General features: G+C 36.3%; 4 protein-coding genes and 1 pseudogene across 5 annotated transcripts; 3 read left to right on the top strand and 2 right to left on the bottom strand.

Annotated features, from left to right (window-relative positions):
* Positions 1-8,525: 8,525 nt before the first annotated feature.
* Positions 8,526-11,878, top strand: LOC143615820 (CLP protease regulatory subunit CLPX1, mitochondrial-like; annotated as a pseudogene). Its single transcript, XR_013150545.1, has 14 exons — positions 8,526-9,137; positions 9,223-9,281; positions 9,752-9,852; positions 9,939-10,039; positions 10,104-10,154; positions 10,236-10,310; positions 10,393-10,470; positions 10,542-10,598; positions 10,670-10,740; positions 10,812-10,911; positions 10,984-11,088; positions 11,191-11,253; positions 11,330-11,453; positions 11,538-11,878. The product of XR_013150545.1 is annotated as a CLP protease regulatory subunit CLPX1, mitochondrial-like (transcript).
* A 10,595-nt stretch (positions 11,879-22,473) lies between these two features.
* LOC143615822 (E3 ubiquitin-protein ligase SINAT3-like) lies at positions 22,474-25,183 on the top strand. The gene is made up of 3 exons (XM_077088844.1): positions 22,474-22,667; positions 23,534-23,920; positions 24,610-25,183. Exons 1-3 carry the CDS (start codon positions 22,494-22,496, stop codon positions 24,961-24,963), a joined length of 915 nt encoding a protein of 304 aa, XP_076944959.1. The 5' UTR covers positions 22,474-22,493; the 3' UTR covers positions 24,964-25,183.
* Positions 25,184-30,693: 5,510 nt separating this feature from the next.
* On the bottom strand, positions 30,694-33,750 carry LOC143615816 (putative pectinesterase/pectinesterase inhibitor 61). Its single transcript, XM_077088839.1, has 4 exons — positions 33,027-33,750; positions 32,558-32,901; positions 31,576-31,712; positions 30,694-31,493 (listed from the first exon to the last, which is right to left on the bottom strand). Exons 1-4 carry the CDS (start codon positions 33,639-33,641, stop codon positions 30,796-30,798), a joined length of 1,794 nt encoding a protein of 597 aa, XP_076944954.1. The 5' UTR covers positions 33,642-33,750; the 3' UTR covers positions 30,694-30,795.
* A 17,336-nt stretch (positions 33,751-51,086) lies between these two features.
* On the bottom strand, positions 51,087-56,244 carry LOC143615815 (uncharacterized). Its single transcript, XM_077088838.1, has 16 exons — positions 56,096-56,244; positions 55,816-55,881; positions 55,281-55,399; positions 55,024-55,190; positions 54,778-54,924; positions 54,635-54,686; positions 54,388-54,562; positions 53,662-53,744; positions 53,377-53,589; positions 53,129-53,245; positions 52,513-52,654; positions 52,322-52,429; positions 52,167-52,232; positions 51,478-51,668; positions 51,187-51,374; positions 51,087-51,118 (listed from the first exon to the last, which is right to left on the bottom strand). Exons 2-15 carry the CDS (start codon positions 55,868-55,870, stop codon positions 51,285-51,287), a joined length of 1,725 nt encoding a protein of 574 aa, XP_076944953.1. The 5' UTR covers positions 55,871-55,881; positions 56,096-56,244; the 3' UTR covers positions 51,087-51,118; positions 51,187-51,284.
* A 9,407-nt stretch (positions 56,245-65,651) lies between these two features.
* Positions 65,652-68,951, top strand: LOC143615814 (heparanase-like protein 3; the record flags this gene model as incomplete). Its single annotated transcript, XM_077088837.1, has 8 exons — positions 65,652-66,076; positions 66,497-66,533; positions 66,699-66,882; positions 66,998-67,146; positions 68,033-68,263; positions 68,361-68,550; positions 68,624-68,749; positions 68,852-68,951. Coding segments are annotated over exons 1-8 (1,242 nt in total), but the record flags the coding sequence as incomplete, so codon positions are not given.
* Between the last annotated feature and the right edge of the window lie 3,138 nt (positions 68,952-72,089).

The raw sequence follows: 72,089 nt of genomic DNA on the forward strand, positions 1-72,089 counted from the left end.
AACAGAGATTGGATGCCCATCCTATAGAGTGCTCATGATGAGTAAGACGGATAACGAGCAAGAAAGGAGGTTGGATCTCAATTTACTTGAGGGACGCAGAGAGGCGGCTATCATCAGTGAAGCCAAATACAAGAAAAAGCTAGAAAAATACTACAATCAGCGCGTGAAAGAATGCCACTTCAAGAAGAATGATTTTGTCCTTCGGAACAATGAAGCTAGTCGCGCAATACCCCCGGGAAAGATGTCTCCCAACTGGGAGGGACCTTATCAAGTCTCGGAAGAATTGGGAAAAGGCGCATACGCTTTAAAAGATTTAAATGGAAAGAAGATCCCACGCACATGGAACGCAGCACAACTTAGAAAATGTTTCATGTAAAAGTTGTCAAGTTTGTAATCAAGGCTTTTTAAGCCATTATGAATAATGATACGCTCTATTTTTTCTTAATATGCGTTCTATTACCTTTTGCATACATGTTTCACACTTCCCTTTATTAATTTTGAGCAATATGACAACATTGTATTGACATCAAACTAAAAATAAAACGAAGTAAAACATACATGCGCGAGCTTCAAGCTCAGACGCGTTAACGAGTTTTAACTCTAAAACGTCAGGGCCTTAGCCCAATAATATGAGCCTTAGCTCAAATTACTCATAGCATCCATCCTACGTATTGCGCAGCTGGACCATAAAAATACCTAAGCACAACTAAGGCAAAGCACATGCCAAAGCACAGTTGTTAAGGTCTCAGGTCGGGGCCGCGCATAGGATTATAATGGATATAGGCAGAGTAACACATACTGACACGTAAAGGCTAAAAAACTCATTCATAATTCCCTATAATAAATGCACGATAACGTCGCGCAAAAGAGGAATAATGAAATGCCAAGGCACGTGTCAGCATATTCAGAATATCGCAAAATAACTTGAAATATGACAACTGTTAAGGATTAAGTAAAAATAATTTCCTTACAACGTTGTTCAAGTTTCAATGTGTAAACATACCTTATATTCAACAAGCACACACATGTAATATAAAGAGATGAATTGGGAATACGCAAGATGCGAATAAGGGAAAAACAAAATTTCATTCCGAAACATAGAAGTTTACAAATTTACAAATGATGAGGTAAAAACTACAAACACAAAAAAAAAAAAAACAAAAAAAAACAAGAAGGGCTTTTCAAGTCTCAATGTTAATATCAGCCTCTTCATCTTCCTCATCATTATTTCCTCCCTCAGCATCTGGCGCAACCCGCTCCTCGTCATCTCCAAACTTACCATAATCAAGCTGTTCGTCTTGAATATAGTCGTCTTCTGTCATGATAGCGTCAGGAGTAGGTCCTTTGGCCACGCCAGAGCCGCTGGCAGAGGTAGCGTTGCCCGCGCCATCATCATTGCCACCAGTCCCTTCACATTCATCAAGTAATTTCTTTAAAGCGCCAAGATCGGGCTGGTCAGCAAGCGCGGCTATCTGTAAGTCACAAGGAACAGTATAAGTACAAAAGATTATGAAAATAAGTCAAGTAAACTCATTAAGGTTAAAATACCTGCTCAAGGATGGGAATTGGAGTATTCAAGTACTTCTCCCCCACCTCAGCCATGTCAGCGCTGACAGCGTCGAGCTGATAAGGGTAGTCAGATGGATTCTTCTTTAGCATGCCATATTCATAACCATCCTTAAACCCCTCAGCCCGACCCACCAAGCGCGATGCCGCATTACAGTCCATCACAAGGGTCTGAAACTCGTCTGAGTATTTCATGGCATAAGCGCAACGAGTCATACCCTGTGAAATCAGCCATTGACGGTCCTGCGCGAGGGAAGAAACAGACGTCTCAAGAGCAGAGATTTGAGAGTTTAACAACTTAACAGTTTCCTTGGCTTGTTTTAGCTCTTCTTTGTCAGACGCTGCTGCCGCCAAGGCTTCATTCTTTTCCGCTCGCGCAGCATCGAGCTCTTTCTTCAGGCGCGCAACCTCACTCTCCAATAAAGATTTTTCAGTATTAACCTGCGCAATAGTTTGGTCATGCGCCTCCACTGCCAACTCCAGGTCACGCGCTCGACGCGCGTACTTGGCCGCATCTGCCTCTGCCACTTGCAGTTTCTCCCGCGCAGCTTGCAGCTCAATCCCGCGCTTCACAAAAGCAGCGTTGGAACTTGCCCGGTTCTCGCTAAGTTCTGCTTGGAGTTTCTCAGCTTTCTCTCGAGCATCAGAAAGATTCCAAGCAGAAATCTTAGCCTCTTGCTTGGCCTCCGCAAGGGCATCACGTACCTTTATATAATCATTGCGAAGCTCTTGGGAGGCAGCAAAAAACGCAGACCCAGCAAAAAGGTGGTCATTAAGCAAATCCACGCGAGCGCGGTCCTCTTGAAACCTCCTTTCAGCTGGAGGAACAGAGTGAGCCCAAAAGTCTTCACATACGCCCAAGGATTGGAATGAGCTCTCTTCTGTGATACTCCTGCTCGGGCGGTATATGTGATCGGCTCCCTACAAACACAAAGCAACGCAAAGAAACGTTTTAGTTATCTAAACACTAATTTGGAAGTCTGCACAGCGGAGCAAAATAAACTTATACCTGAGGAGAACCGGCAGAAAGATTAGCGCCAGCTGATGAGCTCCTGCCTGCCCCATGAGAAAAAGGCTGCGCTACGAAATCTCGTGGCGCTATAGGGCTTCGTTCACGTTTTGGCCTAACATATCATTAAGTTTACACGACACAGCGCCCAAATGGTCCACTGTATTGACAAGAGCTTTGATGGCATAATCTTTTATTGTATCAACCACTCTGCAGACAGGGTGGAGTTACTAATTACTTGATTCAGATAAATAGAGATTATTACAACCAAGTATGAGTGCATGACTGACAATCGTTTTTGGTCGTCGTTAGTGTAAGACAACTCAAAATATTCAGCAGCCGCGTACAGTTGTTTTCTCAGATTCTTCAAATCCTGAAACAAAATCAAGCATACAAAAACATGAGGGTTTTGAAACCAAATGAGCCTCAAGAACATGTATGATGATATTTTGAATTGCCTTGAGACTGTCGGAAAACTGCAAGCTTTGTTGCATAGCCATTTCATCATAGTTGGCCAGTTCCGGCAATGTCTCCATTTCCTGAAACAAACAAAAATCTAGATTGTAAGTACTAAGTAAAAAAGAACCTAGGAAAACAAAACATATGATGTCTTGCTTCTGATGTTGTATAGGCTTCAAACATTAAGATTCAACAATATTCTCAAAACAGTTCATATAAGTTACTAAAACATGATCACTATGAACATTGCTACACATTACATTGTGACAACAGAAAAAATTACAATTTTGCAACATAAACCGACACGAGTAAACCCGTCTTACCTTATTAATGGGACTAATGCCAGCAGCAAGAGAATTAGAATTAGAATTAGAAACAGATGTTTGTTTACTTTTGACAATGAAAAATATATATATATAGATTAGTAGATTAAGCAGAGAATAAGTTTGTATATACAAATACAAATTTGACTAAACAAGAAGACTACAATAATTCAGGCGGTGAATATGGAAGTGAAAATTGGAGTGATAAAGAGGGCCGGGCTGGGGTGGCACAAAAAGTCCACGCAATTTATTAATAGCTATAAAACGTTAATGGGATGCCATTATTTAGGCCATAATGTACGATGTAAGGCTGAGGGGTGTGGAGCGCGAGAGGGGGCGCGTGAGCCCATCCGCTCGCGCCCCGGGACGCGAGCACCACACCACCGAGGCGCGAGAGAGGCGCGAGAGGGGCGCGAGCACGCAGACCAAGGCAGGCGCAAGAGGGCTAGCGGGTGAAAATGGGCGTAAAGTTGGCCTGGGAATGCGTGAAGAGCCGTTGGGGCTTAGAAATAGAGCCGTTGGCTCATTATTTTTATTAAAAAAAAAAAAATTTTCTCTATAAAACCAATATCACATACCACCCAAAACCAATATCACATACCAATATCACATACCACACCCAAAACCCAAAATCACCCCATCTTCCAAACCTTTTTTTAAAAACATGGCTGGAAATTGGTACCCAAACCTAGATTCAGATTACAGTTACGACGATTTATGGTCGGCACCGGACCAACCGATGTTTTATTCGGGGTCGCAACAATCATCCGGCTTTCAACCATCCAACATACAACCGTCTCCTAACTTTGTTGTTCCGGAGACACAAGAACCAGAAGGTGAAGCTGCGGGACAAAGAAGACGCGTCCACCGGAAAAAACAAGTTGCAACGGAAGGGTCGGGTTCGGCTTCGACTGGAAGGACGAAACGGAAAACCACTCCGTGGTCATCGGATGAGAAGGAAGCCCTGTGTCCGGCTTGGATAGTCATTTCTGAGGATCGGCGTTGCGGTAATTGTTTTAACGTTTTTAAAAATGATTTTTAATAAAAAAGTTAAATAAAAAAGTTAAATGACTTACAAATTTATTTATGCATTTTGCAGCGGACTACCAAAAGAGCAAGGTCTTTTGGACAAAGGTTAGGGAGACGTTCTATTCGCTCGTTGGGAGTACAGAGCGGAACGCCGATATGATTTCGGGTCGGTGGACCGAAATCAGAAAATTTGTCGGCTTGTTTACTAATCTGTTCAACAGGAACGCCGGTCGTATGAGACCAAGTGGCAGTGACGATTTGGCGGTTTATAATTTCACTGTCGAATAGTGGAAGCAGGAGTGCCTGCGGAGGTATGGGACGGTGAAGACGTGGGACGATGTAAAGGTGTGGGAGAGGTTGAGAAGGTGTTCTAAGTGGGTTGAGCTGGTGGCGCCGGACCTTGATGCGGAAGTAGGGCCGAAACGGACTAAAACTAGTTCGTCTGGAGCGTATAGCACTTCCGCCGGGTCGGATTGCCGGGTTGGATTCGACCTAAACGTTGCGGGGGAGGAAACGTCTTCACCGCCGAGGAGGCGGCCATTGGGAAGGGACGCCAGGGGGAAAAAACCGGCTGAGGGGGAAGCCGTAAACATCACCGATCTTGTTGAATCCCTCAATAAATTCAACAAAACCATGGAGGTGGTCTCTAATGACAAAAAGGAAAAAAAAAAGAATGAGAGATTTGGACTTCCTTACAAGAGACTTCAGTAACCTAAATCCGGTCGACCAAATGCTGATGGAAAAACAAAAGGAACGTATCCGGAAGAGGTTGATCGAAGAAGACCAAGCCGAAGAATAAGAATAATGTTTTTTTTAGTACTTTAATTTTTTTTTTAGATATTAATGTGTTTTTTTAATTAATGTGTGTTTTTTTAAATAATTTATGAGTTTTTTTAATAATACGTTTTTTTAATACATTTATAAAAAAATAAAAAAAAACCGCTCGCGCCCCCTCTCGCGCCCCTCCACACCAGGGCCCGGGGCGCGAGCACCACAAACAACACCCATCTTATCAAGTTTCTCTCTCTGCCACACGTCACAATATTATTGGCTGGAGCCCCCACTCGCGCCCCCTCTCGCGCCCCCCACACCCCTCAGCCTAATTGAGAAGTCGGATTCACGTTGCCATTTTATTATTCTTTTATTTGTGATAAAAATACTAAATATATATAGTGATTTTCATTTTAGTAACTTTTGTATAATACTAGGCTCGTTTAGCCTCACAAGCTATATATATCTGTTCGATGTATGAACCTCGGGTTCATTTTTTAAACAGCCTTCGATTTAAGCTTGAACGTTATTCGATTTTGTTTAAACTTAATTCGAATTAAGCTTTTCAATGAATGCTATTAAAGTCTGTTAGGAAGAGAGCATACATCAATATTTATAAGGGGTAGTTGTTGCAATAAATATAAAGGTAAGGGGGCCTTGCTGAACTATCAAGAAGTATACCCCCACCAAAGTATAAAGCCACAATTCTTGCCTAAATTTGTATTAATTAATTCATATGTTATATTCTATTTATGCTTGTTAAATGATAAAATAAAACTGTTGTCTTATAACTGATTATGGATAATCATATCTTTAACTTGTGGAGATTTCCATTTCAGTGGGGTGGTCATTCTCATCCGGAAAGTGATGGATGACTCAGAGCACTCGAGTTCGAATCCTGATTCCTCCTGGTTTTACCATAGTATTCATATTTCGGTCTGGTTAACTTGACCATCATGCCTTCGGGCGGGTTGAGGCTATCGGATTTTCCCGGGGACCGCACAAGCCAAACTCAGACGTCAGCGTAGATCCGGTTAAAACAACATAGTCTGACCTGAGTAGGGTGGAGAGGCTCCTCTTGGAGGAGATGTGGCATCCCATTATAGAGAAAGTCATCGTTTAAAAAAAATCTTTAACTTGTGAATGACAAAACTCACTCTTTTACATGTTATACGACTATTTAGGTGGATAAGAAGTATCGATTCCAAATTTAAATTTGTAATTTTGGCTCAAGACGGTCTTAGAAGTTGTGAGGTATTACCTTATACAACATGAAGTAATTCAATTAATTGGCAAAACGTCTTCTTACATGAACCTCCCTTAATTCGCTTACCCCATTATCTAGATGTAGTTCGATTTGTGTTATATATAAAAGGATCGATATTTTCTAAAAAAAAAATGGTAGGCTTAGACTTATCTTGAGGGTACGTAACATTTTATGTAATAAATTTTGTGTGCATGAAAATTATTATATGAGTTTGTAAAACCATTTCCATGTTCGTGAGATTATATTTATTTTCCTCTAACGTTTTATATTTATTTCATATAGGTGACGTTGTTTCTATATCATTTCAATATTTTATATTAATGAGAAAACTATAACGTGTTTAATTATTAAATTGAATCGTGTTTGATTTTAATAACCTATATTAAGTTCGTATATATATATATATAATTTTTTTACCAACAAAAACAAAATTTTATAAAACCACACCATATATAAATACAGCTGATTGTAAGAATTTGATTAAATGTATTATTTTAGCCATTAGTTTTGAATTAGGATAAATAATAAAAAGGGCAAATACCATAAAAAACCAACATACTTTCTATTTTTCCTCACAAAAATCCCTCAACAATTTTTTACACGTAAAAGTCCATGCACATATTAAATTTGAATAAAAAAGTTATGTAACTTTTAAAGACAATGAAATTGATTTTTGTTCCTTATGTATTTAATTTTTTCTCAAGTGTGTGTGAATATATAACTTCTTTCAACGCTATAGTTAACGTTATACATGTATATAATTACAACGAATTGAACAACTCCACCTAATTTTCTAATCCATTTAGCACAAATTCCTACATTCAACACTCGAAATCTGTGTGTAGCAAATAATAATAACAATGTAATAAGTTAATAACCATGTCAAAGATGAATATGCGTGATGAATTTAAGCCAACATACTCACTATTAGTTAGCTGAAACAGTGTTAAACAATTAAAACAAATTTGAATGAAAAAACATATAATAAGATTGTTTAACTTGTCTTATACATTTTTAATCATGGTTGATTAAAAAGTATTTGTGAATAGAAAAATGTTTTTTATGCTATATCTTCCCAAGAATCCATTATACAAGGAACACGACACACCCACGTAGTATAAAGCTTAGGAAAAAACATGTAAAGCTTCAAAAAATTCACTTTCATATTGTTTTAAAAGTTACGTCACTTCTTTGTTCAAATTTAACATGTGCAGGGATTTTAACGTGCAAAAAATTGTTGAGGGACTTTTGTGCGAAAAAACAGAAAGTATGTTGGTTTTTATGGTATTTGCCCTAATAAAAATTGCCAAGTCTAGCCATCATTTTACTAGAATCATTATTTTAGTTTCTTTGTAAGTTTAAACTCGTTTAGTATTTTGTGTTGTAAGTATTTAAAATCACCATTTTCACAAAATTAATTTGTTTTTGTTTTTTTTGCAAACATGTTAACAAATAACAACCATACATGTAAAATGAGAATGCAAATGAAAACCAAGTCATAAAACTTAAATGAATGAATTTGTAATTCAACACAAAATATCATCCTGGTATTTATAAGGACTAGATATTCAAATGTAACCGATGTGTGAACCCCGTAACCGACAACATGCACATAACCATTGTAGGCTACTTATTTGGAGTGTTGGTTTAATTCATATGGAGCTGGGTTATACGTGTTGCGTGGCGCTAGACACACGTTTTCTGATCCACACAACTACATTTGCACACGTAACTAACATTTATAAACGTGTAATCTACGTGGCACATGTATCTAACACCTGAATGCGTGTAATTAGTGTCGAAGTCAGAAGCAAAGCTAAAATTCACAACAAATTTTTAAAAAAGAACTATTTTTCACTCAAAACTCGTTCTAACCCAACAACTTTCAACCAAAATCAGTCCTGACCCGAGCCAAAACAACAGTTCTTTTATTCGATTTGCTCCAACCTTGTGACCCGAAACCCCGACCCGACCCGACCCGACCCGACCCGACAAAACATTTGCCCGTCCTAGTTAAAACTTAAAACCGACCCTGAGTCACCTGACAGCCATCTTCCTCATCAACTCATTTATTCGACCCCTAAAACTTACCTAACTCCACACTCAAAATCCTTATATTATTTTTGTTTTCTTCAATCACACAAATTTCTTTCAAAAACTCCATCTTTCCAATCAAACCCATTTCGCCCAGCTTCCAAAACCCAACAATTTCCCGTCAAACACCAATCTTTAACCTTCATCAACCTCCATGGCCGCTGCTGCTGCTCTGAGATCAAAGTCATCCAAAGCCACCGCGTCTTTATCATCATCACTCTCCAAATTCAGATGCTTTCGTAATAATAATTCAACCCACCACCGAATACCCAATTCCCATTTCACTTCTTCAATTCCCAACAAGTTACATCCCCATAATCACCAATCTTTCAAACCCTTTTCACTCTCCGGTGAACTTATTATTATTAACAATAACAGGACTCTTGTTAATCTTGCTGCTGCTGCTGGTGCCGGTGGTGGTGGTGATGAATATGGGGACCCACCTGAGGTTTGGCAGCCTCCCGGTGGCGGGGTTGTTTCTCAGGCGGTTCCGGTATCGGGTTCGGGTTCTGGAGAAGGGAGTTGGGGCGGGGCGGGTATGGGTAATAGTTTCCCGACTCCTAAAGAGATTTGTAAAGGGCTTGATAAGTTTGTCATTGGTCAACAAAGAGCCAAAAAGGTTAATGCTTTAAGAAGTATGTTATTGGTTATTATGTTATGTACTTATGTCATTTGCTGTAATAAGTTTTTATGCAATGATACAGGTGCTTGCAGTGGCAGTTTACAATCACTACAAGAGGATCTCTGGTGACGGTTCAGAGAAGTAAGCGCCGTTTGTCTTGTTTTAGTTGGTGTTTGATTCTTTGAGCTGCATACTTGTGTGATAAGTTTGCGATTACTTGTTGTGTCTTTAAATGTAGAAAATTTTTGTTGGTATTTAGATAGAGTTGTGTGATTAAGAGGTGTTTTTGGTGTGCATTTTGTAAACAGAATCAGATAATCTGTCACGAGAAAACGTGGTGCTTGAAGTTAACTTTTGATTGTTTTCCAAATTCAAATTTGTTAATAGGAAGTAATGGATAGAATAAGTTGATACAAGTTATTTTAGTCCTACCTTTTTATAGGTTTGTATCAAACTGATTTTATTGACCATAAACTGACAGAAATTGCAGTTATCAGATAATCACTTTTAAAGATTAATTTTGATGATCATACATTGTGATGGAATTATTGTATGCAAGTTAAATAGGTACTAAATGCGCCTGATATATGCTATTAAACTTGCAAAGTTAGGCCTTTGAGGAACGACAAGACAAATGCCATGGATGATGATGATGATGATGGCGTAGAACTTGAGAAAAGTAACATTCTTCTAATGGGGCCAACGGGCTCAGGTATTCTTTCATCTTCCAATGTGATTATTCAAGCATTTTTTGGATTTGTATTTTAACCTATGTACTTGTTATTTATTTGAAAACAGGGAAGACATTACTTGCAAAAACACTCGCGCGCTTAGTCAACGTTCCTTTTGTTATTGCAGACGCTACTACACTCACTCAGGCATGCTTTAATTCACATTAAGTTGCTAAATAGTTTCGTGAGTTAACAGTGAATTTCATGCCAATAAACCTCAAGTAATTTGCAGGCGGGATACGTTGGGGAAGACGTGGAGTCCATTCTATACAAGCTTCTTACCGTATGTGTCTTGTATAAATTCTATTACATACAATGCGCAGTTTAGACATTTGATCAGTTGTTATTAAACTACATAATTTAGGTTGCTGACTATAACGCAGCAGCTGCTCAGCAGGGCATTGTGTATATTGATGAAGTTGACAAGATTACAAAGAAGGTATTTTTGTAATTATTTATCATAATATTGAACTTCATTATATGTTACAGCTATTAATTTCTTAATTTCATGATTTTCACAGGCTGAGAGTGTTAACATTAGCAGAGATGTATCCGGTGAGGGTGTGCAGCAGGCATTATTAAAAATGCTAGAAGGCACGGTGCGTCATTATGTTACTTTATTTTTCGTGTATGGAGAATAAATTATTTAAATAATTGACCTCTGTATCAGGTAGTCAATGTCCCTGAGAAAGGTGCACGGAAACATCCTAGAGGAGACAACATTCAGGTAAATTGCACCAAGTTTGTTGTTCAATTCTTGGTTTTTTTCGTATCTAACGGTAACTGTATTTGTTTTAGATTGATACCAAAGAAATCCTGTTTATCTGTGGAGGGGCCTTTATAGATTTGGAAAAAACCATTTCAGAAAGGTATTTGTTAGTTAATAATATTTTTTTTTGTTTTATGAATTAGAAATAAAGGGTAGTTTTGCTTGTTTCAGACGGCAGGATTCTTCTATTGGATTTGGGGCACCTGTTCGTGCAAACATGAGAACCGGAGGTGTTACAACTGCTGCTGTAACTTCGACCTTATTGGAGACTGTAAGTTATCACAAACAAATTTAATTTTAAATTTAGCATTCTATATTAATGGTGTTAATGTTTGTTTTTCAGGTTGAAAGTAGTGATCTTATTGCGTATGGTCTGATACCTGAATTCGTTGGACGGTTTCCAATTCTTGTCAACTTATTAGCTCTTACAGAAAATCAACTTGTCCAAGTATATTTTTATTCCTAAGACTATTTTGTCCACTTTTAATGTTAATAATTATGATTACTCTAACAATAATAGCCTGAGGAGCAATAATGTGTTATGTTGTAGGTATTAACAGAGCCGAAGAACGCGTTAGGCAAACAATACAAGAAGTTATTTAAGATGAATGGCGTAAGTCTTTCTCCTCATCTTCATCTTTCCATTTCAACGTGTTTACTAATGTAATAAATGAAACGTCTTTTTACAGGTTAAGCTACATTATACAGAAAATGCTTTTGAGATTAATTGCAAGAAAAGCAATAACTAAGAACACGGGTGCTCGGGGATTGAGGGCGTTACTAGAGAATATATTGATGGACTCCATGTATGAGGTTTGTAACTTTTGTCTATTTGTTCAATTATATGCGTTTTTTTGTTAATAATAGTGTGGTAAATGATTTATGAATTTGTTGCAGATTCCTGATGTAAGAAGCGGTAAAGATATTATAGAAGCTGTGGTGGTTGACGAGGGGGCTGTCGGTTGTGGGGCTAAAATCCTCCATGGTGAGGGTGCATTTGAGTCTTATCTGTCACGACATCATAATGTAAAAGATGTGGCGGCAGATGGCGGAGCTGAGGCTGAGGAGGCGGAAACAGAGGCGGAGTTGCCGTCTGTCGCTGCTTTGTAAATTACAGGGAGATGGTATTTATTATATGTATGTATAGATAATGTGTACTATTCTATAAGCTCTAATGATGAGGAATAATGATTTAATAAGTTAAAAAGTAATGTGAAAACATAGATTATAATAAGTACATGGAAGCATGGATGGTTATTTTATTAAAAGAAATAATAAATATGAAATTATGGGTGAAAGTAGGATCCTAAATGTTAAGCTGTAAGATAACATTATGTAATAGTTGTAAAGAGTGTACACCAAGGATTGATGTTGCCCACCTACTCCACCCTTTCATCATTCCATTTTTGCTTTCAAACTCAACCAAAGATTACTTTAATGATATGGAACTTTTAATCTTTATGGATGAATCAAGATAATTTAGTAAACACATTGGTGAGGTTCATAGCATATTACAATAACAACAGTGTGTTTTAGTGTTTATTGTTTTTTTTTCTTTTACCGAAAATAGTTATTAAACATATTAGAACTTTCACATTGGAATCTCTATTTACATTCAAATCATTTAATTAAATAACATTTTGATCCATAAAATTTGTTTCTTACAAAAATCTCTTATATTTAATTCCTCATCGTTGTACATATTCGACTAAATAATACTTGTTTATCCTTTCTTTATTATATTTTCCTTTTTCACATTCACAACAAATATATGAAATGAATATTTAAAATGGTTTTTTTCCTACTTAATGTTTTGTTTATCATATCGACTACGAATGATCTTGTTATTGTTGGATGATCATACCCGTTGAAATGAAAAATTTTCCATTTTTCTCTATTCACAATAATCATACTTGGTTAGTTAGTTAGTTAGTTAGACATAGCTTTTAGTTTGTTACACAACATCTATTAACAGCGGTTTTCCTTTTTGTGTTGCTTTTATTGTACTAAGGTGAATACTAGCATTTCTAATTTAACTTGTATAATGTCATGACCCACCAAACTCATCTAGGGTTTTGCGGAAGTCTTCGAGACAACCCGCTCTAAACATAAACGAATTTTAAACACTTAAAAAAATAACCACTCATTAAAGTGACTACCATCATCCAGCCAAAATTAAGAATTGGCGAGGGTTTTAGGCTAAACGAACTTTTTAGTTGAACGTTATTCTATACACCAGACATTAAAAAAAAGGTAAAATCGTGTCAAAAATTGTAGAAAGCCACTATGAGTTGTCGTGTGTTCTATTGGGTGGAGGGTAATTTGGTTAAAGGAAACATGACTCTAACTACACATGAACAAACGTCCCGTTAAAAAAAGAAATCTTGACGACTCGTTAAAAATTCTGAAAGCACCGTTGGAAATCTGGACAACCCGTCACTCATCATATGAACAACCGGTCCAACACGCAAGTTGTAAATAAAAAATAAAAAAAGATAAAAGTTACAAAAATAAAAAAATAGTGAGACGTAGACGGGAGACGTGGTTGACTGAAGGAAACAACTTCTTTCTTTCTGTTTTTTTAGTTTTACAGAGAGGACAGAACAGGACGCTTTTGTTCAATTCAACAATCAGTCGATCCATCAGTTCGTTGATTGAGATTAATAATAATAATAATAATGGATTTGGATAACATCGAGTGTTGAAGAAACACTAACCGGACCCCCGACAGGTTACTGGTAACCTGGGGGTTGGAGAGATGTTTCCCACGAGGGGTTAGACCCTTGGAAGATGGTTCTTCTGATAACCTGCAAAACAGACACCGTGAGCTCGTCACTGAGAAGGGGGGGGTTCCTCCTTGTGACCACCCTCCGGCGTGAGAATCAGACTAGATTGCTCTTTAAATATAAAAGTATATTAAGAGATTGCTAGAGCAGATATCAGGTATATTATGATGATAATGTAATAAGATATGATAAGATGAGATGGTCATACCATTTGTGGTATTTATAGCCGAAGGTAGGTTTCCAAGGGGTTTAGCCGGCCCAACACGCTACCAACTGTAACCTATGCACGTGCCCTGCCTGTGAGTGGTGGATAGGTAGCGGCTGACACAGAGCAGGCGTGTCGTGCACTCTTCCTCTTCTGCCAACTACAGGCTAGGCACGTGGTATGGCAGGAGTTGGTGGGTAGGCGGCGGCTATTGGTCACAGTGCTGTGGCGTGCTGTCTGCCATGCTGCTGTCAGTGAGCTGTCGCATCTCTGATCAGATCTTTTGCCCATACCTCGTCAGGTACAGTAAAAGATCCTTCAGTATACGGACTGGCTTATTTGGGCGGGAGTATTCCCCCTCCCGCCTCTGTGCGGGATTGCTCCCGGCTTGGCTCATTCCTTCAGGTGACACTGAACGATTGAGAGCTAAGTGCCTTGTGCGTGTAGCCATGCTGCGCGGGTGGCCTTCCCTAATGGCTTGTATCCGAGGCTGCGGGGACAGGCGGAGTCCTTCACCATTGGGAGGCATTTCCTGCGGGACCAGCTTGCGTACTGCGCGTAAGGACATCACGTCTCTGAGCATGGTTGGTCCTGCGGATCCAGTTGGTCTCTGCGCAGACGTCCCTGTTTAAGGTGAGTCTTGCGGGTCCAACTGGGCTCTGCTGGGACCTACCTCTTCAAGTCCCCCCAGTCCAATGTTCTTCTCATGAGTGTTTAATGAAGTGAGGTGAACTTTTGGACTTGAGCAAAGGGTTTTGAAAAGGGTTTTGTAAGGTTTTCCATGGGGATTCTTTCCGCGGAAGTCCTTGTCACTTGCAGAAATGCCCGAGTTTCCTGCTTGGTCTTTGGGTATGATGCGGGTAGGTCTGTAACCTCCTCGCAAGTCAGGAGCATTGAGTCCCAGTTGTATGTATTTTCCATGAGGTTTTGGTAGTTCTGAACATAGTGATCAATTATGTTAAGACCACCAATTCCATCCTGGAGCTTCAAACAACGTAGTTCTCGATGTTCCCGCTATGCGGGGATGCTATTTCCGTTTCCGCAAGCATTGCCCAGAAGATCCTTCTTGGTTTCAATTCCCAGCGGAGCGCTAGGTATGTGAAGGGTTTTGCCTTAACACTGTACCTGCGCTCGTCTTACGGTTACTTTACTCTCAAGGTATTCCTGGCGTCAATTCCCTGCGGGTGCTAGGTATGTGAAGGGTTTTGCCTTTACACTGTACCCGCACCTGTCTTATAGTTACTTGGTTGCCGAGGTACTTGGCTTCAATTCCCTGCGGGTGCTAGGTATGTGAAGGGTTTTGCCTTAACACTGTACCCGCATCCGTCTTATGGTTACTTGTTCGCCAAGGTTTTCTTGGCTTCAATTCCCTGCGGGTGCTAGGTATGTGAAGGGTTTTGCCTTTACACTGTACCCGCATCCGTCTTATGGTTACTTGTTCGCCAAGGTTTTCTTGGCTTCAATTCCCTGCGGGTGCTAGGTATGTGAAGGGTTTTGCCTTAACACTGTACCCGCATCCGTCTTATGGTTACTTGTTCGCCAAGGTAAGGGGGTATTTTCCCGCTTCTTTTTAAATTTTGAATTTTGAAATTCGAAAGGTTGGTGAAAAGATAAGTCCAAACCTTTGAAACGTCGTGCGACGGTTTCTTCTGACTGTGTCAGGACGTGCAGGGAGTTATGGTGACGTGACAGAACATGGTCATTCCAGTTGCTTTTTTCAGGCGCGTGGGCAAGGGATTTCGAGCGCGTAGCCGCGAAATCTCTGGCATACGTCCTTGTGACAGATGTTGCCAGTTTGCTTTTGCCACGCGTCATAGTTTCATTGCACCTTTGATTTCTCTCTCTTCCGTATTAAATTCATCGCATTAATTGCGATTGCTATATAAAGGGGGAGAAGGTTATTTGCAATTCACACTTTCTACTTTCATCTCTTCTTCTCAAGTAATTTCCGGCGAATTTTTCTGTTCAGTAAAGCATTACCCTGAAATCTCTTTTCGTCTTTCTTCCACCATGTCTTCTCATGATGCTGATGACCAGAAGACTGCTGGCGAATGCCAGTGCTCTCTTCCTGTCGATCTGTACCAGTATATCATCAGGAAGTTCATGCTCGAGTCTCTCGAGCCTGAGTTTCCTGAACCCCACCATACTGTGTACGATGCCCCTAGTGGCAAGATCGGGGTTTATGCTGCATTCTTTGTCTACGGGAACCTTAGGTTTCCGTTGACAAAGTTTGTGTACCGTGTCCTAGAGAGGCACGGTGTGCACCTGACAGAGGTGCACCCCATGGCCATTGCCAAGGTCCGGCACTTTGAGTGGGTGTGCCGGATACTGGGCCTTGAGCCCCTCGTTGATCGCCTGATGACCTTCTATACATGGAGGTGCATCCAAGGGTGGTACACTCTTACAACCCGTATCAAGGGTTTAAAGATTTGTACCACCGAGCGGAGTCTTCGCTCATGGAGAAGAGAGTTCTTCTTCATATCCGCTCGCGCCATCCCCATCGCCATGAAGTTCAAGAATGGCCAGGCGCTTCCGAACCTTCCCGCCCTCAACTACGAGGAGGCGGAATGGTTCTCGAAGATTTCCCGGGTCCAGTCCCCGGTTTTCCGTTTTCCGGAGTCGGCGATGGTGATGTTGGGGATGAGCCGGGTGTGGAAGGCGGCGAATGCGGATAAGGTTCCGATCGTCCTTGAATATGGTTCGAACTCTGTCCCTTATGGTACGTCTTGTTTCATTTTGCTGACTTCGATTTTTACTAACTTTCTTGTTGATTTCAGAGGGGAACGATCTTCAGTCGCTCCTGAATCCGCGGGAGGAAGATGGTCCCGCGCGGATGGGTACTCGTGCTCTGGATGAGAACGAGTTGCCCATCTTAGAGCAGACCGCGGGTCGGTTCGTGGAGGTTTACCCGCCGGGCCAAGAGATCCTGAGCCACCGACGGCCAGGTAAGCCTATCTTCTACCCTGAACCCCTCAATGCTGTGCCTGCTGCTGGAGTTGTTGACATTTCTTCTTCTGAGGAATCCGCAGAAGGTCCTCCACTGGTGCGGAAGAAAAAGGCTGCCGCCGGGAAGGGTAAGGAAAAGGTGTCTACTGCCGGCCCGGTAGTCCTATCTGACTCCGAGTCAGACAGTGCAGAGGTGGCGGGGAAGCCCGGTGGTGAGGAGACCACCGCTCCGGAGGCTGTAGCTGTTACCTCCGGGGAGGCAGCGACGACGACGGTTACCGGTGTCAAGAGGCTGGCTCCATCGGGTTCGCCCCCGCTCGTCCGTGCGTTCAAGCTCAAGAAACCCCGTAAGTACCCCCACAATTCTTGTCTAGATTTGTTGTTTCAAATAAATTTTTCCAACACTTTTGCTTGTGCAGGTGTGGATGTTGACGCATTCCAGGGTGGAGTTGGAGCAAGTATTCCCCCGCCAATGACGGTAGGCTCGGTCAGCCTTCCCGAGGCGTCGACCCAGGCGCCTGCGTCTGCTTCCGCTGGTTCCAGCCTTCCTGAGGCTGTTCCAGCTGAGGTGTCTCCGCCGGCCGTGAGTGCAATTTTTACAGCATCTTTCACGGAGCCGGCGGTTACTGTTGCTGAGGAGGCGGTGCCAACAACGGCTACCACAGCGGCTGCCACTATACCTGCGCCACCGGCACCGACGGCCGGACCATCAGGTACGCGCCGGGCTTTCCGCCGATCTATGCCACCTTCCCGTCTGCCTGACCTGTTGGATGGATTTCCTTTAGGTTCAGGTGATGGGTTTGGCGGCTATCGGCCTGTTATTGACCCTACAGGTACGTAGGGTTCTTTTTTCCCTTATATATTTTTATCATCTTTTCCTAACTGCCTTTGTTTCTTTTGCAGTGTCGGATTCCAATGAAGTGTATGTTCCAAGATGGAACATACGCCGAGGAACAACCCTTCGCACCCCTGTGGAGTGCGTGGACTGGGCTCGCCACGCTGCTCCTCATGGTGCGTTGGGGGAAGCCATGGCTAGCTACCAAGAGGGTAGGCTAACCAATGAGCTTCGGGTTCTCCAGGCCCGGACGCAGCCCCGCGTCGAGCTGCTTTGTCGTGAAAACGACAAGTTAAAAGCAGCTCGCGCCAAAGATGTATCTGAAGCGCGGGCTCTTCGGGAGGAGAACCGGCAGTTGGCCGCTGCCGCAGCCGAGAAGGAGAAGGCATTCAAGGCCCTCGAGGTTGAAGTCCAAGCGCGACTCGAGGCCCGCTCCAAGGCTGCCCAAGCTGTGAATGAACAGCTTCGGCTGGCCAAGGAGACTGCGCGAAACTCAACTGAGAGGGCTGCCAAGGCTGAAGCTGTTGTTGAGCCGCTTCGCGAAGAGAATGAGCAGCTTAAATGCAAATTAAAGGCTCTTCAGCATGCTCATGACGCCTTGGCAATGGAAGATGCCAAGAAGCTGCAGGAGATCCTTGACCAGAGGGGGGTGCTTGACCGCACTGAAAGGAAACTCAAAAGCGTCGAAGAGGCTGCCGCCAAGGAAGTTCAACTTGCCAACCTTGATAAAAACGGAGCCGAACGTGCTTACAAAGAAAGTCAAGCTTCCCTCCAATGGCTGCTTCGAGAAGCGTTGCCTCAGGTATCTTTATCTTTTTCTTTACGCTTTCCGCTCGTAATTAGAAAATGTTCTAACTTGTATTCTTTTGTAGGTTGCGCGTCGGGTCCTTTCAGAGACCTCTTATGACGATGCGATGAGCGCAGCCCTCAACGCTTCTCATGAGGATGGGGAGAAGACTGGCTTCCTGCTTGGTCTAGGGTTTGCTGAGAGAGGCTTTCCGCCCTCCAACTTCCCTTTATTCAATGTTAATACTGAAGCTGCTTATGACCAAGCTGTGAACCAGTACGCTGCCTTCCCGCATCCAGTGGTGGAGAAGGTGAATGAGGCTGCTGCTGCTGATGATGGGCTAAACATCCTTAAGGCTTTCCTTGGGCAGCCACGCTCAGACGGTGCTGGTCCAAGCGGAGGTGGCCCTGAAGCCTGATCCTGAAGATCTCTTCCCACCGCTAGGATAGACTTAGCTTTGTATAGATTTCTTTTAGGCGGGTAGTTACCCGGCCACTGTTGTAATACATCATTGAAATATTAATCTTTTTGCGTATAAGACTGTTATTTCCTTCTTTGGGTTCCTTGCTTTATAAACTTATGACTTGCATACTTAGTTTAAATTAGCAATTTTCCAAGTGTTCAGAATAAGAACCTTTGAACGTGGTTGATAGTGGGTTAAAGTTTCGCTTCCTCCTTCGTGGTTGTGCGGGTAGAACCGTCACTTGCACTTGGTAGGATGGCTAAACTTTAACTTTTATCTAACCTGCGTGCTGGTTTTTCTTACTTTTTTAGGATAAGTTAACCTTTGAACGTGGTTGATAATAGGTGAAGTTTTGCTTCCTCTTTCGTGATTGTGCGGGTAGAACCGTCACTTGCACTTAGTAGGATGGCAGAACTTTACCCTTATCTGACCTGCGTGTAGGTTTTTCTCATCTTTTGAGGATAAGTTAACCTTTGAACGTGGTTGATAATAGGTGAAGTTTTGCTTCCTCTTTCGTGATTGTGCGGGTAGAACCGTCACTTGCACTTAGTAGGATGGCAGAACTTTACCCTTATCTGACCTGCGTGTAGGTTTTTCTCATCTTTTTAAGAATTTTGTTTTGAACCGTTCGACGCGCGGTTGTCGATAGGTTAGTGTTCATTTTCCTTTCATGATTCATGCGGATGGACCGGCACTTTCATTTAATGGGATGAACTCTTTCAACTGACCTGCGTGAAGGTTTGCCACGTTATTGGGTTCGTGCGGGTAAGACCGCCTTCCCACGCAACGACTTCACGTAATGTGAATGTCGTCACCAGTGTTAACCGTTCGACGCGCGGTTGTTGACAGGTTATTATTCAGTTTCCTTATTGATTCATGCGGATAGACCGGCACTTTCATTTTTGGGTGCTGAACTTTTTCCCCTTCAACTGACCTGCGTGAAGGTTTGTTACGTTATTGGGTTCGTGCGGGTAGGACCGCCTTCCCATGCAATGATTTCACGTAATTATGCGGTGAAAACCGGCATATTAGTGTCCAGAAAAGTATAAATGTAAAATCATCAGCTTCGATGTTCTAGAGAGAATCATTTCCATTAGAAGTGGCTCTTGGCCTTTTCTTTACAAATTGGAATTGATTTACATGCAAACTGTGTAAATGAGCTCCCTTCCATGTTGTTGGGATGGGAGCGCCATCGAGCCGACACGCACCTGTTTCGGGATCTCGTTCTTTACGCAGCATGTAGTCTCTATTGAAGCTGATTTTTTATTCGTGTTTACCCCAGCCGTGGTTCCACACGCACCTGCCTGCTTAGCTTTTATTTCGCCACGAGGTGCGCGAGCGTCCCATCTCTGACGAATGTTTCGACCATGTCTTTTACGTCTATGCATTCTTCAGTGTTGTGGCCTTTTGTTCTGTGATAGTCACAGTATTTGCTCCGATCAGCATCGTGACGATGTCGGATTTCTGGAGGCTTTGGCCATGGGAGCTCTTCAGTAGCAAATATGTCAGTGACGCTTTTGGTAAGTGGCGTCCATCTGGGGTTCCGGTGCGGCTTTACATTATCCCTTTCACCCAATCGGTGCTGTAAGCCGGATGAGGTGTCAAAGTTTACCCTTGACTGCCAAATGCCTTGCTTCCGTTTTTTGTTCAATCGGGCGGTGAGGACGTTGTCCTCTCTCGTCCTCTGGGTGTAAAGGTTTGTGTTCTGCGGAAGGTCTCTACCCAGTTGCTTCTCCGTTTCCGCATAGCGTTTGGCTGCTGTCATGATGCCATCCCATGTGGATGGCATTCCATCTTTACCCGTTAGGGTCCGGATAAGCTCTGGGTCCTGCGCGCCCTGGATGAAGGCTGCGCGAACAAGATCCTCGCTGATATTGCCCAAACTTAACTTCTTTGAGTTGAAGCGAGTGATGAAGTTTGGCAGAGATTCATCTTCTTCCCGTGTGCATTTGAGGATTGTCCATTGCTCCTCGGTATACTTTCGCTGCTGGCTGAAGTGCTGGCTAAACTTCTGCTGGAAGTCTGCCCAGTCGTAAATGTGGTTAACCGGTAAACGATCAAACCAAGCCCTAGCAGCCCCCACCAGCGTCATTTGGAACATGTAACACCACGTGGGTTCCGTCCAATTGCTAACGGTTGCCCCCGCTATGAACCTGTTCAAATGATCGTCTGGATCAGATAGGCCGTCATATGTGCCTATGTTAGGCATTTGTTTAGCACTCTTCGGGGCAATTGCTTCAGCAATGTCCCTTGCAAATTTGGACGTTCCTGCATTTGTAACGTTTGGTCTGAACGTTTTAGAGAAGTCTCGTGGATTTCCATCTATGCTTTTTGGTTTAAAGGCTTGTCCAAAATGCCTTTTCGGTTGGGTTTTCGTTTCTTTACACTTCCCTTTTGCCTTATGACGAGGGTTCGCGTCGGAGTCGGATTCCTCCGAGTCATCCTCCCAGTATTCGAATTCGTCGGCCTGTTGCACGGAACGCAAGCGTTCGTTCAACTCAGCCTGGAATTCCTTTTGTCGTGCCTCCGCCCATGCCTTGACTTCGTCGAGAGTCTGGCGGGGGAGTCTTCGTTTTTCAAACTGGGTATCGGTGGATCCCAGTAGGCGGTCATTTACTGCACTTGCCCCTGCTTTAGTAAGTGGGGTAGTGTTCGTAAAATTTACTTCACTTGCTCCGGCTTCGGTAGCCGGAGTAGTGTTTGTAAAAACTGTGTTGCCGGTATTCCCCCCAATAGCTGGGGTTGTGGTTACCGGAATTTCTCTAACCATCTTTTGTATAAAGTTTTGAAAAAACTGGAGAAAATTGTAGTTCTAGCTTTATGCACGGATGGCGCCAATGAAGAAACACTAACCGGACCCCCGACAGGTTACTGGTAACCTGGGGGTTGGAGAGATGTTTCCCACGAGGGGTTAGACCCTTGGAAGATGGTTCTTCTGATAACCTGCAAAACAGACACCGTGAGCTCGTCACTGAGAAGGGGGGGGGTTCCTCCTTGTGACCACCCTCCGGCGTGAGAATCAGACTAGATTGCTCTTTAAATATAAAAGTATATTAAGAGATTGCTAGAGCAGATATCAGGTATATTATGATGATAATGTAATAAGATATGATAAGATGAGATGGTCATACCATTTGTGGTATTTATAGCCGAAGGTAGGTTTCCAAGGGGTTTAGCCGGCCCAACACGCTACCAACTGTAACCTATGCACGTGCCCTGCCTGTGAGTGGTGGATAGGTAGCGGCTGACACAGAGCAGGCGTGTCGTGCACTCTTCCTCTTCTGCCAACTACAGGCTAGGCACGTGGTATGGCAGGAGTTGGTGGGTAGGCGGCGGCTATTGGTCACAGTGCTGTGGCGTGCTGTCTGCCATGCTGCTGTCAGTGAGCTGTCGCATCTCTGATCAGATCTTTTGCCCATACCTCGTCAGGTACAGTAAAAGATCCTTCAGTATACGGACTGGCTTATTTGGGCGGGAGTATTCCCCCTCCCGCCTCTGTGCGGGATTGCTCCCGGCTTGGCTCATTCCTTCAGGTGACACTGAACGATTGAGAGCTAAGTGCCTTGTGCGTGTAGCCATGCTGCGCGGGTGGCCTTCCCTAATGGCTTGTATCCGAGGCTGCGGGGACAGGCGGAGTCCTTCACCATTGGGAGGCATTTCCTGCGGGACCAGCTTGCGTACTGCGCGTAAGGACATCACGTCTCTGAGCATGGTTGGTCCTGCGGATCCAGTTGGTCTCTGCGCAGACGTCCCTGTTTAAGGTGAGTCTTGCGGGTCCAACTGGGCTCTGCTGGGACCTACCTCTTCAAGTGTGTTTCTTCTTTCGATGGAATGGAAATGGAAGATGAACAAGAGATCCACTTGTCTTCTTCTTCTTCAAAATCAAAATTAAATAATAATAATAATAATAATAATGGAATTGTTGTTCCTCCGGCGGCTACAAGTGTTCATGATTTGCTCGAATGCCCTGTTTGTACCAATTCTATGTACCCTCCTATTCATCAGGTACCTTTCTTTATTATTGATTGTTTTTATTTTAATCTTTTCATGTAACTAGAGGCTTCAGATATATATATATTGAAGGATCAATTTAGGGCTGTAAACTAACTGAATGTTTGTGTTTGTTCGTTTAATAAATGAATGCACATGAACCAGGAATTTTGTTCGATTGTGTCCGTGAACGTTCAATGATGTATTCGTTTACGTCTGTTTATGTTCGTTAATGTTTGTCTGTTTATGTTTATTCAAAGAAGCTTTTTAATTCTTTTTAATGATTATCATATAGATTTAAGCAAATTCATGAACTATAAAACAAAAATATATACGAGTATTATGTGATTCATTTGTATGTAAAATTAGCATACGAATATGAATCTCGGAAAAAAAACACTAACACAAACTTGGTAGCCGAATCAAATAAAACATTGTTTGTGTTTATTCATGTTCGTGAACCGTTCACAAAAAAGTTCATTTCCTTAATGAACAAACGCGGACAAGAAGTTTCCTTCGGTTAGCTGTTCTTGAATCGTCTGCTTGTACGGTAATAGCTTAACGGACGAACATGAAAAAGGCCTTGTTCGTTTACAGCTCTAAGGATCTTTATCATGATTAAATGGTGATTTTGTTTGTTTAATTGGTGGTTTTAAGCAAATTTAGAGTCTGAGAACACTGTTTAGACTGGTCATCACAGAAGGAGTCAAATGTGTTTGTTTTCTTGAATGGCACGGTTGTTTTAGGTGAGCGTAGATTTAAGATTAACAATCTGTAAGAATTTAAGTTGTAGGTGAAAATGTATGATTGTGCCTTTGCTGTTTTCGAAGTTGTAATAGCAATTTATTTTGATATTTTTTTTATATCTTTTGAATTTGCAGTGTCACAATGGACACACATTATGCTCCACCTGCAAAACAAGAGTGCAAAACCGGTGCCCTACATGCAGACAAGAACTAGGGGACATTAGGTGTTTGGCTTTGGAAAAAGTTGCAGAATCACTTGAACTAGCCTGCAGATATTCGTCATCGGGATGCCCCGAGATTTTTCCGTATTACAGCAAACTGAAGCATGAATCTTTGTGCAATTTCAGACCGTATAATTGTCCGTATGCTGGCTCAGAGTGCTCGGTTACAGGAGACATACCTTTTGTTGTCACCCATCTCAAAGAGGACCATAAAGTAGATATGCACACTGGCTATACGTTTAATCATCGTTATGTCAAGTCTAACCCCCGTGAAGTCGAAAACGCCACCTGGATGCTTACGGTAAACTTAATTTTTGTTACAAATGTGTTTATTTTCTAGTATTGGAAGAATTATAATTTCTTATGTTATATGTGTCATTGACATTTTGTGTGTTAGCGTCACATGCACATAACAACTATGTGTTTCGCTGTGTTAATCGCATGAGTTTTTGTTTTATATTTCGATAATATTAGTTATTTAGCTTATGTAATTGTGTGCATTCAAGTATTCAACAGCTGTTTTTAGTAACATAGTTGCTACCGCTACAGAAGTTATTTCCTTCGTCCTGTGTAAATTGCAAAATATAAAGAGGACACAGTATGACTATTTGACAAATAAGTAAGATACATATCATATTCATCGTTTTACTGCTTTGACAGACAATGCACATATTAGATTTTACCCAGAATGGTGATCTGGTGACTTTAGTGAGAAAACGCATAATAAAAAACTGCTGCAGATATTGCCTGATAGAACTCGAATGATGCATGGTGAATAGTAAGATTAGTTTTTCTGAATGTGTATCATGTTTCATTTTCCAGATACAAATCCTTTTCATGAATACTTGTTATCTCATATTTCATTTGGTACCGTGTGTCTCTTTTCTTTCATACTTGAGATCCCAGAATTCTTTTTGTGAATACTTGTCCCATGTTTCTTTTAGTGAGTTGTTGTCTAAATAGACAGAAATATTTTGGTTATTTTGGCAGGTATTCCACTGTTTCGGGCAGTACTTCTGCCTTCACTTTGAGGCATTTCAGCTGGGAATGGCACCAGTTTACATGGCTTTTCTTCGGTTCATGGGCGACGACGCAGATGCACGCAACTACAGTTACAGCCTCGAGGTTGGAGCCAATGGGAGGAAACTTACATGGGAAGGAACGCCAAGAAGCATCAGAGATAGCCATAGGAAAGTAAGGGACAGTCATGATGGACTCATCATACAAAGAAACATGGCTCTTTTCTTCTCGGGTGGAGACAGAAAGGAACTCAAACTAAGAGTTACAGGCAAGATATGGAAGGAACAACAGAACCCTCAAGGCATTCCGAATCTTTGTAGCTGACGAGATTCTTAGTCCTGTTTTATATGAATGTGAATTTGAATGTTGATTTTGATGAGTGATTGATTCTTTTGTTGTAATGTTTCTCGACTTGCTACTGTTATACTCGGTTTGTTCACTGTGGTGTAAAGGTTTTGGGCTGCCAATGGCTATAGCTATCAAATTATTCTTCATTTGTTCATGTATGCTTGATAGTTAACTTACCATGTAATGTGGAGAAGGTCTATTATATGATACCAGTAATTTACTTCAATCAAAACAATGTATCCTATGTGTAAATACTGTCATATAAAATTATCCATCAAGCCGAATATAGTGAGTAACCGCTAACATACACATATGGATGTATGAACATACCAAACTTCATTTGTTCATGTAGCCTATGTGTATAGAATCTGCAATGAAGATGTATGAGCATCCACATATACCATCCACTTAAAACAATAAATACTTTTATCAGTTTATGTAACGCCATATTTTAGGTCCATTTTTTTAAACATGGAGGACTTGATATCGTTAAAATAAAAGGTTTATATAAGACTTTACAAGACTATTGATAAATTTCCATTGTCACTACTCCTCCACTACTTTAGCTTTCTCATCAGATGATGTTTATCGTCTGAAAAACTCATTACAAACGCTTAGTCTATTGTAAGTAAATACTAAATACAATAAGGGTCAAACAATCAAACATCAACCGAAAAAAAAGAACAATAATATAGTAATTCAATTATAAAAATTTAAAACATTTAAGGAAAAGTAAGCTTGTTCATCCTTTATAAGGAATTATGGTACAATGACTTGCCTTTTAATATCATGATTCCTTCTTGGTGAAAAACTAAAGCAAAGTAGTATACAGAAATCTTTCTCATTATCATAGTGGATCTTCAAAAAAAAGAGTTTGTATCGAGTAAAATATATACTTAGACTTTCTTGTGCTAGAACTTTAGCTCGTAAGCATAAAAGTACTGTACGTGCTTTTTTGAAAAGATTCGGTTGACAATTATTGGAAGAATTCTTTACAGAAGAAGAACAAGCAAGGAATATCCGTCTTTCTGCTAAAGAGGATGTATTAAACTCATAATTCATTAGACACTTTTTATGAATGTCAACTAAGTCTCGTAAGTAAATTACTCCCGGTTGTTCAATCATTTGATAACCAGAGTCATTCTTTAATAAATGATCACTATGAGTCAGACTCAATAAAATTTAATCAAAGTTTTTTATTATTATTTTAGAAATTTATCACAAGATTTCAACATTTAAACCCAATCACTGAATTCATTTAAACCCATTTTTGTATAAAAAGAATTGGATGACCCAAACCATAACTCAATAAGCCATTTTAAAAGTCTAATTGTTTAAAGTAAATAAAACAAACAAAAAAAAAGACTTATAGTTTTCTCTCCTTTGGGTCAATTTTTTTAATGATTCTTGAGAACGGCTCTGTGAACCCCACCTCCACCCATGTAATGTAGGGGCGGGAAGGCATAGTTGGCCATAGAAGTGGGGCCGAGTTTGGTTGAGTATTTTCATTTTTGTTTGATACGTCATACATGACCAGTTATCCCTAACTTATTTACATGCATCAAAACCAAATGTTTAAATATATTTTTATAACTTAAAAAAATATATTAAATAGTATATTAAATTTGTTAAAAACACAAATTATTAAACTTGTAAATTTCCATGTGTAATTGAGTATATGATATTTAAATCCGATTTTAGATAGGGTATGGTAGGGTTTGTGTAAATATCATAATAGGTTTTTTTAATCGCGTAAGACTATAAGTGAGTATATCCTATACTTGTTATTTGTGAACCACATGGGTAATTACTAATTACTAACAATACCTGAAGACTATGGATCCAAGTTTATGACACAATCTTATAGTTTAGATGCAAGGCAAAGATTATGAACACCTAACGCATTTCCATCTACTAACCACAAATATAATCCACCGTAAGGCTATGGTGAATCATCGTATGCCTGTTGTGGCTTCACTTCTTAGCTGCCAAATTTCATCCCCAAAAGTCAAGTTTCCAATATTGAATAATGTACAACTGAAGTAGCTCTTTACCTCTTTTAAACACAATCCCAAATATGCATACTAAAAGTTGCCACTTTTGACTATTTATATTAACTTTTGATTATATACAATACCTCAAAATTTTAACTAAACTTTCCACATAAGTTAAAGTTAAACGTTATATTAACCGATCAATTTAAAATCTAATATTTTTTGATGAAATTATTTTTGTTAAATATATGACAAGTCTGAGATGATATATCATGCCTCATTAAATTCATAATAATTTATAGTGATGTGATAAACTTGTCGAAGTGATGCTTGTCAGATAATGACCCGACTCTTAGGCTGAGGGGTGTGGGGGGCTTTAATGGGGGCTTTAGTGGGGGCTCCAACCAATAATATTATGACGTGTGGCAGAGAGAGAAACTGGATAAGGGGGTTGTTGGAGCCCCCGTTGGAGCCCTGGCCCCTGGTGTGGAGGGGTTCCAGCAGGGGCTCCAGCGAAAATTTTTTTTATTTATTTTTTTATAAATATATTCAAACGACATTTTTTTTGTGTTAGTTTTGAGAGGATTTTAGGAGGAAAGGTGTATAATTGTGAAATGAAGTATATTTTATAAAGGTATATATTTATAGTTTAAGAAAATATTTTTTTTTTTAATTTAATATGAGCTCAACGGCTCTTTTCCGTAAACCTATATAGAAAATATTTTTTTTTTGTTTTTTTCGGCTCCCAACGGTCCAAAATACCTCAAAATGTGTGCTCCTCTCTCTCTTCTCCCGCTAACCAGCTCACGCCTGCATTGTTTTTCGCGTTAGCGCTCCGTTAGCGCCCCCGTTAGCGCCCCGGTGGTGTGGTGTTAGCGCCTGGGGGTGCGAGCGGAGGGACTCTAGCGCCCCCGTTGAAGCCCCACACCCCTCAGCCTTGTCTTGTTCACATTAGGTTTACTATGTCTTTCTTGATATACAAGAAATTAAAGCGAAACATGAGATAGTTTAGTACATTTTACCACTAGTACTCTAGTAGTATTAGTAGTTTGGTACATGTCTTTATCCAACATGCAATTAATAATTGGCACGTTACCAAACATTAGTGTACAACTTTCACTGCACATGGTACTTCCATTTTTAGCTCTATCTATTCAATATGATTATAATTTAATAAAGGATGGCCCAACTTCATAAGTTTTTTTCTTTTTTAACCGTGTTCAAACTCAAGTGAGTATTTTTGAGACGATACATCAATTGTTCATATTGATTTAAAACAGCTCCATGAGTCACGTTTTGACTCCGATACTATAAGATTTCAAACTTTAACCATCAGAAAATCAATTGCAAATCAACTTTATTAATTCATGAGATAACACTTCTAGATTGTGTGTTCGAAAGTTTTCAATTTTTGGCCATAAGACAAATTTATTAAATAATATATTAATTAATTTAATAGTTTTTATAAAGAAATAAATAATAGTGACATATAATATTTTCAAACTAATTTATTCTTGTTTTTATTGTACGTGAACTAAAGTTGTTCATTTAGCTAGATTATGAGAAAAATATAGTTTCTTAAAATTTAAAATGGTGTGAAACATTACATAATTCAAAGTTTGCAATATAATTTAATTATATATATATATATATATTTCCAAAAGTTAATAAAATATTAAAAGAATATGGAAATTGAAAAGAAAATTGTATATTTTAAATCATTGTAAAAACTATCAAAATCAAATCCTTGTCATTCAAAAAAATATAAAGATAAAATTCATAAAGGTTGGAGACTAGAGCAAAGAGCATCGATTAAGGTGGTGGTTGTTATTGAATATAGACGGAAGGAAAAAAATCATGTCCACCTAGAAAGATGTCATCAAGTGAAAAACATCACCCAACTTGTGTTTGCTTTATGTAAACTAAAAGAAATTTCATTTCATTTGTAATGGCATTTCTAACAGGAGATGTGGTTCCAAGTTTCCATCACCACACACAAGCTCAAAACTCTCATTAACATTTAACACCATCCACATTTCACAAACTAGAAATAAAAAAAAAGTAGAAGATCCTTATTAATGTGCTCAAGATTCAACAAAGACTTAAAGGCTATGTTTCACATAATATCGATCTTAATCCAAGAAATGTTGTGTATTTGTGTGGATATTTCAATATATATAGGGCAGGGTTCTACGTAATACATAGCTTTATAATTTTATTTTTTATTTTTTGTAACACGCAAAACAATATAATTAATTATTTTTATACTTTAAAGAGTTGTGAAATATAAGAAAATGCTTCGAATGTTACCTACGCATAATTTATATATGTGTATGTAAATATTTTTTTTAAAAATTAGTCTTGATTGTTATTTTGGATGAAAATGATAAATGGAAATGGGTTAAAAACAACAATGAAAAATTCGTAGTTCGGTCGATACTGGTAAAAAATAAATAGCATGGGTGAGGATGCAAATCAATGCATTTGTGGCTCGGACAATTAGGAGCCGCTAAAAGTTACGTTTTGGGATGGCGAGCAATAAATGGCTAGAATCCCCACCTCGGAGGCTCGGGTGCATTGGCTAAAAGGAATCTCGTCATGGAGTCAACGGAACACTAATGTCTTGTGCAAAACGGCAAATGAGTTATGGCTTAAGACAAGTCATTGGTTCAAGATCCCAACTATTAGTAGGTACTTACAAAAGAGCAAAGTTTCCAATAAATTGATCAATGCTATCTTTCACTCACATGTTGGAGTATTTGAAAAGGATACATCATGTGTAACAATAACAATTAAACAAAAGAAAAGAAAAGCCTTTTATTGTCAAGCTAGTTGAAGACATCAAAACACAAAGTTTAATGTTATCAAGAATCAAAACATTAACCCAAAAATGTGGTATAACTTTGATTTTAGTTGTGCAATATTTGCTATAAATTTTGGCGTAATCTCATACATAAATTTTGGGTCTACATGGCTCTTTGCTAGTGGCTCGTTAATAATACAAAGGTTGTCATTATTGTTAAAATAAAGAACAGAAAGGCAAATGTCTTGAAAACGATGAATAGCTAGTGATGAGGGTAGAGATGCCAAGATGTGTGCAAATGTTGTAGTTCGACGAAGACACTAGTCAATAGCAACTTATGAAGAACGATTAACCGATATAAAGAATATGAGACGGGCTTTTTCGCAATCTAGAACAAATCCCTTATGTATCTGTAGGAGTGATGAAAAGTCACTTTACCATGACTGATGGAAAATATTCCAATTCCAAATTCATTTTAAGCCAACCAAACACTAACTATATAGGAATTGATTCCTAATGCAATTTTAATACTTAATTTTAAACAATTTGAAACCCAAACGGGCCCTAAGACTTATCAGTTAGCCTAGATGGTTGTATCATATGAACTGGCATGTAACACGTAAGAAACATGAGACAATGTTAATAATTTGTTATTTATCGACAAATCATGTCAAGTCATAAATAACCCCTTGATTTAACAAATTTTTAATAGTCCTTGTATATAACTAAATATGATATCAAAATCAATTTTCTAACAATAATATGAAACAATTAATTAATATTTCCTTTGGAAAATAATAAAACTAAAATAAATCACCGACAATATCAATTCATAATGGTTCAATTTCATTGATCATTATCACTATATCCCATACATTCCCAGTCTAGCACCAACACCACGTCTTCTCGTGTCACATCCTTTTGGTTATTCAATTTTTTTTTGACAAAAACAAATTAGCAAATAACTATAACCTCTATAACCCAATCAACTAAATCATAAATCACAAAACCTTACTCCGTTAGACCCGCCACGAATGCAACACCGGTCGATGGCAGCCACGACGACCCATATATAAACTTCGCCACTGTAAACCGGCTAGCCTCTATAACCGATGTAATCACCCGATAACCAGGCCATTTAACCCGTCCTTTAACTCCCGCACCCGGCCCATTATTCATATACTCCCCATAGTATAATGTATCAAGTGCAAACGACCCGTCCCATTCTAGCCACCCCTTCGGGTCAATGTGGTCACCCATGTATGACAACAAGTACACCGTCCGTGAATACTTTTTCCAAGGCCGGCCTAGAAACGTTTGGAAACTCCCGTTCGAAGCTTTAAGATCGGGTTGTGCTAGAAGCTTGCAAAAGTGGATTGAGATCCCCGTGTTTTGATTAGGGTCTTTTCGGTTTTGAGCCGTGATGGTAACCTTTTGGCGGTCCATTGGCTTTCGGGCATAAATGTTACAGTTCTGAAGGACAACTGCCGCGTTACCAAAAATAAAATCAACTGTCCCGTATATGTCACAGTCACGATAGAACTGGCGTTGAGAGTGCACATACAGTGAATCCTGGTACCCAATAATATTGCACCGGTAAACCACTGAGCGGTCTGCACCGATTCTAAGTGCAACCGCTTGGTGTTTTTCGGGTCCAGCATAATTCTCAAATGTTATGTCACGTGCCATGAAGCCAGCACCCGTGGCAGCTGCATAAAACATAGAACATGGAATGAGGTAATGTGAAAATGACTTATTGAAGACATGGGTTACGAGTGGTGATGTGTTTACCAAAAGAAGCGGTGTGGAATGTGGTCACATGGTCAGCCACACTAATTCCTCCTGTAATGACCGTTTTGCCCTTCCCGTCACCTATGAACATCAAATATGTCTTCTTTCTACCCACCTTCAAATCATTCTCTTCGTATCTACAAAATTACAATCACATAAAACTATTTTTATACCTTTTAATATTAATATATAAATATTATTCCAAGTTGGATAGAAGATTTATATTCATTTTTGTGACTTATGGATGAACTATTAAATATTTAAATATATGACATTTGTCAACAATGTGGAAATTTAAAATAGATTACGACATAAACTAAACAAATAACTACAATAATTTGCATTGTGACTTCAAAGTGGAATTGATTGCTTAGGAAACCCATGATCATACTTTAACACCACCAAACTTATTTAAATTATATTATATATTTATTATTTTATTTCTAACAGTTTTATGCACGGTAGAAATCATGTTTTAACCTTAAACTATAATGAGAATCCATGCTATAGTTAATTTTTTTTTATTACAATCATCTTTTAAACCGTTTAAAGTATGTCATTTTTAAACAGTACCATACCTCTATACAAAAGCATAACATCGCGTTACTTGTCTTATATAGACATACAAGAGTCCTAAACAAGCCTGTAAAAAATCGCTTTACGAAAGTTGTTTAAAGGTGTCCATAGTTTGACACAAACCTAAACGGACAAAACGTGTATTCATATAAGTCATAATCATGTAATATCAAATCAATAAGAGTGTGATATGATATGATTAGTAACGTAATATTGTTTTAGCATGAGAATAATCATATATCCAACAAATCATTATTAAAATTATTATTTACGTAACTTTATTGTTTAAATATTTTAAAACACTTTTACTTGTTACTGTCATCCTATGTGACCAAAAGGTTGTTAGCAAAAGTGACACCAACTGTCAGAAATAACATAATAACATAAAGTGTTTTGTCTTTTTTACCTTCCAGCCTTCACGTATATTATGAACCGCCGACTACTCTTCTCAGGTGCCTTCTTGATCGCCTCCTTGATCGTCTTGAATGTGCCGTTGCCACCATCTTTCGAAACAATGATGTCGGCTTGAATTGTGGCAGCCGGCATCTCCATCAATTTCCTCTCCTTCCAACTCATCCATTCTGGAAATTCCGGAGAAGCTTCTCCGGAATTTTCCTTTAGTAACTTCCTTCGGTTTTGTACCGTTATTCCATTGTAGTCATTGCCAGCATTCTCCGACGAATATATCGCCAACGTGTTACTCACCAACTCCGACAAGTCCTTCAATTTATCCTTCATCAAATTCTTCACCTGTATTAAAAAACGAATGTGTCAGTTATCGTTAAAATAAATAAATATAAATTATAAATAAATAAGAGACTGCTGATATCCTTTCAATGATTTCATTAAAAGGTTACCAAATTAACATTATTTACCTCTCCTTCCTCCGCATCCGTTAATCCATCCGTACACGTATCCTGATTCGTCAGCGAAGCGCTAAGCCACGTCATCACGTCGTCGGAAGTCCCCACGCGCGGCGCGTGGGTATCACCGTCAGGCGCAACAGTCATAAGCGACTGTTGTAGCTGGTCCACCGAGTCTTCTAGAAGCTCAAGGCAATCGTCATAAGCCGACCGGACACGCGTACTCATCTCCATGTTATTAAAATCAGTGGACGCATACAACGCCCGGCCAACGTGGCCGAGCGTCATGTTCACGGAAATGTGAACTAGGTCTTTATCCGACGCGCTGAGCGAACCAGGGAAATCTAGAAACGAGTTGACACATAGGTTCTGGTAAAGCGTACGGCTGCATACCCGCGAAATGGCTTTTGTCGGTTTTGGACGGGTTATTGAACCCGATCCATTACCCGAAGAGTTTGATCGAAGACCGATCGCTAGGCCCACGGTTAACGCGGATGCCACAATGAGTAAAATCCCGACTATGAGGAGGATTTTTTGTAGCCAAGATTTTGACTTTGTGGCGGGTAATTCAGGTTCGGGTTGTTCGCGTTCGGATTGTGACTTGGCTTCAAGTCTCCCATAGTTCATGATTCTTATGAACAATTGGTTAGTAAAGAGAAAGTGAATAAATGAAATTGAGGATGAGATATGTGATAATGATGGGAGAGTTGAGGATGATAATAATGAGAGATGTTTAAATGTGGGAGGTATTATATATAGTTATATACACAATTATATTATGCATAAAACATATAATATACGATGTGTATATATACTATATATTACTTTTATACGAAAATAGTCAAATACATACTAAAGGGCTGTTGTGTGCTGACTGGTTACTTGGACCACTCAAGTTGTAAGTCATGTTTGTGTATGGTTCGCAAGGGAAGTGACTTGTGGTGGGGTGGTAATTAATTAATATTGGAAGAAAAAAACATGTGAAAAAAGTCGTTATTGTGTGTAAACGTTAAAAAAACATGTCAAATCCATCTATCGTATTTGTCTCGAGTGTGGCCGTGAAGGCGTTAATAGGTGGCGAGTATGAAAGTATAAAGTATATGATACCTGTTATGAAGAAAATCATAGTCGTAAATACTTGGATCCCGTTTGATTAGATGTATATAATTAATATACCGAAAAAATTAAAGATTTTGTATATTAATATAGCACCTTAAATTCTAAAAGTTTTATGGGTTACCTTATATTATACACCCTAAGGAAGGAATAGTTATAGAATAATGCATTAAGTTAGATTTTATTGTTTTAATTTTTTTTTTATTATAGAAAGCTCTTTCCACATGTACGAATTTATGTGCATCGTTCCCATTACTTTATTTACAAATCTACTCTTATAGAAAGATATTTAGCTTTTTCTGATCATTTTATTATTATTTTTTTTATGGATTTTAGAGGGTAAAAATGTCGTTATGAATTAATTTGGTTGACTTTAAAGTTTAATGATGACGGCCTTTTTGATTTTGTAAAGCGCGTGTAGCTTTTTCACCAAGCACCTTTGCTTCATGGACTCTTCCAAATGATAAAAAGTTGTTCTTTTTATAATATTTTCCTTACATAATAAGAAAAGAAAAGAAAACAAATATAAATGTAAATTAAAAAGATTCTTTTGTTAACCAATTTTCTTCAAAAACGGGTCAAAGTTTCATATTTTTATATAAAAGATAATTCAAGAAAATATAAGATTTTGTAAATTTTTGAATGAGATAGATACAAATAATTGTAAATATAAACAAAAAATGGGTTTTAAATCTTAAAGCCTAAATAACAAGCTATTTAAAATGTATTCTTTTGTGTGAATAACCATATTATTGAACTTTTAAACCAATAAACAATTAGGATTCTAGCTCTTTCATAAAGTTATATTACATATAAAAGCACACACACGCACAACTTACTTAGGTTCCACCTTTAGAAACCACTAACTTAGGAAAGTGCCTTTGATAAGAAAGCTTGCGAATTTGATTCGATGCTTAAAGACTCGACACCAAGAAACAATATCCATAGTTTTAAATACTCGATCTTATGACTCCCCACACAACCAAAAGTAATATTTCAAAGAGATTGTCTTACACGTACTAATTATATTTTACAAGTTCTGGATTTTGTATAAAGGGTGTGAAACGTATAAAACGTACAATAAAAAGGGTGAATGTAGATTTTTGTAACTATTAACGTAGGTTTCATTATTATTTATAAGTTGCATGATTGTTTGTTACATGTTGCACAATAATTCAATCATTATGTGTAACTACTTATATATTTTCATAATTATTTTAATTCCTGCACAGTGACTTATATATGTTACGTTATTAGTTACTTCATGCGTAGTTATTTTGCTTCATGTGTAATTATGACACAAAACACGTACACTTAAAAGCTCTTTGCAAACCTTATCCTGTATATTACATTTGTGCTTAGTTAAACAAAAATATAAATTTTGTATGAAGTGTTATGACCGGTTTTGGACCTAGGATCGTATTTTTGAGTTGTTAAGATTGTGAGGATGGAGAAGGAATCCCTCACACATTACTATAAACAACTCTAATAACCACGCAAAAACTTATATGTGCCGTGATAATTTTGTGTTATATAATTGGCCTACACGACTTTGCTTCTCTGTTCGATTATATTTTAAAAGCACTACATAGATGTGTTTGTACAATAATTAAAAGATTATCACCCCTAAGTTTGATAGTTAGAAGCTATAATTGTAATCAAGGTTAATATACCAATTGGAAGATTGCATAGACATAATCACATTCATTCAAGGGTTTTGAAGGGTTATTGCATGTACAAAATCTAGTCATACTGACTTTATAAGTTGAACACATAAGTAACAACAAGTGCTAGGACACTATCAATTCAATCATCTCCTAACCAATACTCAAATAACTTAATTAGGGAAACTTTTACGCTCTTTAAAATTCGAAATCAATTGATAAAACGTTCATAATCATAATTTAAATAATCTCCAACTGAACGGTGATGTCAGGACAATGATACCACTAACTTAATCTACGATTCACATTATAATTATAAAAATTATTTTATAAAGAATTGTTGTTCCTACAAAACTACCCATGAGCCTATCTCTATGAGCTATTTAAAACCATAACGTGTCCACTTGGTTTTCTTCTTGTGTCTTTAAGCTCTTTAATTTGTTTTTTCCTTAAGTGGTTTGATTCTTTTTCTTTCTTATACTATATCTTCATTGACGTCAATGACTCCTGACCTTCAAAACAAGTCTCTTAGATAAGTTAAAATGCTAATAATCTTCGAATATTACACTTATTTTCATACCCATAAGGTTTGTGGGTTTATTAGAATAATAGCAGCAATGTGAATTTGACTAGTATCGGTTATGTTTCTTACGACACCAGCACAATAATAGAAAAATAAATTCATAAGCGCCCCAAGCAATATCCAAATTCCAAACACATGCAACTTATGATCAAAGTGACACAAATTTCCTCGGTGTCAGTTAGGTTTGTTATGGACCAAAATTAAACCAAAAAATAAATTAGTAAACGCTCATAATAGTTGAACGACATTATTCGGTAGGTATAATATGGGCGTTGCGGCAGCGACTCGATGAGAATTTGGTTGTTATAGGATATACTCGTTGCGATATTGGAAATAAATTCAAATAACAAATTTATCAAATTAACATATTTAAACACTAATAAAAAAAGAAATATATGTATAACAAAAGTAAATATTAAAAAAAAAATAAGAACTTTGACAACCACTTTTAAACTTATATACCACACCAAAGAAAGACAAAAGTTACCAAATACCGAGTTTAGATAGGGTTTGAACTTACGCTCATCAAATCAATAATCTAAGTCACAAGAAACACGCAACAACTAGCTGACCACACAATCACAGCAAATTGTTAAATATCAAAATGATGTAAATAAAACCGTAACAAAACTAATTAAGTATTCAAAAAATACAAATGTATATGTATGCGTTTTGGAACAATAATATTGACATAAATAGCAATAATAAAATTATAAAATAAATAAAAGGTAAAAGTATGTGTGTACGATGTATCTCAATAATAACGATGAATACACTGTGAAAATTCAATCGGTAACTATTTTGTTCGTTATGGTAATGACACATGCATTTCAAGTACGTTAGTGATTTTTCTAAAAAACTCAACCTGTCCGACATCAAGTTGGCAACTCCTCTCTTAGTCTCCCCGACCCATATGGAGCAGGTCAAACAATCATAGTATAAGTTTGAAAAATCGAATCTAGTAACAGATTGTTCATTAGCCATTTAGGCATGTGTAGAGGTTCACAAATCAGGTATTATGAAAAACCGGGTTCGGGTATGGAATCGGGTTTAGGTATGATTGGGTATTGAAAAATCAGGTATTAATAATAATCGGGTCGGGTTCGGGTCGGGTATTGGCTTGAAAAACCATACCATGTGTACCGGGTTCGGGTAGGGTATTGAACCGGGCCTTCAATACCCGGGTATTTGAAGACCCTATTTTCGGGTATTGAAAAAACCCGTTTTATGGGTTTTGAATACCCTATTTTTCGGGTATTAAAAAAACCCATTTTCTACAGTTTTCTTCTGTTAACGAGTCTGCTTCATTTTTTTATCCTAACTCCATATTTTTGCATACAAACTTCAAAGTTCATTCAAACATACATAAACAACTAACCAATGATACAAAAAACATATATTTTATGTGTTTTCAGTTGTTGTTTGGTATATCAAAAGGTGTTGCTCTAAACAAGTATTTATATCATATACGTGCTCCAAAAAAGATCCGTTGGAGAACGACTATAGATCTGTGGACAGCCACACAAAAACATGTGCGCAAACACTAATATTCTAGCATGCAAAAAGTTCGGTTCGGGTATGCAAAAAACCCGGGTTTCGGGTATAACTAGAACCGGGTTTTGGGTATAGCTTAATCCGGGTTTAGGGTATACCTATAATCGGGTTTCGGGTATTATCGGGTATGGGTTCGGGTTTCAACATTGAAAGTCATACCCTATTCGTACCCTATTGGTAGGGTCGGATTCGGGTATTAAAAACCCGGGTTTTAGAAAAAACTGGTTCCGGGTTTGGGTTTTTTGTGCACCTCTAGGCATGTGATATCCAAAAATAAGTTGTGGTGGTCATGATAGGGTGGGCCTGGTCCGTTGTAAGCCCAATAACTTAAAATCTTAAGCGAACCCGGGTGCCTCATCAACCGGCTAGCTAGGTGTCAAGTATAAACCAGAGGTGTATAAAACCGGTTTGGTCAAAACCGGTTCGGTTTAGAAATTGGTTTAGGAGCAAGAGAGATCGACCTGATCCATGTCGGTTTGGTTTAAAACAGGTTTTTATCAAACCGGTTTGATTGTTCAAAAGAGGAACCGGTACCAAAACCGACGGTTTGGGTCGGTTCATGAACCGGTTTGGGTGGAACCGGTTTGCATGTCAAACCAGTTCGGGTCGGTTTGGCATGAACTGGTCTCAAACCGGGTTTTTTACACTATAGTATAAACTATGGCTTGTGTTTGATTGCCATATGAGTTCTTCATTATTTAAGGTCTTTGTAGCATAATCAAGGCATTTTAAGGAGGTTAACAACATTTGTCTTTTAGATAAAGCTGGATTAAGATAGCAAACACCAAGTAAACATTTAATTATTCTCAAGTGTTTCAAGGGTTTATTATCATCCATATTTGAATGCTACAAGCAATGTAAGTATTGAAGATATGTTTGAACCTTACACAACTGATCGAGCCAAGTTTGACAAAGAATTTGAGAACGTGTTTCAACCTGCATCTATGCTTGCAAACACCTGGAGGATTTGGGGAAATTTGATTGCTCCATTGGTATCTTTTTCTTATAACATTGTTCTCTAAGAATCACCTTTGTGATTCAACTCATCAATAATAAATAATGCCCATAGTTAAGTGATTAACAAAACTTTGAATCTAAAATTGAAATAATACATGTAGATTATCGTATGTTTTAACTAGCATATATACTATCTGCGACAACAAGAATAACAAAAAGTGTATATATATATATATATATATATATATATATATATATAGGGTAAGGATCCTAAGAGAACCCTTTGCAAATTGAGAACTTTGAGAACCATTTTGAACCACTAAAAACACCTTTAAAAAATATTTAAAAAAATCATAAAACAAAAAATAATAAAAATTTTAAAAAAGTAAAAAAACCAAAATTCTTATATTTCATTTCGGTTTCATTAAAAAAAATAAAAAAAAATTAAAAAAACAAAAAAAAACGTCGTATTATACACATATGTATAATTTTATATAATTTTTAGTTACGTAATATACACATATGTACAATATCATTTATCTTAAATTATACACACGTGTACAAAAAAAAACAAGTAAATGTACATATATATATATATAGAAAATGGTTCAAATAGAAAACAATTGTTTTGTGAGAAGTGTGAGAAGATCTTTATAATAAAATAAACCACCTAAATATGACACTATACCATGTAAATAGGAAATAATACAATTATTTAGAAACTACCAATTTCAACCACCAGATCATAGATCCAAGAGTCTAGATCTATTCTTATTCTTTTTACAAAAATATTGTTTTTTACATTAACCATACCATATGTATATATTATACATATGTGTATATAATTTAGTTAAACCAAGTTTTTTTTTATGAAACCGGGATGATAACTTAAGAATTTTGGTTTTTTTACTTTTTTGATTTTTGTGTGTTTTTTACGCCCTGCTTGCGGTCGCGCATATAATGTATATATGTGAGAACCCTCGGGTGGGCAAAAGTTAAATTGCACTAATTTTGACGTTATTTTACTAATCTCTTGAAAATAACGTTAAAAGTGGCGGAAGGTTAATCAGGCATCATGTGGTGGCGTTGATAGCCGAAAGACAAGGGCACATGCACCAATCAGCCGGTGTCCCGATGATTGAGTGCTATGTGCCTTATGTCCAAGGCTTGATGCAAAACTACTATCGAGCCGGGGGTCTCACCGGAAGCAGCCTCTCTATCCCTATGGGATAGAGGTAAGACTGTCTACATCTTACCCTCCTCAGACCCTACCATAGCGTTGCTATTGGTGGGATATACTGAGTGCGATGATGATGATGATGATGATTTTTGTGTTTTTTTATTTTATGATTTTTTTTTATTTTTGAATTTTTTGTGGTTCAAAATGGTTCTCATAGTTCTCAATTTCAAAAAAGTTCTTTCATGATCTTGATCCTATATATATATATATATTTCAAAACTACTCTAATCATATGTTAAGACATGAGTAACGATTTCAAAATCTTTTTTTTGTTTTTTTTTTGTTTTCATATTTGGCAATAAACTGGTAGTTGAGCAAACAAATTGTTAGCAAATCACATCAACATATTTAATGCATAGGATTTTGCATACAAAGGTTGAGGGTAAGATACCATTATCTTAAAATTTATGAGAATATTTCGTGATTTATTTCGTAGTCTTGGCGTCCACAATCTTTGAGTTGATATTTTATATTTGCTCGGTGAATTCAGGGACTCGCATGAGCCTTTGTACATGTGTGATGGTTCTTGAAGTTTATAACGTATACATACTTGAATCACCATAATTATATGTCTTTAAAAGTTAACGGATTTTCATTTCCCAAATTATACATTTAAAATAATAATAAAATGCTAGTGGTTGTTTTAAAAATGGCTGTTGAAGGTAGACAGAGATAAAAACCAGATGTTGTTATGGTGATAGACGCATCATTGGATTTCATCACCGGTCTACTTGATTTCAATCTCAAAGCACCCCAACCAAATCGGTTTCCATATCCCTAATCAGTTCAACAATTATGTGCGATGAACACCATGTGATTAGTTGAAACATATTCTTCATGCAGAATCTTTAAAAGCAAACTAAAACCTAGTTGTTATACGAAACGCCGGCACTATTGCATGTGCTAGCTATAAAGGCAACCGAGCTGGTGATGAACTAAGCTGACAAAAGTGGAGGCAAGTAGACTTTTAAGACGTGCCGGTATAGTAGCTTTCATTGTTTACTATAGGGTATTCTAGTAATTTCATGATGTTTGTTAAAGAGACAAAAGTAAAGTGTCACGTTGACTAGGAAAGCAAAAGGTATGGGTAACACGTTAACTGTACCTAGCAACCAAATCAAACCAAACCGAACCCGTCACAAGTCCTATATCTCATCTTCGTCCCTGTTTAATATTTATCTCGATCTTGATGCCCTAAACACCACTGCCAATTAGCGGGAATACAATTACAAACCCTTTGTTTTCGTTTCAAAATCTCCCACCGTTTGTTTGTTTTCTATTCTAAACCCTAATTCCATTCCGCCCATTGTTTTCTTTTCTCATCCTTATCTCTTTACAAAACCCACCCTTCTTTCTTTCTTGAAAATTATTATTCTGTAAAATAAAAAAACAATGGTTCCAGAGAACGGAAGTCTTATTATTATTCCCAAACAAGACGCCCCTGTTGTTGATTCTGGACAACACCCAGATACTGATGTTGTTGTTGCACCTGATAATAATATTAATATTACTGCCCATCACCAAAATGAAGCAGCAGAGGTTACAACAGTATTGGGTGAAATACAAGTAAAACAAGAAGAACCTTGTGATGACGGTCATAAAGAACAAGAAGCACAAGAAGAAAACATGTCTTCTGAATCTGTTCTTCAGAAGAAGAATATTGTAGAACAAGACACTGATGTTGTGGTACCTGATAATAATAATAATAATAATAATAATAATAATAATAATCATAATCACCGAAAAGACGCAAATATTGAAATAGTGTTGGATGATATTCGAGAAATTAAACGAGAACAACAAGAACAAAACATAATGTCTTCTGAGTCTGAAGAACAGGTTTTTGTTCAGAAGAAGAGAGGTAGGAAGAAAAAGAATCCAGTAGAAGAAGACACTGATAATATCAACACTGATGATGAAAAGAATGATAAAGAAGAAGATATGGTTTCTGATGAAAAGGCTGATAGCACTAGAAGGTCAGCAAGAAGTACTAAGAAGCCTGTTAACTACAATGAGGCTTTCACCGAAATCGGTTACGCTATTCAGGCGAATGAACGGAAGAAGACGAGTAAGAAGCGAAGAGTTCAGGAGACTGCAGACAAGAAGAATAAGAAGAAGAAACAAGAAAACCCTTCAATAACTGAGACTGATGATGCAGCTGCAGGTGCAGTTGCAGAGGCCAATTTAACTGAGAACAATGGTTCAGAGATGAAGTTTTTGGCCAGAAAGTCTATTGTGGATGAACATGTACTAATGCCCTTTGTTTGTTGCTTTCTGGTATCTTTTTACATATTTAAAAAGTTTCCTTTTTTACTTATTGTTTATGTGTGAAGGGGTATGCACCCGCCCCAACATCGAGCGGGGCGGGTGCACCCATAAAGTACGGATAAGAAGCTTGAAATCAAGATGTCACGAAGACACAAAGCCGAAACCTATGCGCAAGCGCACGAAACACCTGTGCGTGGCGCATATCGCATATGCACACAGCGCGCACACTCAGTGTGAGAATAAGAGAAGACCCCGCGCATCCCCAGGATAGGCGCATAAATGAGACAATAATCTAATCCAAATCAGGATAAGGACAACCGTGATTGTGCTCATCAGACAACCTTCCAGAAGGTATCTTTTAAGGAATAAAGAATGTGCTGAGGTTGACAGCTGCCAATGAAAGGTGGACAACTCAGCAAAGCCCATGTGCTATCACGTGATGGCACATGGGTCAGGTGAAATACCTTGGTCAGAGAATAATCAATGAAAGAGCACCAGGTGTCCTAAATACACGTGGCGCGAAGCAATAGGGGGAGGCTAAAAAGGCCCTAATTGGGTCTGAGCCAAATCATTGGAAACCCTAGCACTATAAATACTAGGCCGCCTCCAACTGGCAAGAAAATATATTCTAAGTCCTTTACTCATTTTCACATCCTGATTATCCTCTCCTACAATATCTGATTCTCACACCGGAGGGTTACCCCAAAGAGGACCCCTCTGTCCCTTTCTGAGGGGTAAGCTCACGGTGCTGTTCGTTTTGTAGGTGGAAGAACTCGTATCTCGGAAAACCATTGGTGATATAGCACACTCGTACCCGAAGAACGTTGATCGTATACAAGTAAGTCGATACACGCTTCTTCATGGTTCAAATAGTATTTTTTATCTTAATGATATTTCCATTTGTTATGAACACCATAAAAAGTGAAAAAAAAATGAATTATCTCAATTTGGTTGTGAAGAAGAATTAATGATAAAGTAAAAGAAAAGTGAATGACTGGTCAAATTGCTTTATGAAAATGACTGCCACTTTTTATTTTGGTTTCATATGGGCCCTTTTAATTTGTTACATAACTAGCCTTGTTATTCGTGCGTTGCGACGGTGCTATATTTTTTTGGTTACAAATATCACTTTTATGTTGGGCATTTTAGCGGAAATTCAGTCGGTTATGGCTCGTTTCGTATGAACATTTTAATGTGCTCATTTGCAAATACTTCTTTATAATAAGGCTTCGGGTTCTCATTTGCAAATACTATGGACGCACAGACTCTTTTAGGAGGTTAATTGCAAATACTTGTTAAAAAATTTGTAAAAATAATTGAACTAATTTATGTCTATTGATTGTATACAATTACTTATTTTTCGTTCAAACAGATAATGCTAAATAAAACACACATTTTCTTTGATCAAACAGATTATGCTAATATTTTTTGTTAAAGTAAATAACACAATAAAACAAAAAAATGAAAATGTGTGTTTAGAAATCCATGGTTCAAATAGTATTTTTAATCCATTTTGATTTATCTTTCTTTATATAAATATATGGTTCAAATAGTATTTTTAATCTTAATGATATTTCCATTTGTTATGAATCACTTTCAACCACAATCAAATGAAAAGTGAAAAAAAGAAAAAGAAAATTATCTCAATTTGTTTGTGAAGAAGAATTAATGAATAAAAGTAAAAGATAAGTGAATGACTGATCAAATTGCTTTAAGAAAATGACTGCCACTTTTTATTTTGGTTTCATATATATGGCCCTTTTTGTTACATTTTGAGTTAGAGGTGGGCATAAAATTCGGTTTCGAATCCGACCCAGAACCTGACCTGGTATACTTGACCCGTGAGTGCATGGACGAAGCTTATATAGCAATCAAAGGGTTGTTGATACCGTTTTTGACGTTGGTCTTGATGATAATTGTCAATTCATTGTTATAGTTTAGTCATAATTGTAATTGTTAATTAGTTCATTGTTAGTTTTGTTAGTTAGTTGTGTTGGTCGAATGGACCATTAATATTGTGACAACCCGTAAGTCCGTAAAATTTATGTGCGATAATTAAGTATCATCATCGGTGTCATTGCATCATTCAGTCAAATTTCATGCATGCAAATCATATCCTTATGTACACAATCCAAAATTATAGGAGTTACTGAATGACTCACAAAACGACCTGAGAAGCACATGCGCCGTTGATAAAACAAATTAAACATATAAGAGGAGATTCAAAAATTGTTCGAATTGTGTAATCGTCGTTTATCTCTCAAAGTTATCTCTTTATAATATACTAAATCAAACTTAATAATATCAATAAAGAACCTAAAAGATCAATCGCTCTTTTAACTTTGAAAATTTTAAAACGTGAATTGAATATACTAATACTGTAATACATAGCACATTGAATGAAGGTGATAAAGTACCACAATAACAACAAAGAAATGATGTAAGAATAAACAAAGTTAATAAATATAACAATCTCATTATATACATAATTAACACATTTCTAATATTTGTTAACGAAATAAATATATACAGGCACACACACAAGACAAGATGTTGTACATTCATAAAAATACCTTCTTCATTATAGCCATACAATATATAACGATAAATTTTCATTTACTAAATGTTTTCTACATACATTTTTTTTTCGAACGACGATTTTCTTTGTGCGTTAGGCCACTGCACTTCCGAATTTTGGAGAGTCTCATTGCTCAACTCCGGTTATACTATTTATTAAATGTTTTCTAGATGCATGCATGCATACATACATACATTAATTCTTAAACGTTACCAACAAGTGTAGTTATGCTAATTATATAACTACTCAATCTCTTATGACATATTACAAAATGTATACTATATATATTTTTTATTTAAACGTTTCGTAAGGATATATATATACGTTAAATATATTTTAACCTAATACTTTTTCTAAAATAATATATAATGTCATATATACTTATTTGCTATTATCTAGTTTACGAATATTAATCTATATATAGTTGGAATTAATTATATCAATAAACATAAACGTATCACCAACGGGTTATCTCACATGTAAGTCTAGGTTGTCAGGTGAACACATATCATATTACCCATCTCGCGCCTCACAACTTGTCTTTGTTTACTTATTTGATAAACAATCCACAAGTACTTTATTTGTTTGTGTTTAGGGGCTGCTTAAACTTATTCAGATGAAATAATCATTTGATAAACAATCCACAAGTTACTATTTGAACCATATATAGAAAGGTAAATCAAAATGGATTTCCAACAACATAATAGCAAACAAAATATAATAAATAGTTGTTCATTTGCTCCCTTAACACTTGGTGTATCATGAATGGTTCATCGACAACCGTCATGGTGCGGTCTATGGTCCATAAGCATCGAGTGTTGGTGTGTCAACAAAATTAGACACCATGAATGATTCCTCAACATTTGTTGGCATCGGTGGAGCAGATGGTAGTGCGAAAAGAGGACAATACAATTTAAGAAGTCGAGGGACCAGTGGATCCAAAGGAAAGACTTTTGCCCAACATCCATCACTTATGCTTTTAGCGGCTTTGCAACAATCCGGCCAGGTTGTTAGCTCAATTGGTTCGCCTCGCACTGCCTTATTAAGTTCCGCAGCGCACTTTTTTAGAACAAAAGACGCTGCCCAACACTCGACGATCCCCTTTGATGGTAAGGGAGAAATTTGTGATCTTCGGGCTAGCCCGAGTGAAAGTAAAGACACTAAGCAACATATAAGAAATAGAACCCTAGATTGAGAAGCCATGTTGAGTGTTGAGATGTTATGTTATGGCTTGAGTATGTGATGGTTTGAGTTATTTATACTAGAATTTTAAGCATTTAATTGTTTCAAATAAACGTGTTGACTTTGTATTGTCAAATGATTAAAAGAATACCAAAAAAATATTGTGCCTTCAATGTAATGTCCCCTTATGCTAAATTTATGAATTCTTAAAAAAAATTAGAATAGTAATAATGGTTAATTAAAAAAACGCGTGTTCCTACGTTCACACTATTTTTCAAATAAAAAGGGAAGAACGGAATTAGTATGCTCGAATTAATTAATTTTAACGGTCATATGAATTACAGACTGTCATTGACCTACACGATCATCTTTATTTCACACTCAGAAAGAAATCTGTCAAAAAAACTAGTGATTTAATTAATTGTATTGGTAATTTGATTCTGGCAGTGCAAAATAGAAGTTATATTAATGAATGCATTTATCTTTGATAAAGTAATAAGTAATAACCGTGTTTCTATTATTTTGATGATAATTTCCTTTTCATACGTTAATACATATTTTTAAAAATTACACCATAAAAACAAGTATTTTATTGTCTTTAATTTGGGTATGGTATTGCTATAGTTTTTTTCAATTAAAAAAATTAACATGTTACATATAGGCGTTCACAATTCAATTTTAACGGTTTCTAAGTTAAATAGTGAGCTAAACCATTGGTTCGATTTTTTTCATTGAAAACGAAAACTAAAGCGTCGAAAATTTAAACTGAATCGTTACTAATGGTTTGGTTTCACGCATTGAGTTTCAATAATAAGTTTACAGTCCGGTCCGGTTTTATATGACCTATATTTGGTATAAACCGTAAACCGAACTGTTTTCTATGGTTTGAACATTCAGAAACCAGCTAATCAAAAGTGGCGATTGGTTTAAACGTTTTCAAGATTTCAAATGAACTTTGAACATCCGTAATTGTTGCATGATTACTAGAATTTTGATTTCCCGCAGCATCGCGCGGGCACCCGTCTAGTCACTAATAATAAAACAATGGTTATTACTATATCAATTATCAAAGATAAATATTCTTTGAAATAAATCATTTGTAGAAATTTATTTATGTCACACGTCTAATACTTTGAAATAAACGCTCATATATACTAACTTTATAAGTTCATTTCTAACTGGAAAATAGTGTGAATGCATGCTACACTTCTTATTAACCATGTACATTCTAAAAATGCTTAAAAATTCATTAAATTTTGCAACAATTAACTGCTTAAAATTCTAGTATAAATAACTCAACCACCACATATTCAAACCATACCATCTCAACACTCAACATGACTTGTCACTCTAAGGTTCTATTTCTTACATTTTGCTTGGTGTCTTTAGTGTCACTAGGGCTAGCCCAAGGACCACCATACGCCAACAAACGAAGGGTTCGAGTGTTGGGCGGCGTCTTTTGATCTATCAAAGTGCGTTGGGGAACTTTATAGGGCGTCGCAAGGCAAACCACTTGAGTTATCTATATGGCCGGATTGTTGCAAAGCCACTGAAAGCGTAAGTGCTGGATGTTGGCCGAAAGTCTATCCTTTCTATTCATTGTTTCCTCAAGTTCTTAAAATGTATTGTCCTCTTTTCGCCTTACCACCTCCTCCATCGGTGATAACAAATGTTGAGGGATCGTTTAACGATCGTGATACACTAGTTATGAGGGAGCAATTGAATAACTAATTATGAAGTCTTGTTAACATATTTGGTTTATGAAATTAAATATCTTATTTGCTATTATCTTGCTAGAAATGTGTTTTGGTTTACCTTTCTCTATATGGTGTTCAAATAATAATTGTAATCTTAATGATATTTCCATATGTTAAATTATATTCAAATGAGGTTATATATATGTAAGAAAAACATGTTTGTGGTGTTGTAGTTAAGAGGTTAGTATGAACATTTTACATGCAACTACTAACTATATTTACAATATTAATTTAGGAATCCGTTAAGAGCACTCACATAGGAGCCTCTATTTCCATCTCTATCTTTTATTGTATAAATTTTGTTCTATTTCCCTCTAAAATTTATAGATTTTTAAATATTGTTTCTCTACTATTCATCATCTCTATAATTTAAAAACTGCATAAGCATTCACATCATCACATTTCATATCACCTTCTATAAAAGTGATTTAAAATATGGGCTTTAAATCATAATGGGCCTAAAGTTTCTACTTTAGAGTCAAGTCCATTACATTAAATCACATAATTACGAACATCTATATTAACAAGAGGGATTTTTTCACATGATTTTTATGTATCTTTCTTCTTTTTGAAAACCGACACCGAAAGAATCCTGTGACAAGAGTAGGAAATATTCAAGTAATGGTCATAGTCTATCAACGCGTGTGTCAACAAGCAAAGTCTTTAAGTACCCACTTGAGATCGATTTATTAAAAACTTAAATCATGATGGGTTGAATAAACTCAAGCTTGAGCCCAAAATTGAGCATAAGTTTAAGCTTTTTTAGTAAACGAGCCCGAGACAAAATTTCATATACCAAGCTTAATCAAATTTGTAAACCTAAACGATCTTTGTTATTTATACACAAATAATAACTTAAAGTTAATATAACAAATAAACATTTACATAATAAATTAATATTATATTATAACCCCACACACATTTATAACAAAAGTTTGAAATTAATTACGAGCCGTGATCGAGTTTTGGAAAAAAGTTGTAAATGAGCTCAATCCCCATTATGGTAAACAAGTTGAGCTCAAATCATATCAAGTTAAGCACTTAAGCGAGTTGACATCAAATTTAACAAGTTCATACTCAACTTGACTCATTTAACATAGAATCCACCAACTAGCATAAAGCTTAAAAGAAGTCAAAAGAAACAAGTAGGCTCGTAGGTATGGCAAAGATGTATACAAATTACATCATCCTATATATTACTCATTAAAGTTAAAATCGAACGTACTAGCCTAGAACCCCAAGGTTTCATACTCGTGGAACAGATATGACAAGCTTATCAGTTATCCAAATTAGTCGTTTAAATTTGCTATCAATATTAGTTTTGATGGTATGTATGAACACTACTGCATCAAAATTAATAGAGTAAATTACTGATTTTATTGTGATAGAAGTACATAATCAGTTTATTTTCTCTAGATAAGATTAAACTACATATTTTTGAAAAACACATTAAATATATCATAAATTAATTTATTTATGAATAAATAATATAAAAACGAAAGGAGAGAAGGGTGATTTACGTGTCAAATGACGTGTTCCTTGAATAGGCAAAGGAAGCACACATGCATTCACCCAACTTTTCTTGTTATATGTTTTCACAGCAATAAATATTAATATCAATATTACGTATGCATGGTAATAAATAGTAATAACTTTGAATCCTTAAAATGATGTTGATTTTGAAAATTATGCTTATTATTAATTTATTATGATAACATTGTGATAATTAAACAGATAGAATGAAATTAGCAATTAACTAACCATACGAGTACACGTACGATGGTAACGCATAAAATAATAAATCACATTTATATCATTATATGTGAGCCAATAATTAAGTTCCAATGGCGCAACATAAGCAACACATGCAAATAAAATATTTGTAAATGTGTGCATACGGATTAATACACACTTGGGAAACCTACTCCTAGTACTAGTCTGTCTCTAAAGTAGGTTTCTCACCTATACGTTACATCCATGATAGAGTATGCATCAATGTTGGATGTCTAGTTTTCGAGACCATCAATTCCAACAAACATGGTATGAATGATATGCCATATTGACTCTTATCACAAACTCCGTCTTATGCCATATTTAAAATAGGAGGTTGTCATTTTTAGGCTTGGTTTGAAAATATTCAACGATTTCCACCTAGGTGGTGAGGCTACTTACATAAACTTTTAGCACTCGGATTACATATGAATATTTCATCGGTAATGAATCCCGACAAAAGACTGAAAAAGTGAAAAGTGTGAGCGGGAATCCAATTTAAACCTAAATTTTATCTTTAACATAAGGTGACACTCTGACATTATATAAACGGATCTTCCATTGGTGAATTATTCCCTCCAAAGAAAACATAAATTGGCAATTCTCTACAAAATAATAATTTATTTTATGTAAAGCATATGATATTGTAGGTAATTTATATATATACTTAAGTTTTTTAGCCTGAATAAACCAGTGTACATTATTTGGTTTTTGGGTCCTCCAATTTCTGGTTAAAATGAAGTTATCTAAGTAGCATGTGACACTTAATTTCATTAAAGGACAAGTGTCCTTATGTATACTATACTCCAAAACGGCACTTGTTTCTATAGGGAATACTCATTGAACGTGATAAATGAAAGTGATGAAGTTTATGCAACTTTTTTGTTCTATAGCAATACTCATTAAATGTTGCAAAAGGAGATCTTATGTAGTTGTGTTCAATTTTTTTTGTCTTAGTCATGATCATATGATTTTCACCATATAGTGTTAGGTTGCTTAGGCCTTGGTAAGGTCGGGTTCTAGTTGAGATCACAGAAGAGAAGATGGGTGCAGGGCGGCTGGCCTTAAGCCCAATCCGTTTGAGATATCTTGTTTACTAAGTTACAAGTTATAACAATTTCTCTCTATATATTATGTACTTGTAATTGTTATCATTGATAAATAAATATCTATTTGTCACATGGCCAATTAAGAGGATGTTAATTGATAAAATGATTTTATTTGTCACATTGATAAAAAGTGAAACTATTTTTATTTGGGTAAAATGATCTTTATTAATTAAAATCATAACTCGTTGGTCGACTGTAACTCATTGGGATAGATAAAAATGAATATATGCTCACATGGCCAATTAAGAGGATGTTAATAATAAAAATGGTAAACTCGTTGATGAATAATAATTGGCGATCTCATTTGTATAAGCGTCGTAGATATACTTGATTTCACTCTAAGGGATGATTATTAGCACGAAATGACGAAAAATATCTTCATTTTCATTGTGACAACCTTGTTTAAGTAACCAATCCTTAACTTCATATTGATCCCAAATATTTAACAAATTTGTGAAAACAAAAACAAGCTGCCAGTTGAGTTTAAAAGAATCAAGCTTGTGTGCAATAAGTGAGCTCAATCTGTGATGCAGTGGTTTCAGCAGCCATCCACCACTCATCATCCTCATCCCACACTTGATCCTGGTAGTTATATATAACTCAAACTTCATCAATCATCAATCCATATTCTAAACAAAAAAAAAAAAAGAACTTATTACCAACAAACGAAAGCAAGAAAACCAACCTCGTTCCCAAGATCTAGATTTCTTGGCATATTTTCAACCTCATCCGCAACCATCATTGCTTCCGTCCACCACTCTTTCTTACAACTGTCCATCGGGCTTTCACTTACAAACTCATCACTTCCATTGCCATTAATGTAACTCGAGTCAGGTAACACTTCTGGTGGGACCGGGCGCAGGGGAGACCGGTAACCTATGAGCATCAGTTGGTTCATAGGTTAGTTACATTAATATTTCCAAAAAAAAAAAAGATGAAATTAGATTTTGAGTTAAGTGTCATTTTAGTATCTGTGGTTTGGCCAGCTACGCAACTTTAGTACCTATTCTTTATTTGTGCAAATGGCTACCCCAGTTTCAAAAAACTTGCATTTTTAGTATTTTTTTTCTAACCCCGTCTACTTTTTCCGTCAAGTCAGGGATAATTTGGTAACTTTGTTATTTTATTTGTTTTTTTTTCTTTTAAATGCTTATATCTTGTAAACCCTAACGGAAAAAAACAAAGAAAATAACGAAGTTACAAAATTATCTCCGACTTAACGGAAAAAATAGACGGGGTTAGAAAAAAGTACTAAAAATGCAAGTTTTTTGAAACTGAGGTAGCCAATTGCACAAAATAAAGAATAGGTACTAAAGTTGCGTAGCTGACCAAACCACATGTACTAAAATGGCACTTAACTCTTAGATTTTTAACCTCTGCAATCAGGGTCATAACACTTTTGATAATAAGCAGCCTTTTGTAAGTCCACCACATACATCACTGAAACATATATCATTTTCTTAGATTATAAACTATTCATATTGTGGATAACAAAAATGACTTTATGCTAGTTATTTTATAGAATTTACCATGATTGCTTTTGTGTTGTCTGCCAATTCTTTCGCAGAATCTATTTCTTAACATGCTGTATACCATTAAACCATACTCTGAGAACCAATACCAGCTTCGAATTTTTCCTAAATTGTGAAACCAAAGAATTATTTAGTTATATGAAAGCTTGTTAATGAAGAATAGAATGTAAGATATGAAGAACAACAACCTTGTACATTTCCTATGGTAGCAATATATTCAACAAACTCGTCTAATGCGGGAAAAGGTGATTTTCCACTGAAGTAGCCGTTACTTGAGCTATCACTTGGCACAAAATCGCGAGTGGATGGTTTATAGTAGTCATTATTTCTCTGCCAAAAACAAATCATGAGTAACTTCACAAGGCCGAGGAAATAAAAGAAATTATACAAACAAATATTTGTTTTATATAATTGAAGAGCTTTAAGAACTCTAGCAACCAAACATTTAACTTATTTGTTTTATGCATTTAATATCATTTGAGGGTAGTTTTGTCATTTATAATATGTAATTTTGTGATTACATATATGTAAATTGGTTATTACATGTTACTTGGTTATCACACATGTAAACTATACATGTATGTAATCGCAAAATTACATATAAAAAATGATAAAACTACCAACAAATTATATTAAATATATAAAATAAATAAATGATTGGTTGTTAAGAGTTCTTGAAGTTCTTAAATTTTTGGTGTTCTAAAGAAATGCAAACCCTATATCGGATATATATATATATAGATATAGATATAGATATAGATATGTGTGTGTGTGTGTGTGAGAGAGAGAGAGAGAGAGATTTACCTCGATATCAAAATGCAAAACCTTCACACAATCTAAATCCATTTTGCAGACTAGAAGCTTTTCACAGTCAGAATCAATATTGCAAATCAATGATGCCATGAACACATCTTCCTCAATCTGGGATGCATAAATAATAATGATATAAGAAATATGAGATACACATACATACATACATACATTTATATCTATACTTATGTGTATAATATGTATATATATAGAAATATAGTCAAGATGCAGTTGCTCCGTACCATTTCCTTACATTTAAACCGTCCAGTGGGTACAAGCGCTGAACTTTTGCCTGCTTTAGATGATAAATACAGACGAAAACAACGGTTTCTAGAATAAACAGCAGTGTCAACAAAAAGATGACAAGGGCCATCGGGAGAGCTTGAATCTTTTGAAATAAATAACTGTTCAAATCTTTTATCTTTTCCTTTGGCACAGTGAATCCGTGTACAAACCTATTAACATTAATAACAATTACAACCAAGCATATAAGAGTATTACTTAAATAAAATTTGGTGTCTAGATACCTCTGCAACAAATGCACCAACATGTGTGTTATCCTTGAAAGCAAGCCCTGGTAAGCGGATGATCAAGTGTCGGGAAAACTTATCTGTCAGCAAAACATTGTTAAAAAACTGGATAATAAAATTTTCAAATGTTATCAGTTGAATGAATTGTTAAAAAAAATATACATGTAGAATAGATAGGCCTGTAGCCAAAACTAACTTTCAAAGAATCCTTCGTGAACATTCAGCGGGAAGTTCATTTATTTAAGAAACGAACATAAACAAAAAAACAAAAAAAAAATTATTCCATTAGTTAAATGAGCGGACATGAACATGTCTTGTTTGTTAATTTATATTCGTTTATGCTTGTTTGTTTACGTTCATTTATGATCATTAGTTAGTCTTTGATTAACTTCATTTTGTTTACGTTCGTTAATATATTCATGTGAATTTTTTACGCCCATAACAATTTAGTCTTGCTTTAATAACATTTTCGGTACAAAATATTGTTGTTCACATTTACTTTCAATTTATTTTAGCTCAATTATATTTGTTCATCTATGTGCAGTTGTGTTGTTTATTTATTTGCATTCATGAACCATTCGTTTATATTGTCAACTGACAAAGATAAACGAACGCAAGCACGTTCCTTTAACTGTTCGTGTTCGATCGTTTAGATAAACAAACGAACATAAGCATTCTTCTTTCGGTTCGTTGACAGGCGCAATAATAGAAATTAACTTGTACCTATCGTTGAAGAGTCAAGTTCAACAATCCAGTTATTGTCTCCTTCAATAGAGTACTTCTCAAGCAAAGCTTCAAAAGTAATTAATATGAGAAGATCAACCATTTCATCCCCATTCTTCTCGGGATTTTCTTTTATGTTGAATTCCAAATCGTAATAAAGGTGACATGGCAATCCCTATAATAATTCATCAAACATATATTACTTCCTATAAGCAACAATAATTTCCTAGAAAATACAAAGCCTAACCTCTTGAATAACTTCATAATGGTGACGAAATTTAGCACTCATGTTTATGTACCTAATTATCAATAATCAGCAAAACAATCAGTTCAAATAAAAAGAAGCAAATACATATTGTAACCATTAACTAGTAACAGTTACATATGCACCTTCGCCAAAACTCTTTATACGTTGAAACGAGAAACCTTCTTTGTCCGGTGGCATGATCTTGGTAACTAAAAATACGTGCACCTTTGTGATCTTTCAAATACTTCATAGCCTCATCTTGTCTTGGAAACGTGGCCCACACGTCCTCTCTTCATATAAGTGTACCGCCAAAATAACCAGTTAAACATATGCTAATAAGTAATAACCAATAAAATGCCCAAAGAATATCATGAAAAACTTAAAAGGACCTAAATTTATGTTGAGCAGCGAGTTCAACACGTATCTCGTGTAATAATCTTAATAACCGAGCTGGCCTTTTTGGAGGCACGCCTTGTGGAGAACCGTAGAAGACAACAGGAGAGAACTGGTTTCCATTGTTTAACTTCTTTTTTCCAATCGTCGTCGGTGTATAGAACTGGAACAAAACAAGACTTTCAGTTTGATGTAAGATGATAAATCTTTTGCAAATTAAAGTGCAATAATATTCGGAAACAGATGAAATTACATTCTGAATATTGGTTGCAGATTGCTGGTTCTTCCCATTTGAACCTGCAGTGGATGTTGATGGATCTTTCTGTTGATTTAATTTCTGTTTTTTGGTTTTTCTTCCTCCTGCAGCTGATTCTGAATGAGAAAACAATAAGCATTGCCTCTACCAAATAACAATGAACCCTAAACGTATCAAACATGAATACGACTCGTTTAACTATTTTATATCTCATGTCTATAACACAGCTTTAAGTTTAGCCTACTAATTCAATTATTTAATTTAAAAAAAATCACATACCCTATTTTTATTAACAGGTTTAATTGTGTCTTAAACAGATACCTAAAAGAGCAAAAACTACAAATCTGGCAACATAACCCTATCTGATATCAATTAATTAAAATAGTATTGCTAGTTTATATGTCAATTGCTTAACGCAATCAAAATCAATGTCGCTAGTCCCTACATCACCGCCCGACTAGCCAGTTTTACAACACCGGATTCTTTTGAAGTTTGACAACAAATATGAATGAAAATGAGATGAGAATCTTACGAGGAGGCGATATGCCGCACTTGAAGCACTCAAAGAGGCGATCGACGTCATCCATGGTGGCAAGGTCTGTAAATCAACTACGATTCAATTATGATTATTAATGTTAACAATGTATCCTTTTTGATAAACAAACACTAATTCAAAGTCTCATATAATATTAGTTGAATGAGGTTTGCTCTAACCAGCAGTTTGGTTTAATATCAACAGTTGACGTATTATTAATAATCAAGAGTATTTGATCATATTTATACAATGAAATCGATTGCTACAAAATACGCACCTTGTCAATTCGATTTTGACTTTGACTGGAAGTCGATTAGTGGAGGATTATAGTTACACAGTAGAGACGAATTCGATTAGATTAGGGTTTAGCGTATGATAGAAATCGGGTATGGGTTAACAGGGGATCCGTGTGTTTTTCTGGGTATAAGGTTTGAGCGGGAAAACCCCACCAACAAATTAATTTAACGATGACACGTGTCTTACAAGTGTTTTAAAAACCGGTTAAACCATATTTCGCATAGCAGGTCGGTATTTTGAGTCCGATATTTTTCACCGATTTGCTAGAATATCGTACCGGCGGTTTTCTTCTAAAATACCGGTTTTTTCCGGTTTTAAGTCCGAGAGAATTTTTTTTTTTTGCGACACACATTTTTTCGAAATTACTTTTAACCCTACAATTCACATTCAAACGTGTAAACTTTAGGAGTTTTTTTTTTTTAAATTGAGTGTTTTTGCATTATTTTCTTAATATGGATTAATTTTTGGATTATTTTTTTATTATGGAATCATTTAGTTTTGGGTTATTTTTTGATTGAAGTTACATTTATAGGAAATTATAAGGTAAACTATTCAACCAGTTGAACCTCCCGGTATGATCCGGTTCAACCGGTTGTACCATTTTTTAGCCAAGTCTGGTACAAGTAAAATACCGATTTTTAAAGCATTGTATTTTACTTTATTAGAAGAGTAAGATAAGATAAGATTTACGTTAAATACTCAAAAACCTATATATCATATATCAGATAATTGTTAATTGTAAAATATAAAATTTATTAAAAGAGTAAGATAAGATTTACGTTAAATACTCAAAAACCTATATATCATATATATCAGAAAATTGTTAATTGTAAAATATAAAATGAAGTACAAATTTGTCATACACAGAATATTAATGACGCCAAATTTATCATGATCAATCAATTTCAAATTCTAAAAATTATAAGGATGACTATATCATCAAAGTTCAGGTAATCATGTTTTTGGAATAAACATGAGCACATGATCTCAGATGACATTATATATATATATATAATTGATTAACATGTATAATATTTTATGTGTATGAATATTTTTTTTTTTTTAGTTTCATGGATATATTATCATTTATCAATGGTTGGTATGTACTTGAAGAATCTTATTTATCTCACGAACAATTATACGTGGTTATATCAAAAGTTATAAACATACCTATATGTTACCTTATCAAGAGTTACAAGCCGACATGGACTAAAGATTTGATTTCTGATAAACAATGTATACCAACCAATACAATCACAAATATAGTATACAATGACTGTTTTACTTATTTGTAACATATTTGTGTAATATTAGTTATGTAATTTTAATGTAAATTGTAATTGTATAAAATATACTAGGTATATGCCCGCGTGACACAATAACTTGTCACTAAATATAATCAACTTAATCATCAATTTAAACAAACATAATATTTCTTTAACTATTAAAACTTGATACATGTATATTGTCACTTAACACATCACCATACCAACCAAAAAGTAATAGATTTACGTTGTCTTAATATTAAAACTTTCAAACTACAGGAAGTTAATTTGAACATAACAAACATAATATATTTAAACAACAAATTCAAACAACAAAATACTTTTTCAAACTTTCAGACCAAAACGTTAACCATTTACATTGTCTGAATCTTAAAAGTTAAAAGTTAAAAGTTACAATAAGTTAATGTACATCGAACAACCAAAAAACATCAACAAAACACATAAACATGTACTTTCATATTAAACCACCATCAACTTCTTCAAACATCCTATCAAAAGAAACTCATTTTGTTTCACCACCTGAAAAATATAATAAAACAATAGCATCCAAATTAAATATACCAAAATAACATATTTATTAAATCTTGGTTTTTATTTAAACAAAATAACATACAACAACAAACAGAGTAAAATGACAACATAAAATATCTTTAACTTAAACCATTAAACCAAAAAGATATATCAATAAAAACCTTTTTTGACCGTCATTTTATACCTAACAAATTTTATACTCTTCTAAAACAAACTGTTTTGAAAAATTTTCAAAATAGTTACAAAATATAAAAAATTGGAATTAGTATGATTTAGTTAAATCGTTAGAAATTATGATTATTAAAATTAAACTCTATAAGTTATGAATTCATATTATTTTGAGAATCAGAATTTGATATTCGGTTAGATATATATATATATTATTTTTCACATATAGAAATAAATATATTAATGAATTTAGTTAAAAGTGACATTAAAATCATAATAACTTGAAATATTTATGTAACATAACATAAATATCGGGCCAAAATTTGTCAAGTTTTCAAAGTCAAGGACCAATTCTGCTAATTTCCAAACCGCAGGGGCTAAAATGAAAAATCTGATTTCTTGACCTGTCGCGCTACGCGACAGGTCAAGAGAGACACCCATCGCGTACCGCGATGGGGTGTCTGACAATTATTGACATGTGTGCCACGTGGCACACGGTGGCAACGCCTGCCGCCACGTGTCACCACGTGGCAACACATCCGCCACGTGTCGCCACGTGGCTCGGCGCTTGCCACGTGTTGACACGTGGCAGGTCTACTATGTAATTCAGCAGGCCAATATCGCGGTACGCGATAGGCCTGCCAAGTGACCCATCGCGTACCGCGATGGGGTCCAAAATTGGCTCTATAAATAGCAGCCACGGGTTCAAGCCATTCTCACCTCAAATTCACACACATACCCTCTCTCTACTCTCTCGCTAACCCTCGAAGTTCGTGCCATTAATCCATCTCGATAAACGTGCCTCGAAACCTCGATATTCGTGCCATTCCCCGACGATATTCCAATCAAGAAGAAGGTGTTGTCCCGACGTCCCGACGATCGTCTCGAAGTACGTGCCAAGAAGTGTAGGTGTCTCGAGAAGCGTGCCAAGTGAGGAGAAAGAGTTTGCAAGGAAAGAGTGTTGATTGAGTGGCGTCGAAGTGCTGCCCAAGTGTCTAGGGTATTTCTAAGCCAAGCAAGGTAGGCATGATACCCGACCAAAATAATAATAAAATATTATGAAGGCTTAATGTCCTAAGTCGGAATTATACTCGATGATTATAAAAAGAAAATAAATAACAAAGAAAAGAAAAGAAAGGAATATAAAAGTATATATATGTGTGATTATATATATATAACTCTTTGTTATAAATATTATTTAAGTTTAATGTGTAAACTTAAATAATAAAAGAAAAGAATACGTTTCTTAAAGAAAAAGAAACGTCGGGTTTTATGAATAAACTAAAGGTTTATAAATTACTATTAAAACTAAAGGTTTTAAAGTAAAAAGAGATTATGAACTAAAGGTTCATCGAGATAAATAAGACTAAAGGTCTTAAGCCGGATCGTGTATCCGACTAACAAAGGTTATACTCGTACTATAGGTGCGAGATAGCAAGAAGAGATCTACGGACGGTGTTGGAAGCCGATCCTATTGAAAAGGTGAATACGCCCCACTTTTACAAACTTGTTTTCAAACAATCAATCGTTTTATGTGTAAAACTTTACATGAGACTAAGTGTCTCTAAAAACATTGTAAATAAGAGTATAAACCTAGCCCTCAGGCTGTGGTATACGTTTGTCTGGATCCTTACATATGTGGTATGCGGTGGGCACATTGCACCACGCCTGGTCACGACCTCCAGCCACGATGGGCCGAACCAAAGTATGTTCGAGTGAGAATGACCTTGTGTATATTTATGGTACCTAAGTACGTTGAAACGCTGCGGTGTTTTGCTGAGGTGACCTAGTGTAGAGACTCGAGTTTATGATGATTATTTAACTTGATTATTCCTAAGCCAAGATGGGCCGAGACTTACGTGGTCTTGAGGGGTAATTAAGTAAAGGAAAAGATTTTTAGCGTCAGCATATTCACCAGCATTCGTTGCTGACGTATTTTATTAACATTTTGCAGGTAACCAGGAATAGAGCTTGAAGGACGAAGAAAGCTCAAGTATCCGATGGCTCGGATAATTTTGTGTAAATATTAAAATATGATGGTTTTGTAAACTTATAAACAAGTAGAACTAAACGAGACTTTCGTCTCGTCTTTGTAATGTAAATATTTATAAATATGATCCTGATGTTTTATAAAGTCTTCCGCATTTACCCGCAACTCTGATTTATTTACAAATATGGTACCAACTATTGATCATACCCCTAGGCCTAGAATGGGGGCGTGACAATTTAGATGTGGTTATTAAAAATTATTTTTTTATTTAAGGCATGAATATTGAAAAAATTATAAAATGATCAATTATTCATTAAAATTCAGTTATTTATAAACTGGTGAAAGTCAAACTGTTTAACATATTTTTGTAAACTTTATATAAATGGTGAGAATCCGAATTTGAATGGTTAAAATCGGTTTCTAAAATGTCATATTAAAAGTGTATTATTTAAAATGTAAAGTACGATAATATTGGAAAGTATAATAATGTTTTAAATTGCGTTGACATTGATGATTGGCAGTGATATTAAATTTCAAATGAATCAAAATGATTAAAATATAATAAATGGACTTTGACCCAATAATACAAGATTGATTATATAAAAACCAAATAAATTACATAAATTGTGAAAAATACATGAATGATAACAAAAATATACATCAATATTAAACAAAAAATAAGAAATCGTATCAACAAATCCCCAATCCATGAAATTAACTATATCAAGTTGGAGACATAACCTGAAATGAGAAAATTCAATATTAATATTAATATCACAGTTAACTAAAAAATTTGAAACATAAAAAAAAGCTGTTAAAATGGTAGAAGCTTACACTGTTGCAGAAAATTTGATTATGAAAAATATGATAAACGATTATGTGAAGGGTTCGTATTATATAGTAGGATGTGAAGATTATACATTTTGGTAGTATTATATATAGAAACTTTCTAAACATAAGTTTGAATATAATTAAATCGGTTTATTGTAAATATTTTTTTCCTAAAATAACCGATTAATTATATTGAAAATGTATATTTAGAATTGTTTACTATATTTAAGGTTAATCAAAATCAGTTAACAAAAACAATAATAAGTTGCTTAATTTAAAAAATGAAATAATAATAAGAATAATATATAAACATTAGACTCTCTCCTTAATTATCGTTTTTATAGTCAAACATTATAATATATTTGAATTTCAATAGAGTAAAAAACAAAAGATTTGTGTAAAATAAAGGATTAACATTTTTAGAAACCTATAGAATATATTATATTTGGAAAAATAAAAGATTGATCATAAAATAAAGTATATTTAGAATCTATGATTATATACTATTATATAATTTTATTTAATATTATATAAAAACAAAAATTATTTCATTAATTATAGTTTTTTAGTCAAAACTTTAAATATAGTATGTAATAATTTGAATTTAAATTTCAAATTATAGTCAAAAGGTTAACTAATAATGGAATCAGTTATCACCATTAATATTTGTATAAAATTCTATAATAAATTTTATTTGGAAGATGAATATTATTATTTTAATATGTATCTTAAAGATCAATATTATAATTTAGTTTCGTAAGTTTAGTATATTTATAATTTACTAAATTTTAATAAAAAATTAGTAATTTTTTAAATAAATATTTCAGGAATATTAAATTAAAAATTAAAGATTATAACCCAATAAAACATTAAACAGTACTGAAACAAAACTGGCCGAAAAAATATAAAAAATTGGACGGAATTTATGATTCTTAATATTTAGTAAAGAAAAAATAAAATATTGGACAGAAAATAACATAAATTAGACATAATTTTAGAACGGGAAAAACAAACAATAAAAAGTTGGGCCAATTTGAAAAATAACATATTTGTGTTATAACATTGATATTATGGAAGATTATAATTACAATTTATAACCGGATAATTTAAATGTGTCTTACCGAAAAAACGAAATAATGATATTTTCTATGGATGAAGGTGATTTTTTATTTAGAACTTAGAAGAACAACATGTAAAACAAAAAAACAGGAAAGAAAAATATAAAACTTCAAATAAATATAAAACAATCATTGTTATAGGTATAATAAATAACCGGAAAAACTTAACGGAAAAACTCACCGGAAAAATTTAATAGAAAAACTTACCGGAAAGACGTAAATACGTCCACATATTAGCTTCATCGCCGTTTTTGATTTACAACCTAAACTGATTTTAATAAAATCAGTTAACAATGAAAATAAAGATAAAAATGTTAGAGGAAACAATAACCGGAAGAAAATATAATGTTGTCGAAAATATATATATCAACAATCGAAAATTTTTATAAAATATAAACTTACCGGAAAACGATTAATACAAATCTAGATCTAGATTAGTCGGAATATTTGAGAGGAAAGAAAAATATAAAACTTCAAATAAGTATAAAACAACCATTGTTATAGGTATAACATATAACCAGAAAAACTTAACGGAAAAACTTACCGGAAAAACGTAAATACGTCCACATACTAACTTCATCACCGTTTTTGATTTACAACATAAACTGATTTTAATAAAATCAGTTGACAATGAAAATAAAGATAAAAAGGTTAGAGGAAACAATAACCGGAAGAAAATATAATTTTGCCGGAAATATATATACCAACAATCAGAAGTTTATTATAAAATATAAACTTAACGATTAATACAAATCTAGATATATAGTAGCCGGAATATATTAGTGGGTGAAAAGAGATCTGGCTAATAGAGAAAGAGAGAAAAATATGTTTATGGTGAAAAATTATGAATTATTAACTCAAATATACATAGGATTTATTTCCATTTTTGAGTTAATTTCCATTGTCCACTTCCAATACAATGTGATTTTTAATATATATGATATATTTTTCATTTTTAAAGACATCAAGATAGCTTAGTTGGATGGTTTGTGTGCTATGTATTAAGACTTTCATCTCGCTCAAAGCCTAGGTTCGAATCCTAGTCCACGCCACATACTGACTGGATTGTACATGTGGACAGCCTAGAAGAAGGCCATGTGTCTGGAAACATGCTGACTGAATTGCACATATGAACAGCTTAGAAGAACATTGTATTGCTTTAATAGTAGTATAACTGGTATATCATATATTAGAAAAAAGATATTAGTTATGAATGGATAGAAGACAATCCATGTGATCATGTGATGCCTCTGCTCATGTGTTTACACTTTACATAGTTATATTATGATATAACATTATATGTGTATGAATATTTGTACGGTTTTCTATGAATTTAAATAATATCTTTCTTACGAAATCACATAAAAGAAATATATATATATATATTATGGACACAACTTTATATTAAAGCATCAATATAAACAAAACTTAAATTGTTTTTATAGACAAGTAATAACAAACTTCGGCTATAATGTCAATATGAAACATGTTTTTGTATGTAAAGATTGCAAACGTTGTTTGAAAACTTATGACTGGAGTTTTGGTATCATCCTTTCGTATGATGTTAGGTCCAACTCATTCTCATGTTATGCTTTGTAGGTTTTAATCAAACTCAGTTAGATATAAGTAATGTAAAGTTAGTTATCAAGAATTCAAGAGACTATAGATCTAACAAGTGACAAGTTTTATTATTAAACGAAAAATATGCTTTTAAGATATTGCTGCTCTCATGCTTATATTAGGTTTATTGTTATGAGCCCGCCAACTAGTTATTGATTTTTGACGGAATTTTAAACTTACGTGTCAAGGACCGAGATCGAAGCTACTTTTTCAGAGTTTTTTCTTTCTTTCTAGCTAAGTGTTCAATTTCCTCATGCTCTGACAACAGGATTTCAACAAGTTTTATTGCAGTGGGCCGTCAGACATCGGGTTTTTCACAAAACAATAGATGGTGAGCTTGGGTCATCTATCGTTGTCTAAGAACATGGACATACAGGGTCACCTTTTGCTATATACCCCACATTGTCGGACTTTTTTCATGGTTGGTTAAAAGAATAAATATATAAATAGTTTGGTGACTGCTATTTTTGTTACACACGCAACTTGTGTTTTCCATTTTACATGGGGCTATATCTACCAATTTTTAAACAAAAGTTTAATGTTACCTAATGTTTTGTCTTTTATATTGTAATGTATACATGTATATATTTAATTCGATTAAGTATCACAAAAGAAACAAAAGTAACATGTAATATGTCCAAATAGAACACGGTCTAAATTCCGTCTTGTCCTATTTCTTGTAAAGTCATCTTTAATATTAACCGATCAGTTTTTTTTTAAAAAGACTTAAATAAAAGATAATTTATCAAATAATACAAATAAAAATATTCCAAAATAACGGGGCCACTTACTATATTAAAAACATGCTAAAAAAGATTTCACAATGGATCATTATTGTTACCGACACAAACACCTGAGGCTGCTTAACAAAAGAGCTGAGTTGAATCATCTTCAGCTTGGACTTGAAGTCAGACGAGTCGATTTAAGATGAGCTTTCACGAGAGAGACACAAACTTTTCAAAAACTCTACAAAAACAACTAAATAAAGTCTAGTTTGAATCAAATAATACAAATTAAAATAAAAATTTCCAAAATAGTGGGACCACTTGCAAGATCATCAACTTTGACATCAACACCATCTAAGGCTAACTTAACTAGCGAGCTAAGGTAAGCCAAGTCATCTTTAGGTCGGACTTGAAGACAGGTGAGTCGATTTTAAACAAGTTTTCTATGAGTAAATAATAAAAAATGAAATAAAATTATCCAAAAATATACAGTCACTTGCAAGATTGATACAAAAAATAAAAATGGGATTTCACTCTAGTCAAGGACACCCGCACCATTTAAGTCTGCTTAATGAGCAGCCAAGCCAAGCCAAGTCATCTTCAGCTCAAACTCAAAGTTAGACAATAATTGCATCACACACTTTTAAAACAATTAAACCGATACTGGCACTCGTACCCACCCCCCACCTCCACTCTACCTAAGGCTACGTATCGTGGTTGAAGCCTATCAATGGATTTCATCATTATCGTCATCGTACTCAGTAAATTCCACCAATAGCAAAGCTATGATAGGTCTGAAGAGGGTAAGATGCAGACAACCTTACATCTACCCCGTATGAATATAGAGGCTGCTTCCAGTGAGACCCCCAACTCGATAGTTGTTTTGCATTAAGCCTTGAACATAAGACACATAACATTCAACTAGCGGGATACCCGCTGATTGGTTCATGTACCTTTGTCTTTCGGCCATCAACGCCAATGTATGATGCCTGATTAACCTTCTTGCCACTTTTAACGTTATTTTTACGAAATTAGTAAAATAACGTCAAAGTTAGTGCAATTTCACTTCTGCACACCCGATGGTCCACACTTTGGTAAGTTTGGAATAACTCTCACCCCATCCTTTTCTACTTTCCCAAAGCAAAGTACAAACACAGCTCACACCCATACTAACACACACACAGACAAACACCCCCCCCCCCACCCCACCCCACTTAAATCTCAATATATATTTGCCTCAAAACCCAAGACTCAAACACCAAACTTGAGTTCCATTTAAAATATTAAAAAAAAAACAAATCTTTTTCCTCTTTTCATCATCTTCTTTTATGACAAAGAAACAACCAAAAACTGTTTTCACCTCTTTCTTCCTACCTTCTATTGATAAGATACTCACAAAACACATTAACACCACTCTCATCATTCTTGAACTCCATCTTCTCAAAAAAATCTCATTTTTTTTTCAACATGAGTGTCTATATTTTGGCTCTTTTATTCACTTTAACCTCTAATCTTGTAACTTCACAAACTGAAACAAGAAATGATGTTCTTCAAGGAAGAGTGTTTATTGATGGCAAAAGTGCCATTGCTCATATTGATAGTAACTTCATTTGTGCTACAATGGATTGGTGGCCTCCTGAGAAGTGTGATTATGGTACTTGTAGTTGGGGTCATGCTTCTCTCCTCAATGTGGTATGCTTTTTTTTTTCTTTTTCTTTTTCTTTTTTTTTATATAAATATTTTTTTATAACTTGTGTGTACTGAGTGAAATTGATGAGATTACACTTGAATCTACAAGGGTTTGTGTAGATTTTAAATTGTTACATTTGTTGGATATTAAATATTCATTACCACTTTTGTCATCAATAAATAAAAAAAAATCTTAACTTTCTTGATTTCTTGATCTTGTAACTATGAATTTTGCTATAATGAGCAATCTTGAACAACTTATGAAGATTTAAAAGAAAAAATATTAAAAAAGTTAATTACTTTTTCATGTTTCCATTATATATTCATAAATGATAAATACCATAAATTTTGTAGTTTTATGTGTTTGTTAGTGTAAAAAAGTTATGTAATGAAACAATTGTGTTTAACTTTTCTTCTGTGCAGGATCTAAACAACAAAATATTTCAAAATGCAATCAAAGGTATGAACTTGGTCATTTATTACATTATACATTATTAAACATGGATCAATCAATTCTTTTAACATGTACAATAACTACAAAAATGGCTGCATTCAAATTTCAGAGTCAAAAGATTCCAAATTTGGTAGCTTTTTAACCGGAGGTTTATTTGAACAAATTATGCAGCTTTTTCAACATTAAAGATAAGATTAGGAGGGAGTTTACAAGACAAAGTTGTTTACCAAACAGAATATGATACAAAACCATGTATTCAGTTTTCAAGAAACCAATCAGCATTATTTGGTTTTACTGAGGGTTGTTTGCCTTTATCTAGATGGGATCAATTATGCAACTTTTTTAAAGAAACAAGGTAAACAGTAATAACCCTTTGTTTGTTTCCTTTTTATTTCAATAAAGTTTGCATCTTTATTAAAATAATAATAATAATAATAATAATAAAAGTTGTATTGATGGTTTGCATATAGGGCTGAAATTATATTTGGTTTAAATGCACTTGCTGGCAAGAAAATACTAGCTGATGGTTCAGCAGTTGGACCTTGGGATCCTGCAAATGCCGAATCTTTGATACGTTACACGGTTAAAAGAAATTACCCCATGTATGCTTGGGAGCTTGGTAAGTTTATTTGCATGTTCTAGATTTTTTTTATATATTTAGCGAAAATGATCTTAGTTAGAGGTTGCAAAAGTGTCAAAATGGTTCATCTAATGGGTCAGAAGGGGTCAAGCATGGTTGACCGGAAACATTTTTAGTCAATGATGAAAGTTACACGTTTACTCGTTTTATTAGCCGTTAAGTAACACCTTGAATGACTTTTGACTTATGTATCTAGGCCTGTAAACAAACCGAACAAGGCATGTTCATTTAGTCTGTTTTACTTTTTAACCGCACAAAACGATCGAAAACGAATAAATGAAAAGAGTTTTCTTGTTCGTTTTATTCAATAAATGTTCGTTCGCTAACAGTATAAATGAATAGTTCATGATGTAAACACACATAAACGAATGAACATAATTGAGAGAACACTAATTAAAAGTAAATGTGAACATTAATATGTTGAGCCTAAAAATTAATAAGACTAGACTAATTTGTAATGGGTGATATTTTATTTTCATAAAATTAGACTAATTTGTAACGGACCTAAGATTTAAATGCATATATTCACGAACAAACTTTTAAACAAATATAAACTAGCGAACACCAATGAACGAACGTTCTCAAACATTAACGAACAAACGAGACATCTGTTCATGTTCATTCTTTAACTCAATGAACAAAATATGTTGTTCTTGTTCGTTCTTTTATTAAATAATTGAACATAAACGAACTTCCTGTCAAAGGGCTCACTAAACGTTCAGTTTGTTTACATGCTTATTAATATATCTTGTTATTTTAAAAGTTTAACCCGTTAGAAATATAACATAACCCGAATCAACCCACTGATAACTAAAACGGGCCAAATTTAACGAGTCAAATTTTTATCATTTTAATTAACTTGTAGGAAATGAGCTAAGTGGAAGTGGAGTTGGGACAAGAGTATCCGCATCTCAGTACGCTTTCGACACAAAAACCTTAAAAACCATAGTTCAAACAGCCTATGAAGGTACCGAGCCAAAACCTCGAATAATTGCACCCGGAGGTTTCTTTGATGCCAACTGGTTCAAGGAGTTTATAGACCGCACGCCCGACACACTAGACATAATAACTCACCATATATACAATCTTGGTCCAGGTAAATATTATACATTGTTACAAATCAAGCAAAAATTTATTTCATTTCCAAGATAATTATTTTGTAAAGTTTAAAACTTTTTGAATATTTTATAAAGGGGTTGATCAGCATCTTGTTGAAAAGATTCTTAACCTGTCTTATCTTGATGGCGAGGCCGATACGTTTAAGCAACTCGAGAACATTCTCAAGACTTCTACGACTTCTGCTTCTGCTTGGGTTGGTGAAGCTGGTGGTGCTTATAACAGTGGGCATAATCTTGTTACAAATGCATTTGTTTTTAGTTTCTGGTAAGCACGTGTGAAAAGACGAAAATACCCTTTACGAAAAGGATAACCGTTATTGGATGTTGGTTTGGTTTAGGTACTTGGATCAGCTTGGAATGTCATCTGCTTATGACACGAAAACGTACTGCAGACAAACGTTGATTGGTGGAAACTATGGCTTGCTTAATACCACAACTTTTGAGCCGAATCCGGATTATTACAGGTTTGTAACTGATTCTAGTGTTGTTTGACTTTTGAGGTCAAAGTTGTAGACTTTCATGCTTTAAAGGTTATAACTTGATGGGGTTTTGTTCTTTTTTACCAGCGCGCTTCTTTGGCATCGTTTGATGGGTAGAAATGTACTTTCTACAAACTTTAACGGGACCAAGAAAATACGATCTTATGCTCATTGTGCCAAAGAATCAGTAAGCTTCCTATACTATTTGGACAATGTAGTGTTTATAATCTTGTTAAATAATATATATTTATGAAGAAACGTGGATCTACTCACTGGTAGCAGATCTACTTTCCTCGGGTGTGGTTACGATTCTTCACCGATGGTTTTTCTGGATCTGGGTTCTTCCACCTACAAAATGAACAGCGCCGTTAACTTACCCCTCAGAAAGGGACAGAGGGGTCCTCTTTGGGGTAACCCTCCGGCGTGAGAATAAGTATATGTAGGAGAAGATAATAATGTGAGAGTAAGGGAATCTGGAGAGTATTGCTTAATAGCTGAATACTGTATGTTACTCTGTATGATTGTGTGACTGTATTTTTGTATATCTTTCCTTGTGGAGTTGATGCTGTATTTATAGTGCTAGGGTTTCCACTGATTGAGCTGAGACCAAATTAGGGTTTTGTTGGCCTCCTCCAATAGATTTGCGCCACGTGTCCTTGGAGACACCTGGTGCTTTTTCATTGGTTATAATCACGTGGTAACCCATGAGTCATGCTGAGCTGTCCACCTTTCATTTAGCAGCTGTCAACATCAGCATATCCTTATTCCTTAAAAAGATGCCTTCTGGAAGGTTGTCTGACGTGCACAATCAAGGTTGCCCTAATCCTGATTTGGATAAGGACGAGGTTGATTATGTGCATGTGTGATATGCGCCCATCCTGAGGATGCGCGAGGTCTTCTCTTTATTCTCACGCGCAGATATTTCATGTGCAGATGTGATACGCACAAGCATGTAATACGCGTCACGCGCGGATGCCCCACGCGCAGCTGCGCCATGCGCAACTGTGATATGGGTGGGCATGTATGATGCGCGAGCATGTGATATGCGCCGCGCGCGGATGCGCCACGCACGATGTGATATGCATAAGCATATATGATGCGTGAGCATGTGATACGCGCGAGCATATGTGATGCATGAGCATATGTGATGCGTGAGCATATGTGATGCTTGAGCATATGTGATATGTGCAAGCATGTGATGCTTGAGCATATGCGATATGCGCTGTGCGCATAAGTTTTGGCTTTGTGCCTTGATAATATCTTTGATTTCTAATGTCTTGTATATATCTTGTGGGTTGACCCGCCCTGCTCGATGTTGAGGCGGGTACATACCTCTTCATTGAGCATATGTGATATGTGCAAGCATGTGATGCTTGAGCATATGCGATATGCGCTGTGCGCATAAGTTTTGGCTTTGTGCCTTGATAATATCTTTGATTTCTAATGTCTTGTATATATCTTGTGGGTTGACCCGCCCTGCTCGATGTTGAGGCGGGTACATACCTCTTCAAGCCCCCCCAGTCTAATGTGTGTCTTATCTCGCGCGAGCGCGGTAAGATAGATATTAGACTTACTGATTTGGTCTTTTAATGGGGTTTTGTCGTTTTCTTGGTTGTTTCCATCGTTGCGCGAAGCTCTATCCATTTGGTTGAAACGAAGGGTCCAAACACGTGGTTGGTTGGTGGTGACGTGCGCCGGAAACGTGTCAGACGTTTCGTGTGCTCGAGGTGCTACAGTTGACTTTCATGTCCCCTCGCACAGCTGTCTGGAACACGTGTCGCGCTCGCATTGGTTTGCACCTGCGAGTGGGGGCGCGTCTCTGCTCCGTGGCAGTTCCGTTACGTTTTTATGTCCCCTCAACAGTGTTAGGGACACGTGCCGCGCCCGCGTTGGCTTACACCTGCGAGTGGGGGCGCGTGAAATCCGATCAGTTGCCAATTTTCTCTCTCCTGGGCCTATAAAAGCAGGCCCTTAGGAAAAATTTTTATTTTCATCTTCATTGTTGTGTACTCCAAAGCTTCTATCTTTCCGATTTTCTGGTTATTGCTTCCAGATACCCTGTTATCTGTTGCTGTTGTTATTGTATGTCTGATAGCTCAGACTCCTCTAACCCCTCAATCACCTCTATTGCCTCTCGAAGACGCCGTGTGAAATCTGTGGTGATGTCGACATTGAAGCAGAAGGGCAAGGGGAAGAGGGTTGTTGAGACCACATCGGAGGAAGTAGGGAGGACCAAGGCCACGAAAAGGTGGAATGAAATCCCCTGCAAATTGAGGCAGGCCGATCTCGACAGCCTCATCTCGTCACAGGGTTTTCTCCCTGTGTTTGGCTGCATGTTGCCTGTGGCCGGGCAAACGGCGGCGGACCCGCCTTCCGGCTATATTTCACTGTACACCCATTTTTTCACCCACTGCAACCTTCGTCTTCCGATGACAAGGTTTGTAGGCGCGGTGTTACGGTTTTTCGGGATTCATATATCCCAAGTCCATCCGTTTGGACTTGTGCGCATGACTCATTTCGAGTTCATGTGCAAATCACAGCGCGAGGAGCCCACCCCTCGGCGCTTTCAATTTTTTTACAAGCCCAAGATCCAAGATTCTTGGATCTCCTTTATTCCTCGCAGTCAGAAGGTTAAGTGCAGCACCGTGTCATTCAAGAGCCTTCATGACTGGTCTGAGAGGTTCTTCTACATCAGGGCTGGTGTAATCCCCATCCGCATGACGATGCGCGCGATCGATTCTGCGCCCGCGGATGCGGATGTTATTAAGAACCCAACCGGCGCCTGGGTTAAGAAACTGACCGCCGAACCATCCCCCGCCAAGAAAATTCGAGAGGAGGCGCTGGTGGGGGTCGGCATGAGTAAGCTGTGGGCCGACAGCGCGGCGGAGCCTGTCATCCAAGTGGACGGCTTGCGTAAGTTATCGCATTGCTTTATTTCCGCGCTAATAGAATTTGCCTTTGCTGATATTATTTGTCTTGTTTTTGCGCAGTAACCAAGGAGTTTTTCCACGCCGCATACGACGATCAAGTGGAGGGTGGCTCCGTCCCGCTGGGCGCTGGGGAGGTGGGCTTCCCAGATCGCTTCGATGACATGTTCATCCCTGTGGACCTGGAATTTGACTTTGATGGCGACGCGCCTGGTAAGCCTTCGCACTTATGCTTATTCCTTTAGAATACCAAAGTTTATTAACAGTTCTGTTGCTTGTATTTGCAGATGCGCTCGAAAACTACGAGCTGGAGCTCGCGGAAGAGGAGGAGGAGGAAGAGGAGGCGCCCCTACTAAAGCGCAAAGCTAAGGGGAAATCTGGCGCAGGGGGCAGTAAGA

This window comes from Bidens hawaiensis, unplaced genomic scaffold (genome assembly GCF_021521415.1).
Source record: "Bidens hawaiensis isolate Kalapana, Puna unplaced genomic scaffold, B.hawaiensis_p1.1 tig00044483_1, whole genome shotgun sequence".
NCBI lineage: Eukaryota > Viridiplantae > Streptophyta > Magnoliopsida > Asterales > Asteraceae > Bidens > Bidens hawaiensis.

Coding starts and splice junctions, on each gene's coding strand:
- LOC143615822 (XM_077088844.1), top strand. CDS start 22,494: ATGGAAATGGAAGATGAACAAGAGATCCACTTGTCTTCTTCTTCTTCA. Junction 22,668..23,533: donor TGTACCCTCCTATTCATCAG/GTACCTTTCTTT, acceptor TTGAATTTGCAG/TGTCACAATGGACACACATT. Junction 23,921..24,609: donor ACGCCACCTGGATGCTTACG/GTAAACTTAATT, acceptor TTATTTTGGCAG/GTATTCCACTGTTTCGGGCA.
- LOC143615816 (XM_077088839.1), bottom strand. CDS start 33,641: ATGAACTATGGGAGACTTGAAGCCAAGTCACAATCCGAACGCGAACAA. Junction 31,713..32,557: donor ATATACGTGAAGGCTGGAAG/GTAAAAAAGACA, acceptor GTAATTTTGTAG/ATACGAAGAGAATGATTTGA. Junction 31,494..31,575: donor ATTCCACACCGCTTCTTTTG/GTAAACACATCA, acceptor TGTTTTATGCAG/CTGCCACGGGTGCTGGCTTC.
- LOC143615815 (XM_077088838.1), bottom strand. CDS start 55,870: ATGGATGACGTCGATCGCCTCTTTGAGTGCTTCAAGTGCGGCATATCG. Junction 55,191..55,280: donor CTGCAACCAATATTCAGAAT/GTAATTTCATCT, acceptor GTTTTGTTCCAG/TTCTATACACCGACGACGAT. Junction 54,563..54,634: donor ATTATGAAGTTATTCAAGAG/GTTAGGCTTTGT, acceptor GAATTATTATAG/GGATTGCCATGTCACCTTTA.